The sequence below is a fragment of the Fringilla coelebs genome (genome assembly GCF_963513975.1).
Source record: "Fringilla coelebs genome assembly, chromosome: 6".
NCBI lineage: Eukaryota > Metazoa > Chordata > Aves > Passeriformes > Fringillidae > Fringilla > Fringilla coelebs.
Window position 1 is genome coordinate 27,357,588 of NC_140034.1, and position 72,089 is coordinate 27,429,676.

The following is a 72,089-nucleotide window of genomic DNA, read 5'->3' on the forward strand; positions in this document are numbered from 1 at the left end:
GCCCCAGCCTCACACCTGGCTCAGCAGGGTGTCATTTAGATGCTGGAGTTTCCCTCCTGGCTCTGTTTGGTGACTGATGTTACCAACTGTACATAGGCACTTCTCTTCCCCTGGCTATCTTCCTGTGAAGGAGAGAGAAAGAAGAGAGAGAGCAGCTCTCTATCCTGGGATGGAGACCTGCTGGGATGGAGCCCACTGTTATTTCGTGGTCCCCTGCTCATGGCTGTTGTGGGAAGGGCGTGGGAGCCTGTGTAGTGTCTCTGTGTGTTTGCTGACTGGTAGGATTACTCTCTCTCCTTTACTTTCATTTTAGGGGAGAATTTCCCCCTTGGACTTGTGCTGGAGTCTTTTTATGATCCCTCCCCTTCACATGCTGCTGCCTGCATGACCTCTACACCTTGATGCCTTGGGAATCGCCTCTTTCTCCATTTTTCTTCTATAAGACAGGCTGAAACTGCTTCAGTTACCAATCGTTATCACACTGGACAATGAAAATTGCCTTTAAGTGAATACACTTAAAGGTCCCTTAGATTTTCTATTGCCATTGTAGAAAAAGTAAATATATATATATATATAGATAGATGGATAGATAGATAGATAGATAGATAGATAGATAGATAGATAGATAGATAGATGAACAGCTTTAAAATGTGGTGTATTGACTAAATTATAGAGACATTTGTCCATAACATATTACTGTAAAAATTTCCAAAGAATGCAGTCCAGATCTCATCCTTTCTGTAGCCAGAGTTGCACTTATTTTCTTAGCACTGTTTTTGTTCCCAAAATGTGTGTTTGTTAGAAATAGGTAACAGAAAGCAAGGTCATGTTGTGCCAAAGGATTCTTCTAAATGTGATGTTTTTGCTTCAGGAACTTTAGCTGTACAAATATTTCTGTGGGTTTGGGAAGGGAACTAGTTGTTTCCTCTGAGGTATCACTACAAGTATTTTGAGGCTAAATCCTTGTCTCTGCTGGGACACTAGAGCCTGGCTGGGATACAGGTGAGCTTGGCACTTGAAGCCCAGATCCTGACCAGACAGAGAGACTGCACACAGTCAGGCCAGGACAATAGCAGAACAAATTACTAATGACACCTAAAGGAGGAAAAGCAATCTGGAAAGCATCACTGTTGGTTCATGATATGACTGCCACGCTTACAAAACATTTCATGAAGTTTTCACTGTTTGACAAAGCAGGATCCAAGCTGACAGCACAGGGACTGTTCTTCTGATCATTGATATTGCTGTGAACTGAGAGTGAGAGAAAAGAAAAAGACAGAAAATTAATTCTAACTAATAAGTGAGAGGTATTATCATTAAAAACCCCCTTAAATTGGCTCTGCAGAAGAGTGAACTCTTTTAGGTTCCCCTGTTTTCACATTGGGCCCTGAGCAGGCACAAATTCAACTTTTCCATTCTCCTCCCTGAGAGCCCTGGGCTGGTAACAATATTGTTCCTTGTCCTAGGCAAGGACAGGTTGACAGACAGATGCCTCCCCTGGGGAGAAGTGTGATCTGCAGAAACATCAGAAAGCTGGTGATGATCTGGTCAGTGAAGACGTGATCTGGTCAGTGAAGACGTGATCTAGTCAGTGAAGACGTGTACAATTTCCCTGTGAGAATTTCAGAACAATCCCACAGCATAATGCGAGGGGTTTTCCTCCCTGTTCTCCTTCAGACTGTCCCTTATCTCTGGCATGATAAAGGTGATTTCCAGCCTGACAGAGGTATAAATCCCACTGAGGTAGATTTATATAGTTACCTTTCCTGTGTTGCAGTGTTTATCTTCACACTGTTTGCTTTCAAAGAGCTCATCAAAGCATGATCCCAGAGAGGGAAAGCCAAAGCTTTTCTCCCTGGGAAGACAAAAAATATCCTCAGTACTGCAGCATTTAGGAGTAGGTATCTTTCCTTGTGAATTACCAATTCAAACAATATCTGAATGGGGCCCATGGCTGATTAGTTATCTATGGGAATGGACTCATGCTCCAGTTCAAGAGAGAATTTACATCCCAGCTGGAGCTCAGCAGTTTAGCGGTCAACAATCCCAGGAAAATGAAGCAAAAGACATCCTCTGAGATGACTGGAACATACTGGTAAAGGAGTCTAAAGAAAAAATGGCACCACCTGTGTTTTACTTCTTTGACATATAAAAAGAGAGGGTTTATCTCAGTGCTACCAAAACTAGTCATACAATTAGCTTTACTATTACACAAGGTCTAGATGAAAAAAGTGTGCTTGCCTGTGAAACATTTTGTGTCATAAGCCATCACCTCTCCCCCTCTTTTTTTTTTGGTTTTGTGACCTCATCTGAGTGTCTTTGTTACGGACACAAGAACATGCTGCATAAAAGAATGAACAAACCAAGTAGGAAGACACTGGTCCCAAGGGATTTGTAAATGAAGAAAACATTGACCTTATTCAATCTACTTCATATGATGCATATTGTGGTATAGAAAAAGTGAACAAACATAGATATTTGCACTTGAAACAGATAAAATATATATGTGTTGATTTATGATTTAAAAAGTTTTTTGAGAACAAATATCAGATTGAACGTAATAAACACTTCAGAACAGAGCTCCCATTGTCATTTGGCAACTTATACAACATATTGCAATTATTCCCCTGGTTTAGAGATGCAGGAATTGTAGCTGAATGTACAAATGCTCCTAGGTAATTTCAGGGAATAAACTAAACAGCTCAATTAAATCTAACTCACAATAAATTATTTCACCTGACCTGTGTAATTTTACTTTGCAAAATGAAATAGGAACAGTCCTATTATTTGTTAAAACTGTATCTTCAGTATGATTTGAAAGCCTTGGAAAGTCTATATGTAGAGAGAAGATAAAAATTTATTTGGGGAAGGAGAAAAAGGCGGGGGAATGGTTTTAGCTGTCGGAAACACTATGGAGAACTGTACTCCTGCCAGAAATTACTGAAAGAATCCACACCAATTATTGTCCAGGAAAGCTACATACCCCTTCTAGGACTTAATTTTCATCCATTAATTTTCATCCATTGGTTTTCATGCTACCTGCTTAATACAAGTAAGAATACAGAGCAGTAAATGAGTTGTATTACTTGTCTATGCTGAGGTGCTAAAACCAATTTTCTGTAAAAGCAGTATGCCTTTGATCTATCCCTTTTGTATTGCCAGAAATAGGAATGCACACATGAGATGGGGAGACTGAAATAGGACCTGGAATTCATAGTTCTGAGGCTTTTGGGCAGATGAGTCTGGTTTCACAGGATAAAGATTATTCTTCCATTACTAAATCAAGCAAGTCAATCTATGTAGCTACGAGAAGGAGCTGGAATAACATTTTAGGAATATAAAATCTAGTGCTGCTTGGTTTACATAAGGGGAAAGACACAAGCAGATAAAGGGAAAGATACAAATTTATAATTAGAATTTAAAATTCTAGTGGCAACTGAAATACCTAATGGTTTATAATTGTGGAAAAAAATATGATGCATTGGTGGATTCAATATGCAGGTTTTTGTATGCTGGTGAAGGATGGTATGTGTTGCAGCGACATGTGACCATATTATGGAGCAGAATGTATCTGAATGTTGCTGAAAACAACTGCAACTGCTGCACAGAATGGGCTTACTAAGCCACTTCCAAGTAAAACAGAAGTGGGTCAATTAATCTACTGATTCACAGTAAGAAATATTAACATCTTCTCTGACCTCTGAAGCTACACAGAATTCACTGACACTGTGGCTAACTTTTCTGTACCACTAGAACACTGGCCAGGCTTGGCTTTCTCTGAGCCAGAGCCATCTGTCAGCAACAAATCACAACTAACAAATGATCCAAACAAAGAGAGGGAGTGGGTGTCTCCACTGTCAGTAAATAAGGGATATGATGTTCCAGCCCAACACCTTTTATTTCAGATCTCAAGAATGCAGTTGTGGTCCCATGTACCCTCTCATAAACCTTTTACCTCTTAAATCTCATAGGATTGCTCTAGCCAACACACTGATTAAGCAATTCCATTTTGGAGTATATCATTTAAGTGGAAAGAGAAATGCTGCCCTTTGTTCAGCTTTAGTCCTGAAGCCATGCATGCACAGCTAGGTTGGCTCTGTAACTGCGACTGATAGCAGTGTTCCTATTCTCTGCAGAACCTATGAATTTTGGGAAAAACTTGCTATTTTACATTCCATTCACATTGATGGAAACACCATCAATCAATAGCAAAATTTACTTCTAGCCTAGGAAAGATTTCTATCTGATTTGCATCAGAGAGTACCATACAAATAAGGCCATTTAGATGAAGTGCTGGTCTCCAGAAGCTTCTTTCCTTTATTCTGATCTAATTTTTTATTGTTACTTTAATCTTAGAGTGTCTAATTCTGAAAAAACAGAATTTTCACTGAATTCACCATTAAATCACAAAATATCCACCTAAATATTCTAAAACCTTCAAATTAAAACAGGAAAGCAAGCAAAGGGCTGTAATTTCAAAATGTGCATGTATTCTGAAATATGTGCAACTGTTCATAAGATCTGTCCACAATCGAAAGATCGATTGTGAATTTTCCACAGCTGAAGACCAGACTACTAATCTGCTAATTTTCTTCCTGAGAACAGGTACAGCACTTGACACTCATCATTGTGCTGTCTTTGCTAAAATGGGAAAGTAGATACCAATGCAGAATTGCTTGTTCTGAGATGCAGAAGCTGGAGCTGCTGTGCCAGAAGCTGGCACTGCTATTGATGCCTCACCAGCTGGCCCTGTCAGAGCTTTATCAACAGAGAAGGGGCTAGAAAAGTTCCAAACCTCACTGGTCTTCCATGCAGCACCTAGAATATTTATTAGCAACATGAATGTTGCAATTTTTCTTAAAAGACTCACTGAGCCAGTCATAACCCCTCCTTCAAGCACAGGCCTTTAAGGGACCTGAGAAGACACGAAGGGCACTGTGACAGCTTACCAAAGAGAGAGCTTATTTTTAACATTGTTTGCCTCTAGATTAACCACAGATTTTTTGTACAACCTTCCACATTCCTAAATCCAGAGGTCCTTGGGAAGAAGGGCCATGAAACAAAAACTTGCACGCCATAATTCAGGTTACATTAGCAAGGAAGAAGCATGAGGCATGCACACTGTTAAAGGGACAGAGCAGTAATGCACAACTTAAAGGTAACAGAGAACTTCAGGACTACTACTGCAACTAAACCAGAAAACTATTTTGGAGATGAAGGAGAAAAAGGTTTGAAGTACAAAAATTGTATTTATTTTTTTTAAGAAAACCTGAACCCCAAACTGACTGGTGCCTGCTCACACAGCAGAGCCACAGATCCAGTTATAAAGCTGGGCACGAATGAAACCTATCTCCAGAGTCACTAAAGATGGAAAACAGATTTTTGAATGTAGCCACCAAAGTAAATTCTTTTATCTTTACACAGTTTACTGCAAAAGCAAATTCTGTAAGCTGGGATTTAGGAGTGCTTCTCGTTCAAGTGAGCAGTGCCAAGATCTGGACAAAAACCAAGCGGCAGATTTTTCATAAACTGGTTGTCAGCCGCAAGGTTAAAACTCTCTGCACAGGAAGCACAGTTGAGGAGGGATTATTTCAAGTGCCTGGAACAAACTCCCTCAAGAAGTGATAAACACTTTAAATGTAATTTTCTTTTCCTGACACACTCTGGCCTTGTTTTTGCTAACAAATATAGCATACATATGTGTGTGTATATATATATAGTTAGAATAACAAACTGCATTTGACATTGAATCCTTGCTTATTGAAATCTGGGACAGTGTTCACATGCAACAACTACAATGAACACCATAGGAAATATATTTATTGACTCAGCAAAATTAGAAATTTATAGCAGTATTGTGGAGTAGATTACAAACAACACTTAGATAATTAAATAACATGGTCTAGATTATGCATATTATTCTTGTGATACTTTCAAGGAATAGATCACCTGTATTTCTTGTACAGATATTCTGAAAAAGAATCTATTTAGGGAAAGGGCATTGTTTTGTGCAAAACTAACATTCAACACTAAAAAACAGTGCAAAAAGTACTACTGAAAAATTTACAGTAAGCCAGAAATTCTCACAGTTTGCTAATAAACCCACAAGAAATGTTTTCACTTTTTGAGTATGTTAGGCCTTGTTTTGAAGTAATATTATTGCTTCACCAGTAGCTGTTTCCAGAGAGGAGGTTTCTAAAGACAGAAACCTCCACTTATAAAAAAGAATTTGTTATGTTCTTTGATAAGTAATGATAATTCTCCAGAATTATCATTACCAGATTTTTTAAGCTATTAAACTGCCCATACTTAATGGAATTGTTAAAAACGGTATTTTAAATATGCGCTGATACAACTTAAGAGCTGTTTTGTGAGTATGACTTGGGTTCTTCCCAAACATAACAGTCAAAGCAGTTACAATAAAAAGTGCAGAAGAAAATTATTAAAGATTTCAGTTTGACAGTTTGAAACTGACTGTGTTGGCAAGCAATTTTCTCTTAACCTTAAAAGAAAAGCTAAATTACTGTACCAGAAACTTGTACTGAAGGTATCTTTTGACCATAATGCAAAGACTGCACAAATCAAATTACTTTGGTAAAATAAAAGGGTAAGAACTAGAAGTAGTTCTCTTACACTAAGGCTCTTTGTCTGTGGTCCTGAAAGGCAGTTCTGCTCTTTTGAATTTTGTTAAATAAAGATATTCTGGCTTTCAAGAAGACGTAACTCCTAAAGACAGACTTGACCTTTTCTTAGAGCTATTGCCCTGCTTACCGCATCAGAAACTTACATATAAGAACTTGAAAATGCCATACTTTTCAGCCACTTCTGTCACATACCATAGCTAGTACTGCAATAAAAATGCAATAACAGTGAAACTGACCTCCACCAAAAACACAGTAGGTTTTAAGGTTTATTTCTGAAATGCTGATATACACCGTATTAATTACAGATTTTTTTTAAAAGTTATCATATTAATGAAACGGGTTTAAGTTTTAATATAATGACAAAATTAAAGATATTAAGATATCAGAATGTTGTAACAATTCTCTGTTGTCACGTTTCCATCCAGGTAATGGTGTTTCAGTCTTATTTCTGGCCAAGCTGGGACAGCTAAACATGAAGAGAAAAAAGTCATTAGATTGCTAATCTTATTCTTTCAGTCAAACAAATATCCAGTTCATACAGCAAATATTTCTGTCTTATCTGCTTTGTTTGTCTCTGAGAACCAAACGTATTCTGGTGATAGAATATTTAATTCATAACCTCAGAGGGGAAGGCCTGAGCTTCCAATTTTCATGAATGTATCTCATGAAGCAAAGGTACAGTGTACACAGTCAAGACAAAAAAAAAATGTTAATTAAGCTGAATGAGGAGGTAAAAGCCTGCAAGTACCATTTGTCTCCTTGAAGTGCAGCAAGAATTAATTTAGTTCTTTAAAATGCAGCTTTGAATAACAACTTGCTCTCATCTTAGTAGGATATAAAACCATGGGTGGTGACAGCTACTGAAGGGCTGCTACTTGCTGACCACCATGAATAATTTTTCTTTTGTATTGGAATGAGGCATAGAGAAGTAATGATGTTTTTAACAGCACTAAAAGACAGAGTTTAGTACAGGTATGGACATCAAGCTCCCACTAGGCCAGTACTTTTATACCTATATATCTGTAGATATTTATAAACCAGGACAAAAGTTTAAATATCTTGTAACTTGAAAAAGTTGCAAGAAAACTCTAGAAAGAGATGCTGTTTGTGAAAGTTCCAAGAACTGACTCAACTTTTTTTCAGTAGGATTAAGACAATTCCCATGAATTTGTCTACCTGCATTACCTGTGTGAGCTCACATTGATAACAGGTCTTCAACAGCTAATTAAAAATAATGACTTCAAAACCCCACTTCAAGCAAATAAAAAAAGCTAACATGCATTAATCTTTCACAGATTAATTTGAGGTTTTTTCAGTAAAAATCCATGGAGATGTAGATTTAGATAAAGAATAAATATTACAGAGGTTATCAAAGTTATCTACCTGTTTTATAAACTGTGTGGCATTAAAAAGTTCACTGCAGCCATACAGGACATGTTTGCCTTGTTTACCCTAAAAAAGAAAAGTCCATAGGAAAACAATTGTTTAACAGAGTAGTAGAGGATTAACAAGCAGTACTTTTTAAAGCATCTACAAAGGGAAATTACAGGATCCACTAAATTCTTTTGCACACAACAGTATGCAACCCTCCTCCTGGAGGCTCCCTATGCCTTGCAATTTTGATGACACATTTTCAGCATGTTGAATTGAACTTGGACAATACATTTATTTTAAGCCACAATCTACCTCAATGACAGCATAAATATTTGCTTTTTGACATTGTGAGATAGTCTATTCTAGCACAGAACTACAAATAATTAGATTTGAAGGTTTCTCTTAATTCTTTTACAAAAAAATCCTGGAATGTCAAAGCTGAATGAACATTACTTCCTGTTTCAGAAAGTTTTAAAATACTTTCTCTGTGCTTTCAGGAGCAAACTGGCAAGACAGATAGTGCTTAGAAAAATAAAGCCATGAATAAAATCTCTGTGGTATCTGCTTGCAAGAACAGAGCTGTTGATTTTTCTCTTTTTTATCCTGGAGGAAGACTGACTGAATTTGAGAATAATTAATAGCTGCATCTGTGGAAACAATAGATGCCGAAAGCCTACCACATGGAAAAGCAAATTTTGTTGGATAAGACTGTGTCACCTGGGAGAGGCACACAGGTTTCCAGGTGGTGGGAAGGAGAATAAAGGTTTTCATTAACCTTGTTTTTTCAAGAGCAAAGGGCTAAGTGGAAAAAAGGTGAGGGAGTCTTCCTCCTTGGGAGGTCATCTCCCACTGCTCAAGTACACAGTAAGAGTGGAGAAACATACAGCACAGTTCAGCTGTGACAACTGGGATGAAAAACCTCTGTTCACAGGTTCCAGAAGAAGAAAGAGTATTTTCAACTTCTGACTCTCCATAAGGTCTAACATTACCATTTCCATAGTTTTCAGTTCCTTCTGTTTGACAAATGACCTCCTGTTTGCCCTCTTATTCCTCTGAAACTTCAGCTTCCTGACACTTTGTATGAAGTGCTGAGTGTTTAATTTGTCACCCCACCAGAGCCCTGTATATACACATACACAGCAAACCTCAGCTCTGTCAGCATGCAGTTACAATCAGGGAAGTGAACTAACTTCTAGGGGATTCAGAAGATTTTTTTAAATAGGAAGTAACAAATAGTCATCCTCTTGGACATCTTTTGGATTGATTTAGTAACTAAAGAGGCTTTGGGTAGACTTAGGAGCAAGCTAAATGTTTGCTAATAGACTCTGCCACAGGCAGATGCCTCACTGAATTAGTTATTGAGGATAGTGATGAGTGCTAAGCCAAATTGAAATGATTTCTTTAATTTACTTTTCTCTTCCTATCCTTTCCTCTATCCAGACAAGCTCTGTTTCAAAATGGCTGCCTGTCAGAGGGAGAAACTCAGCACACACATTCTGACTTTGCATTCTTCAAAACTCACCTGGACATCAAACTCTCATGTGCTTTGTAAAATAACTGTTTTTCAATGATTAATGCTCCATATCTACTTTTATGTGTGAAAAGCCTCAATCCAGTCTACCAGAGGGCAGGACAACTTCACCATGAACAAAGTTAAGATCAGGAAGAATGAATGGTGTGCTACAGCTGTTAAATAATTTATTACCTTCTTCAGAATTTTACTAAAGTTACTTCAGCATTTTTATTAATTCCTGGAAAGTGCTTGAATACCACTCCTGCCTCCCAGGAACTGTAATGATTTAGTTATTTTTCTCCATCCACTGATTTTTGGTATATCTGTATTCTGCTAGTCTGGCCAGTTGGAACTAGAGAAATTAAATCTGTTACACCAGCATTACATAGGTGATTATGTATTTTCTTACTTGTGAATATGACACCTTGTATGATTTCTACACAGAATTAAATGATGCAGTCTAACAAGAATGAGTTTCTATTAACTCAGTAGGGAAAACCTCTAACTGAGGGTAAGTAATAAATGCTTTGATATTGGTGCCAATCTGGTATTTGCTTTAACAGATAGCATAGTATTTGCATTATGTTGGTTTCTTATTTGAGCATACTTTATGCTCAAATAACACTGTCACACAATAAAATGCTGTTATCTGCTGGTCTGAATTTGAGCTGACTCCATATTGCAAAGTTGCATGCAAAAAAGCACTGGGGATCTCATTTGCAAGGTTTATGAAAACTAGAGAATTCTCAACAGTTCCTTACTTTCAAGGTTATGATATGCTACAGCTGCTTTATTTAACATCAGCACATGAGAACTACTAGCACAACTCTGAAACAGGTTAATTCAGTTTGCTACATCTGCTGACAGTTTTCAACCACGTTGGTGTGTATGAACACAAAATAAAACAGAATGCAGTTTATTTACTCAACTCCAAAGGGCAACATGAGCAAAATACCAGAAACAGTAAGTCTTTGTTGGTCTGAATTAGTAACCCACAATTTCTACTGATTTCTTACATTCCTTTTTTCCCAGACTCTGTATAGAATAAGGAAGTCAAGGCTAATTTCATAGACTTTGTCTTCTAAATATTAAATATTACAGAAAACACGCTCTATCTGGTTTCTATCAGTAAGTTAAGGACTACAACTGACAGAAGTACACATACCTTAATGTAGTCAATAAGATTTTGATATTCAATATAGTTGCCTCCTCCAACTACAAACACTATTGCCTAAAAAGCAACAGACATATTATTAGAGTATGCATTCAAGTTCTTAAAATTTCAGTAGTGATATAGCAGATAATTAAACCTACAACAAAAATCATCACAATCACACTGTGTTCTTTTAAGAACTGGATACAGAAGCACTGCTTCCTATCTGAAAGAAGATATCTGAAGTTTTGGTAGGATACAGAATAGCAAGCTGAGAGCTTTTAATATGCCACTCTCTTCTATTAAGACATACTTGATACATATACAGTTTCAACATGTTCCTTTTTTTGTCCAGAGATGTCTCCAATGACCACAGGAAGAGTTAAAATATCTCCACGGATGTTTATTTGGGCCATAAATAAAATACTTCTATCATAAAGAAATATACTTTTTCATCATCTTTTCTCTTCCCACCTACTACTGGTAATAATTTCTAATATTACAGGTAAAAGCCATCAGTATTTTCTGGGCTGTGTTTAAAGGAGAATTTGTGTCTAGAAAAAGGAGACTTAATAGTTGTATTATTGTTGTTAACATTCATTACCCAAAATTGTTTGACCATACTATATGAATTTTATAAAGACTTTATTTTATTTCTGACATTTTTGGTATGACCATCTGTAGCCATATATATATCTGGGCTACCATATGGTATTTCTTTTGTTCCTGAGGATAATTAGGACATTTCATGAGAAATCTGAAACATTTGTATGTTGCCAAAGCAAATATTTTGCTTACGAAACTTTGTAGTAATTAGGTAAGACTTTTTCTATTTGTAAATATTTACACAGAAAAATACTGAAAGTTACAGGCACTTGTATGAAATGATAACATTCATTATTTTGCTTTTTTTCCTTTAACTGCAGAGACTCCTTAATATAGTCATTTACATCAATGCTGTTGTTTAAGGCTGGACAAAGGATTAATCTAGAGAGCATTCTGAAAATCTGGTCTAAAAATGAGGGACTTAAATTGCTCACTCAATTACAATATCAGTAAATCCCTGTAATTGCCTTCCGGAACATTTTCTACTTTTTTTCTCCAGTATTAGTTAATACTTACATAGTCCTTTAAGATGAAAAGCTACAGAATAACAGCTAATTACAATTAATACTAGGTATAATTAGTCTAAATGCTTTTTTACAAATAAGACCTCTCATTTTCTTAATCATGATCATCAAAGATTACTGTACCCAGGATTTATTTATTTTTAACACACGAACATTGAAAAATATTTCTACGTGACTCACCTCCTGGAATGGATTTTTATTTCTTGGAACTGAGCTATAAAAAATACAGCACAGATTTCATTACACATTAATAGAAATAACCACAATAAGCATCATGTACCCATCATATGTATGGACTACTATATAATATTAGACAAAAATATAAGATAGAACAATAACTGCCTTTCCATTTGTTGTGGAAAATCTTTCAATCTACAGGACTGAATACATGAGCAAATAGGAATTTTACTTCATAATTTCTAATGTTGCTGCTTGAATAATAAGCTTTATGACAACAATTCTTCCATAGTTTAAAAGCTCTAACTATGGTGCTGTTACCTAGGAGCAAATACAGTGAGCTAAAAATGTGATCAGCATTAGCACAACTCATGGCACCTAGAAATCCTACCTCCTAGAATCTTAGCTAGGTAAGCCAGTCAATTTGCAGTGCCTGCATAAACACTTACTGATGCTTCCAAATCTCAAAAACTGCTGCAGGCAGCAGGTATGCAGGATCAGAATGATAAAGGGAGGCAGAGGGAAATTACAAGTTTGGGTGGTACAGACTCTTCCTTATGAATACAAGGACAGGTAGCAGGTAGAGGGGAAGAAACCTCTGTTTCTGCATCACCTTGAAGCTTCAGGGGAAGGGGAAAGTGAAGAACAAGCTGAGAAGGGTCAGTCTGCTCTCTTGCCCTTTGCTCACACACTACCACTGCCCTCCTGCCCTGTACCGGTCTGCAGCCCCAGGAAGTCAAATACATCTTGTGTTCTAAAATAGCTTAAAACCCCTGTATTAACCCCTTCAAATTACCTTTTCCCTTATTTCAAGAAGTTTTCTCTGAGTGACCAAGAACAACTGAGTCAAAACAGATTCCAGCGTATCAGAAAAACAGGTTTTAAAATGGAATGGATGTCTCCAATGTGTTGCTTTTTCTGTCAGGAATACTACAGACTTCCCATAAATAGAACTGTTACCCCAATTCTCTCATTTTTTGAGTCTGATAAAACAAATCCACACACATTTTGTGTCATCCTTTCAGAGACAAACCTGTTTATACTTGAGGTAGGCTTTACACAGGATAGAAAGATACTGTTTTGCTAGGACTGAATTACAACAATGCAGTTACTACTCTGTTTAAAACATCGTAAGTAGAAATGCCTGTATTTCTTAAAATGGGAGTAGATTAGAAAATAAAAACAGCCACTTTTAAATTAAGTCCATTAATTATATTATTTTACATCACTACTTTGTCAAGAAAACTAACATATGTTTTTATTGTCAGCAAAATATTTGAAGGGAGAATTAGGCAAACCACTACATGAGTTTTGCTATCATGCCCAAATATGATTTAAGGAACATAACTTGAGTTTTCATGCAAATCCCAAACCAGAAATTAAAAACTATTCCCTATGACAATTACTACAGCTACACAGAATGCCACATTTATGAACTGCTGTAAATGAATATTTCTATATTGTTTAAAGCAATGTAAGAACTATACAAAGAGGCCAAAAAATTGAAAAAACCCTTCGGCTTGAGCAAAATAAATCTTTGTACTTTTGCACTAAAATGCTATAAAAGCATCACAAATAAGTGACAGTTGAAATCAAAATGAAACATAAAATACTAGTACTTTTCTCTTTGATAATTTCAAAACTTGCTTATCTTTGAAATTATATAATCTGTAATAATTTACAAAAAAACATACATATAATTTGAAATTGATGTCCTCTTACTTTTCATGTTTCAAGAACTAAGTAGAGACAGAATTTTCATGCAAATAACTAAAACCAAGCCTGGATCTACTTTATCCACACTGATCCTGTAATAAAATGGTGCAACCAAATGAGATTATTGTTTTCCCATAGGTTCAATGACAGTTATGTTTAGAAAGAATATAAAAGTTAAGTATCTGCTCTGTTGCTAGGATATTAGATTAGGTGAGACTATCAGGCAATTATTAATTAAAGATACAAAGCAAAAATCAAGATTTATAAACTTCTGATGCAATTCCTCTTCCTGTTTTTTACTGGCAAAATAAACTATATCCAAGCTTCCCTTCACATACACATGAATATAAAATGTGTACCTACCTAAACAAAAGTAAATGCAGTCAAATTTCAATATTCTTTTTTTCAAACTTATTAACGAATTACTAAAGAAGGCTTGTATTAAAATCAAAATTGCAACTGTTTAAAAAGTAACAAGGAAATTTTGGTGCACTATCCAATGACTATTTAACTTAACAGTGAAAACTCAGTGAAAAAGTGAAAAGTTTCTAAGAAACCAAGCAGTACAACTATGACAAACTCTAACATTTATCATTGCTAAATATTAGTGCATATTCCTGTGACTAATGTACATGTTAGCACTTATTTTTTTAAGTTTTTTTTGCAGTGTTATAAAAATGTATCTGATTGATCCAAGTTCCCAGTTGTCAATTCCTTCAAGACCAACTGTCTTGACTTAAAATTAATGATCACAATAATTACTTGTAGTCAGCAAGCAAAATAAAATAGATTTCTTAAGTCAGTCTTTTCATGGAGTAAAAGGAAAGAAGCAAAACTCACCTGTCACTGCCTCGCAGCATCTTGGGGTCAAAATACCGGTAGTCATCTGTCTCCTATTAAAAAGTATGTTTCAGCTCAAAAGATTGGAATTTTGGCTAATGAATTTTTGCTTGTATATATTACATTAAATGTTCAAACCAGTATCATTTCCCATCACATCATTCAACATTCATTGTGGTGTCCACTAGTATTTAAAAAGTTTGTATATAACTGAACCAGTACAGAATAAACAAAAGTGAGAAGCTATGAAGGGTGCTATTGAGCTTTTTATTTCTGGTTCACCTAAAATTGACTATCAGACACTTTCCAAAAAATACACTGCTTGCATAATAAATCCCAACAGAAAGACAGCATGCAGAAAGAAAAATTGTTACCAGCTTTAGAGGAACACCGGTGGTTAGTAACAAATATGAACATTTTCCAGGTTGTGGAGATCTGCTATTGATTTAACATTATAAAACAAAACACTTCTGTGGCAATGAGTGCTAAGGACAAGACAGATCAAAATCTGCTACTGTTATGTAACTTATCCTTCTCATGTCATGATTTATGACTACTATTAAACCAAAATTAAGCTCTTGAAGAAGAAATGAGTTCCACAAAAATTTGAAAAGTTTGACTCTCTATACTACAGAAAAAAAATTTCTTCACACAGAACACTGAGGCATTCCAGTGTTTTTATTGGCAATAAGCAGGATTTTTGCCAATTATTATGGATGAAAAACAAAAGTTCTTAGTAACTCCTTCTGACAACTTCTTGGCTTTCTCCTGTTTCTATATTACATTTTCATCCAGGTACTGTGAAGTTTAGTTTGTCGATAAATGGCATGCAGAACTACCGTTGATTTTATCTGTGTGCTTACATGCAAAAACATCTGAATTCTGATGATTCTGTAGGGCAGAAATAAGACTTCTTGAGTAGTAGACAAATCATGTGGGGAATTTACTAAAGGTCACATAGCATAACTACCTCTAGTATTAAAAAGTATTTAATATACATGTGGTGGTTATACACACACACAAAATAAATCCATTTGATATTACAAACTTTTATATAATTACATAAAATAATTATCTTATCCTGCAGTTTGGCTTTTAAAAAGAAAATAATTTAGATCTAATTTCCCACTGAATCTCTGTGAAATGCTTTTATATGCTCCACTGGGAATTTCAACTGCTGGAGTCTGCCAGCATTCATGATTTTGCAGATTCATACCTAAAGGTGGTACAGTGACCTTGGGGTAAAGAGAGCTGAGAATGTACAGATATTGAGAGACTAAAACTGAGAGGTATTTGAGAAACCTGTACCTGGGATAAAGAGATTCACTTTCTCTGCTTATTCAAGTGAATTACAGATTAATGACAGAACTAAAAATCAGAGTTAATAAACATATTACAAACATTTACTCCTGTGTTTTTTCACTGTGGGCTTGTGTAAGTAGACACACAGAAAGTGGTAAAGCAATAGAAATGTGATAACCTAGAGGTTCTCCACTGTTGCTGTTTAAATACACTATTCCTGCTGAAATCAGTGCTGAGGGTGCAAGGAAAAGAAAGCCTAGTTAAATAGCAAGTCTGCCAATAAAAACAAGTGTATAGCGTTTTCCTTACACACAACAGAATTTGTGACTTCCCTAACAAATTCTAGAAGAAAATAAATACTTCTGAATGTATAAACTTAGCTTTCAATATTTCAAATTAAGATGGAAAATGTCATTGACTTTTAGTCTGTATTTGTTTTTCTGCAGAACCTAAGAGGACCAATTTGGATTAGAATTTTTCTTTGTAATGCATGAAAAGTATATCCTAAGTCTGAAAGGTACCATATCTGCTGGAAGGGACAGTATTAACCAAAATAGTTTCATTAATATATATCACAAATCAGATCTATCTACTTCTTAAGTCAATAGAGGCTAAACCACTTGTAAAGGTTCACTTTTCAAAGATTTCCCCCACTCAGTAATCAAACCATTTTCTAGAAGATCCTTAGAAGGATCTCCATAACTCTATAGTAAATCATGGTCAATTTCATAGATATGGATTAAAATTTGTGTATACTTTTGTCTGTTTATGAAGATTCAATGTTTTAATCAACCTCTATTTAATGAGACCAAAGCAAAGCAACTATATTTTAGTTTTATGAACAGAATATTCCTTTATTAAAAGAGGATCTTAAAAGAAATTGCCTAAAATCGTGCTTTTAACAATAAATATTATTATTTAAAATACACACAAGTAACTAATTACTTTTAAGGTCATCAAGAATGTTTCAAGAAAACATTACTTGTTTTTCAAGAAAAGGTGTAACTGTAGTTAAACAATCTAGAAAAATTTAAAAAGTTACAAGATAGTATTATGGCCCATAAGATCTGTTCCAGCTCTTCCTGCTTCTGAAAAAATTAGAAAGCATGGTTGGCATGGACTTATTTGTCCTTGCCAGAGAGACAAAAGAAACAGCAGAGACAAGCAACACCCAAAGTGATTTACAGACAACCCCACAGAGTTTTGCACAGGATATCATCTAAATAGGTTTAAGATTTCAACTGACAATAATATATATTGAATGTTTATGGTACAACTTGTATGTACATTTCATATATTTCCTTTATTATTGCAGTTAATATCTAGAAAATAAATTATTTACATTCATGTTATAATTGCTTGACTTCTCAATAATCTGCTCTAATTTTGCATTACACTGTTTATCTGTATGTACATTACACTGTTTATCTCTATGTACACTGATTACTGTGGTTAATAAGATTTCTTGAACGATAAAGGAGACTTTTTTCTGTGTTGTAAAAAAATAAAATCTTGAACGTTTTTCCTCTCCCTTTGTGTTTTGCCTGCAGTGCAGCAGTTTTCTATTCTGGGAAATAGAAAAGGATCCCACACATCAGAAGATGAACAGAAGTCACAATGGTGTATTTCCACACATTGACCTTTTCCAGATACAATTTCACTTCTGTTGATAGTACAGCAAGTCTAAACACATTCCACACTGACTCTCTGGCTTTCTTCCTTTAGCTGAAACTTACTCCCAAACTTGCTGTCAGTTTTCCTGCAGGTTAGGAGAATCATTCTTTAGGGATTGCCTGGTCTACTATGACTTGAAAAGTGGGACTCCCTGTTTTATGCCATGAGGATCAGTCTCTGCCCTGCCAGTAGAACAGGAAGCCACTGACTGACAGAGTGGCCCAATCGGTGATTTTTTAAGTGAGAAGATCAATGTTTTCTCCAAATTATCAAAGTGCTGGTAGCTGTTTTCTACTAAGTAAAATGTGAAAAAGTCAAGTCAGAAAAAACCCCTCATATGACTTGTAAACTTTTCTCAATCAACACCTAAACTTGTGGCCGGAGGAAGCTAATGTTTATTTAAAAAAAAATGGTTTAATTTTTCACCTTCTTGTAAGTTATCTATAGTTTTAATTTCAGCTTTCTATGGTAAGTGTTCTGGGTGACCTCTGCTGGTTGACTAAATAAAGTTAGCCCTGTACATCTTTTCCAAGTCTTTCAAAGAGGAACAACAATCCACTAACTCTGGCAACAGTATCAATTCCTTTGTTTGTTAAGAGAAAGCAAATAATCTGCTAAGAATAATGGCATATATCATGTATGAAGTACAGTTTAAGAAAAGAAAGGATTACTTGCATGTTGATAATTTTCATATTTTACCCTTAGTTTTCTCTCTGTACACACAGTTGATACATGCAGGTGAAAGTGGACTAAGAAGACTGTTTTAAATCTACTAACCACACCTACTTTTAGTTGTAAATTCATAGCAAATGCCTTGACTGTGTAGCTAACACATAAACAACTCAAAAATTTGTAACATTTAAATTTAAAACATCTGAGTAAATTTCCCCAGGAACAAGGCAAGAAGGGGAATTTTCTGACAAAAACCACCTCTGCTTGCAAACACAATGACTGAATCAGTAGTAAAACATTTTCCTCTACATAGCAAAGTTTAAAGATGTGAGAAATGTAATTTTCCCTAATACAACTCTCACTAAATATTTCACTTCTGCAATTGTGCTCTTTAAAAAAACAATCACTTTGATGCAAAGAAAATTTCAGTCTACAGCTTAATGTAGAAATTTAGGAGCAACAGAAGCTTAGTATAACACAAGTGTAATAGAAGCTCAGAATAGAAAAATCTAAAAAATATTAGTTCCAATGAGACACAATAAATTGTCATTGTGTAGACTATTTTAATGAAAGAGGTCTTATTAAGTAGTTACAAAAATGGTGCTGTTCTTGAAATACAGCATGACTGGATTTTTTTCTATCATGAAAAAAAAAAGCTTTAGCATATTACATATCACAGCCTCAAGATTTCATTTGCTCCACCTCTCTCTGTATGAAGGCAATTGTACTCACAGGGTTTGACTTCATCTCCATAAGGTTGTCCAAAATACGTGTGACTGGCAGATTCTGTAAAACATAATGTGAAATTGATGGGATGCTGAAAAGCTTACTAAGAACTATTCCCAGGCACCTCATTACTTATGGAAGAGTCTACAGAGCATCTGAAATACTATTTTTAAACAGCTTTCTTCCTATGCTTTGTAAAGGTTAAGCTTATTTATTATCACCTAAATTACTTTTCTATAAAAAAATGCAAACATCTGAGGTGCATATAGCTAGGGGATAAAGATAAGACATAAAGTGCAAAAAAAGTGTGAAGACAGGAACAGAGCTGTATTTAGGTATTACCAACATATGCAGACGTGATCAAATATGAATTCTTATAAAAAATATGTTGCAATTAAGGAAAGAGTTTTAAAGTTGACGCTGATAATTGTGTGATTCTAAAAAAGAACTAATGTCAAAGAAATGGGTAAAAAAAACAACCCTGGCAACAAATTTTTGGATGACCTGCAAAGGAATAAACCAAAGTGAAACTCAAGATTACTGTTCTTTTTTTAACACAGGAAATGTCAGCTGAGACACAAGATCTGAATATTAAGGAGTTAAAACGACTTCAGTTATAATAAACTGAGGATGAGTTTACATAGCAACAGGATTGGAAATGAGTCTTGTTGACAGAATGTATCAAAAGAGGACATTCCAAAGGATGATCTACATATTACACTGGAAAATTGATGTGAATCCCTGAATTACTGAAGGAAAAATAAAAAGTTAGCTTTAATAGAAATGCCACAGACCTACATTAGCCTTACAAATATGAGGAAGAAAGGCTTCCCATGTGGCTACCCTAAAATACCTGGAGAAGAAATTAAAAGCCAGAAAGGCACATCCTGAAAACAAAGCAAACTGGTCTTTTGCTCCCTCAGAATGCAAAACAATGCAAGCCATTTTGTACAGAATAATATTAACTCTTGAAAGCCACACATTTAAAGAAATGACAAAATGTTTAATGCAAGGAGAGGAGGAAGTCTCCTGGAGACTATACTTGTTTTCTATTATTATAAGTAACAGTTTATCTGAAGAGCTCTCATAGAACACATAGGCAAGCTGCATATTTAAATTTTCCTCAATCATATTTCATGATATACCACTGAGTTGTAACTCTGCAATGCAGCTTATCATTCTAGTCATAGTGAAATTCCTGAAGAATTAACTTCATTAGCTGCCCTACAAATCTGAGACCCCAATTTTTAACTTTTCTGCGATAGCTGATACCTTTCATGGATAAATTATGTGTATAACAGGCTGAATAAACAAACAATGACAATGATAAGATTAAGTAGGTCAAAAGGATAAACCTCTAGTTAAGATTTCCTTCCATTTAGTTCTGATAAGTTGTACTTCTAATTTTAATTCTGACTCTTCAACTGAATTATAATATGATGAATGATCTTTTTTTTTTCAGAAATCTTGATGTGAAAATACTACAGAATTAGGATTTTAAACTGTAAATAAATATTTATTTATTGCCATCTGATGAAATTACATATTGGGAAAATAATGTATCCTCTGTAGAGAAGGAGGTTTCTGGGAACCACAATTCAACATTCCAGCTGCAGGTTATACAACCAGTTTCTTTTTTTTTTGCTGTTGCTGTTTGTTTTCTTTGGGAGGACGTATATTGACATGCAAGTTATGCTCAGAAATATTTTACAAAGTGAAGTGAATATTTAAAGGTGGTCATGTCATTATAGACATATTTGTATTTTCATGCACATTACAAGATTGTTGCTGTACATTACACTCACATGGGAAAAAAGAAATGTCTGAATTGTAAGTAAACAGAGAACTAACACTTTCAGCCTTTTAATCACTCTGAAATAGATTAACTTAATGCATGTAGTTCTAAGTAAAGATACAGATAGTTATAGTTTTTTGTTTATTGTTTGTTGTTTGCAGGTCTAGTCTACTTTAAGTATTCCACAGCTGTTCTTTTTATTATAACGCTGAAATCAGTCTTAATTGCTACAAAGAGTTTGTCAAAGAAAACGTGAATTATTCATTGCTTATTTGATATCTGGAAGTTACAAAGGGGTAGATCTATCCATAAGCAGAGATTTATGTTTACTTTTTTCACTGTGCAATGGATTTCATTAATATGACAAAGGTACTGAAATTTGTTTTTTCCAAATGTTCACAATATTCATGATAGACTAATTGTTTTTTTAAACTTACTTGTTGCTTCAGTACCAAGTTCTTCACTCCTTCCATTACAAACTGTGATCCTGTATTCATAACACGTGAAAACAGACTGAAAAAACAAAATAAAGATGATGTATAAGATCTTTTTGTTTTTCATTTGTATTCTGAAGCTTTATACTGACATCCAATTCCCAATGAAGTCAATAGGACCTAAGTACCAAGTAATTCAGTTTGTCATAAAATATCACATGGCAATCAAGTGTATGGGAATACACTCATAAACCAGATAGATCCTCACCTATCAATGGGAGCTTTGGATTTAATTTAGTGAACAGTTTATTTTACAACTTCAGTAATGTAAGGATTTGAGTGCTCCTTTCAAGTGGGTATCCTAATGACCACGGTTAACAGAGATGCTGAGCATTTCTGACAAACCAAAGAGCAATTTTCTCATGTGAAACAGCACCCGAATTCTCTCTAACCATACTGCGCCACAGGTTCCTTACAACAGTGACAGAGCATTCCTGAAAAAAAAGCTGGAAATGAGGACTGAAATCCTCTGAAGAACGGAAAGATCTTAGTCCCATATCCTGTACTGGATACATGTAACCTTAGCACAGTAATTTTTTCTCACGTCTTGAAATAAATAACTACACCTTTCAACAAGCAGTCAGACACCCAGTCCAGGACATTCCAGTGTGCTCTTGCACCCCTGACAGTCTCCAAACCCAAGAGAGAAATGATTTTGAATATACAGGACTGTTTTTATCTTCTGTCACTGACTACTTAAGGCTCAAAGTGATAGCTGTCACAGATCCAGCTCCTGCTGCTGAATTCCTCTCCTGTGAGAGTACACTTAATGTGCAGGTGCAGAGGGCACTGTATTAAGACAGCTGGTGAATTTAGTCACACATCCTTTTATTTTCCTCTCTGTGTGTACTATACACTGTTAAGGGGAGATGAGAGCTTGTAATTGTCTGTCACTTAAAAATTTTACAAGTGGGGAGATGTTTTGTTCCTGTATAACACTAAGTACACTTTCAGCACTGCTATAATAGGATAAAAGAACCCCCCAAGGGCTTACAAAAAATAAATCAAAAGCATACCCCAAAGGTTTAGGCGTAGCGTTTCCATAGCTGGTTGGAGCTGAAGCCATCTTAGTGAAAGCTCTGTGAAAGCAGGGATAGAAATCAAATATTTATCTAAGGCACATACTTCTGTAGAATGTTCCACTCTAGTCATCTGAAAGTGAAAAAACTTCTGCATTTCAAACACTTTCAGGAAGTAACTATTTATTATAGGCATCCCTCTTGCCTACAAATACAATAGGAATTAGATTTTATAGTTAAAGACAAGTATCTCATTTAAATACCATGTAAAACTACAATAACTGATATCCAACATGACTCCTTGGTATGAACTAAAAAAACCTCCGGAGTCTGACCTAGCACAACTTTTCAATTAATTCAATAAGTTGTTTCTGTCCTGGATCATTAAGGGCACTACTACATGTCATGTTCTATAGTGTTCTGGCACTACTGGAGCTTAGTTTTAAAATAAGATTTGCATGTTTTACCAAAACAATGACAGTAAAAACTCACACCAAATGAATATTTAAGAATAATTTACAATTTAAGAGAAGTACCACATAATTCCTGAATACTATGCAGTTAGCATCATACAGAGAGAAAAAAGAATTTACTTACTTCCATTGTTTTATGTAGCTCAAGGGAGCGAGATTACAACCGGCATCCGTCAATGCTTTTTTATACTGCTCCAAGTCAATCTGAAATCATAAAGTGGAGAATTGTTAAAGGTTGAAGTTACTCTGAACTCATTGTACAAAGACAAGGTATCCTTATCTAAATATTAAATAAGCAGTGAAAAGTTATAGCAATGACCCAAGTTAAAAAGTAATTATGAATCTTAACCCCATTTCCTACCAAGTATGGAAATGCAACTTGAAATTAAATTTGCCATAAGCAGATCCCATTAAACTGAACAGTGTTTGTGGAATTAAATCCTGTGGACTTTCAGATATGGAACAGTCTTTATACTAGCACCAACAGAATGCTGGTTTCTGTATAACATTAAAACAGTAAATAATAAACAAAAAGGAGCTAAGATACATGAATACAAATACTTTCTATTTGCCTAACCAAACATCTTTTCCATCAGATAATGTTTCTAGAATTTTCCTTGAAATGAATCATCCTAAGTTCAAAAGAAATATGAAGAAATTGTTTCCTGAATTATTCAGATATTGGCAGATGCATTTCTCCTTCATTCACCTGCTAGTCAACTGACTCAATCATTCTTGCATATATGAAGATGAAGTGAAACGAGTGATATTTTCATTTTGCTTTACCTATTTCTTTAAGCAGTGGAGCAGAGTAATAGAAAGTGTGCTAAGATGTGTCTTGCAGTAACTCTGATCTAAATATGTCACAAAATAATATTCCTTCTTACTAGTCATTCATATTCTTTGAAATGGTGGCTAAAGCTTTGTGAGCAGATTTCCTGGCAATAAGACAAAATTTGTTTAAAGTTTTAGAATTTCCTGGGCATTTCATACTTTCCTTTGCAAAGAAACAGAAATATCTACTTAGTGCTGGAATGAAAATCCTTTGTGGTAGAATCTGGTGTTGGAAGCTGTAAAGAACATAGGTACCTCTGAAGGTGCCTGAGCTGAGCTTATGTAATAGATAAGAAATAATCGCATTTTGTCTTCAGGAGTTCCTGCTACAATAAGAAAGAAAAAAAAAAAGAATTATAAACCACAATTGTAAATACGCTGCTACATTAACTGCTCTTCAGCAGCCCCAGATATGTACATGCAGATCTTTGGTTATGACAATAAATGTTATTGATAACCATGGCCTCCTTCAATGTGTAAAACGGTAGAAAGACATACAACAATTTTATTAGGAGTTGGGTTAGATGTGCTCACTCCTTCTGCAAGTTTTACACTTCCCCCTTTTGTCTCTAGTAAATATTATTCTTCATATAACATACTAAATAAATTATGTAGAGAAATTATGACTTATTTTATGTGGAGACTGCAAACATTATCTGGAAGTAGGTCTATGAAAAAGCAGACTAAAGAAAAATCATAGAAGTAAAAGCCACAGCATATTATTTTTTAGCTCTGCAACTTGCTTACACAGCTCTATGGTTCACTGTACTGAAATAACTGAAGACTGCAAAAGCACTTCTATGAACCTCTGGTCAGGAAAAAAACCCCTGAAGTTCCAACTTGCCTTCAGAAAGGATTTCATCTCCTAAATCCTCTTTTGTTGGAGAAAACCACTTCCCATTCTTGGGAAGCATTATTCATATGGAATCAAAATTCATCTCTCCAGATCAAAAGGCTGATGTAGCCATTACTTAGACTATAAACTGTTACATCAGATTTTGAACACCGTCTTTTTTATTTTTCTAGACGAGAACCACTGTTAGTAAAAACAATAGTTTCAAATGAAGTTTTCAGAAGAACAACTTCTCAAAACAAACATTTCAAATTAAAATTCAATATAAAAGCCTGATACTTTCAGTATAATATTTTATAAGACTGCACTTTCTTGTACTTGCGGGTAAGAAATGACTTTTTTCCCCCTGTTTTTCTTTTTCTGTATTGTTTGTTTTGGGTTGTTTTCCCCTACTATGGAATGTGGATTATGTCAGCAGGAGACCATCTGACCTAATCTGCAACTTTTATTTATAAATGAGCATATATTTAGTCTGGCAGAAGTTAAGAGTAAGCGCCGTCATAATGAGCATTTATGACATGGGACAATCTTCTAAAAGTAGGCTTTACTAACCTTTACCAAATACAAGTAAGTCAGAAGATCAAGAACTGAAGAAACTTTTTATTATCAAAACCAAAAGCCAGCTTTCAAGGTAGAGATCCACCTGGAATTCACTCGGGCAAAAAAAGCTGCTATAAACAGCTGTAAGACTCAGGTCAATTGCCTGTCAAATATTCACTACTTTTTTCTAGACGACGATCTGGGATAGCACAGAGAGGCAAACTGCTCAACATTCTGAGAAAACCTAACTTGGCAAACCTAGAATGGACCAATTTTATATTCAATTGAAAAACCAGCAGGCAGGCCCTAGCTCCCATTTTATCCCTACTCCAGGGTATGGTAATACCACTCAAGTGGGAGGCAGCTAATAGTCCTGAGTGGTAGATGAGAACCCAGTAACAAATGGGAGGCTGAATTCTGCAGCTGTTAACTGGTCACATCTAAGTGCTTTCAACAAGAGCTCTGCAGATCCCATTGTTCACAAGAGAAATAGCCCCCACACATAATGCCAATAAATAATCCACTAGAAGCACAGGAAGACTTGAAGTATTATTCCTTAAAAATGTTTTCTGATGGTATTTCTCAGTGAATCACACAATATGAGGCTGGACAGTTTAACAAGACAGCATGCCTGGAAATAATCACTGTGATTTAACTTAAATCTTTTTCTTACATAAACTTAAACCTACACAATGCATATAAAATGCTAACATAATACTGTGAAAACATGAATACTTAGCTAATGAAAAAAAACTCTAGCTTGTGAATCTAATCTTTCTCTTGTGTAAAACCCAGGAACCTTGCCAATAGGAATGTTGGTAAGATACATCAGGCTTGGAAAACAATTTGCTCTACACTGAACTCTAAAAAGGCATAGAAAATGTGGATTCAAGTAAAAAGTAATTGTATTGGTGTGTAATAAAAGCACAGATTGTACATATTCTTATTAGCTTAAAATAAAAAATGAATGTATGTACTGAATTATAGATTGATACCTGACATTAGATTTTCTGAAAGCTTATTAAATTGACCCATTACAAGATCTTTAAAATTTTAGCTCAGATTTTTACCAACTGTGCTCTATTTCTCCTACTGCCCTTTATATTATATAGCATGGACACTATTAAAAGATTTTTGTAGAATGTCAGCAGGATGTATATAAAGATTTTTGTAGAATGTCAGCAGGATGTATATATACCCCTTCTATAAATATGAAACATTATACAAACTCCAAGCAGGCATTAAGCTCAGTATGTAGCTGTAAGACTACACACATAATCATGCAGTAACAAAACATTTTCTTGAACAGCACACTGGAAAAAGAGCAGGAACCCTGGGTCTCTAAATCCTTGAGGTTTGCCAACATAATTGCCAGTATGCAGACAAGTCAGAGATCTTAATTAAAGTTTTACAATTTTGCTCTGCATGTTATTTTCTTCCAGCCAACTGGTATCAGATCATACTGTAATCTGTCAGAGGGTTATGACACACATCAGGATGTAACAGATTGAAAGAAGAATTGATGCTGGAATAATACAAAAAGCTGAGAAGTCATTTGGGTCAGCCTTTCAGAGAAAGATCCCCAGTGACTCCTGCTAATAGAGAACCCGAGCACCCCTGGTGTGCAATGTTCTGATATGTATGACCCATATCTGACAAAGAGGCTGGGATGCATTGCTTGCGCTCTTACATGATCAAAACAGACATGGCACAGCTCAATCAGCACATGCAAAGCTTCAGGTGAGTCCCAGTAAACTGGCCAATTTATACCTTGTCCCTTCTCTCCACTTGTCCCATTCATCTCTCTCTTTCCTCACACAAGCAGGAGCTACCTACATTACAGTCCCTTGATCTGATCAAATTCTATGATGTTTTCATTGTGTTCATCAGGTCTGTATTTGTTATAAAACATGCAGGAGGATTTTAAAGAATTAGTATTGTTCAGACCACAGAATGCCATGCTACACTACTAAATACTGGCAAAAGCACAAAAAAATATATTGACCTTCAAAAATAAGGGGTTAGGATAGCATTTTAGTAGAGCTGCAGAAGTAGCTAATATTTTGGACATTACTCAACTGAAGCATTAAACTCTCTAGACTGCTACTGAAGATCAATCAAAAGCTGTTTTCTTTACAAATCTTGCACAGGTTGCTCTCTACCAACCCTGAAATCAAGCAGGTATAGATTTATTGGATAGCTTAACAAATTTTATATCAAGTTCAGATTTAAAGTACTCACCATCTGGGTCAGAAATCATGTCCAGAAGAGATTTATCCAGAGTGGATTTGCTCATTATTTTTTCCTCATATTCAAAATACACATCCAGCTTTCGACTCTGTTTAAGAATAAGTGTTAGGATTAACATCTAAAATATTTATTTCCTCTTTCAAGAGGTACGTAGTTTAAGTTAGAAATACAGATTTAAAATTTTTATTTTTAAATAAATTATCACTAAAAGTAACTAATGCTTGCATTATAATATGCTTTTATTAACTCTCAGAAAGTTGATGTGTATTTAATTATCATACTGAAAGTGAAAAAGCAAGTTAAGCAAGGGGTGTCTGCTGAATATTGAACTGGAAGAGAAGCTTTGTTGTCAACTATGGCATTGCCACAGCTGAAAACTACATGCCATCATACACACTGTCATGTTGTAAAAGGAAAAAATAATGGTCAAGTGAATATTATGTCCAATTTATTCTGAACCTCCAGGCTCTCAGACCACAAGACAATTATTCAATGCAGATAAATATGGGAAATTCCTTTATACATTAAGGCATCATCCCAAAGAAATGTTGGCAACTGCCAGCTTGGGCTGGTATGGAAATACTACCTCAGATGAAAGGCTTGCCATAATTCACTCACACCAGAGATGGAGAAGTTTATAATTAGATTATCTTGTTAACACTGGAAAAGAAGTCTCTCATTATACAATGACACATCTAGATGTTGTGAAAATCCTTTTTAGGGAGGATGGCACAGGAACTATACAAAATTATTGAGGAAAAAGCTTTATGGAAGACATCACATGGCCATGCAAGCAATGACTGCATTGCAGCACATCTGCACAAACAGACAAGCTTTGCACTTACTGATCGTGATCTTACAAGCTAAAAATAGAAAAATGCACTACAGAACTTATTTTATACCATTCCATTACAATGCAGATCATTATGTGTGTTTGAACATTAAAATGTAGCATCACAACCAATGTAACAGCTACTCAGCTTACAAAACCTTAGTATCTGGGAACTAACTAAATCCTGATGTTTGAACACATTCAGCCATGTATTGGCTCCAACAGGAGACTGGCAGAGTGGATCTCCATCTCGCTGCTTTGGAAGTGTGTCAGGTCCACACCACTGCTGCTGTGAGACTGAAATGGTATTGCCAGAGTGAGGAAGAGTCACCTTGCACTTCTTGGGTTAAATGATTTGAGAAATTTTGCCTGATAATGCCAAAGCATTTAAAACTGCTATGGCATATTTTATTCAGTGCAGTAGTAATTGTAATGATAGGACATAAAAACTTTAGAAGTCTGGTTTTCACATATTCCTGAATTCTACTAAAATTATTCCTGAGATCACAAATATAAAAATTAATTTCAAAAAATTTATTTTACCACCTCTCCAAAAAAAAGGTACTTCTCTAGCATAAGACTATCAGGATATTTCACCTTCTGAATATTGTAAGTTCCTCAAAAAAAGAGCTAGAGAAGAGAAAACAAAAAAGATATGAATTACAGGAATATTTTTATATTGAAAGCATATGGTGATTATCTTATGATGCAGGTAGCTATACACGCTTCCATTTCTCAGTCACCACTCACTAAACTCCTTGAGAAGAGCAGATACTTGCAAAGCAACAACTTAATTTAAAGCTTTTGTGGAGGCTTGCAATTATAGCTAATAAAGTAAATTACCATGAAGAGCACTCAGACATAACCCCCTGCTACTTTTAGAGGCAGAAGAATGTCTTCTGTTGATTGTTATATTGACTATGAAGGTGCATGAAGTGAGGAAAAAAAAAGGACTAGAGTTTCTTTCAAGCTGTATTTACCTTGAGTTTATATTAAAAGAGTAGTGTGAAGTCTGAATAGAACCCAGCCTTTTTCCAAGACCTTACATCACATGCAATTTGGTATCTGGTAAACCATGTAAGACCTCAATTCTACAGTGCCTTGGAGATTTTCTGAGTTGCAGTTTCCTTAAATCTCTCTATAGACATAAAGCAACTGCAAAGAAACTAGTACAATTTTTAAAGTATTTCCATTACATTCACTTGCTTTTTGTATTTCATCTACATTAGTATCTTGTTATGTGAGGCTAAATTCAATGTTTTTAAATTTAAAATATTTTTCCCTGACAAAAGGCATCCAATAAAAAAAGGATTGTCTTGAAACGTGGAAACTTTATCTTATAAAGTTAAATATATTACTGTTGAATTTGGCAAAGCCCGTATTATCTTAGCTGGTGATCTGTTTACGAGAAATTTATTCAGCTGGCATGTAAAAATGTGCAAAATAAAAAGATTCACTGATTCTCTGTATTTGTTTACAGATCAACTTCTAAACAAAATTTCATAATTCAAGTATCAATAACTTTCAATTTTAAGAACAGATTGACAATTGTTAACTTACTTGGAGCACAGGCTGGGTAAAATTCTTCTCAGCCACGTGCAATTTTATGACTGTTTGGCTATGGCTGCTGAACAAAACAGATTAGCAGCAGTAAAGAAAATTCACTGGTTGCATATATGTGCTATACTTTGAGCCTAAACTGAAACATTAATGATAAATGTACACTCATTCTCTTCAAAAATTTTGCAGAATTACTTCTGAAGTCTGAACTCAGCACTCTTTGGGGGAAAACCCCCAAACTGAAAATCCCAAAACTTCAGGTCGAGATTTTTTTTTCTATCCACTGTCTATTTTTTTTTCTATCCACAATAGGGACATCAGAGGTAAGCAGCAATGTAAAACTTTTGAGACTCTGTCTGATGTGACAAACTAAATCAATATGGTAAGCCTATTGGGCTGGTTCTTCACTAGATAACTCATGAAAGTTACTAGCAAAGATCTAATTAGGGCAATATTTTTCTTATACTGGCTTGCTAGGGATTGGGTGGACACCTAATTAAATTTCATATGGGTTACTGAATAGCCTTAAACACTACTAGTTACCTTTTGATAGATATCCCAGATATGCCACATCAATGAGACAGTTCTTGAAGAGCCAACTTGTCTAAGAGGTGCTGATAAGAAGCAGATGTCCCATTTAATTTAAATAAGTGCAATTTTGCTCACTCAATGGCAAACTCACAGACATGCCAAGAGGAAAAGCTGGGGAATAGGAGCTAAACAATCCTGTAGATTCAATAAAAAACACAGCAAAGAATATGTTCTTATGGGTGCCAAACTGGCAAGCAATGTGAAGTAAATCAATAATAATAAAAAAAAATAAAATTAAGATGCATTTACTTTTACAGTTGTTCCTTTACTGCCTCCTGCTCTTGACTTTCTATTATGACATCTTGTTCCACATCAATCTCATTCAAGAGACCTTTCTGGGCCGCCCTTTCAGAAACAGGATCCTATATTGCAGTTAAAGTGCCACACTTCAGCTTGTTTTTAAAAAAAAAAATATTTGTAAAGTTTTCAACTTATCATCTTTAGAAATTGTAAGCCAAAACTTATTTTAAGGAAAATTACTGAAGTGCATGGGAAAGTCTACTTGAGCACTGTACTCCAAAATGAACACAAAATTCCTTCTTTTTAAAGCAAGGAGTAAGTGGAGGCAGGACCCATTAAAATCTAGAGAGTAATTTTTGTAGAGACTTGCTGAAAGCTCTTTTTTCCTCTTTACACTACAAAAATTCTTAATTTTAGAGAGAGAGAATATGCAGAAGAGAGAAGACATTTTCTAAGAAACTATCTGAGGTCTTTTTCAAAAATGCTGACAGAGAAAGACCAGAAATAGCTGCCTCCAGAATGAGGGAGGCTGGTCAGGTAATTATAGTGTGCTGCTATGGAGAGGAAGAGAAACTCTGGAAGAAGGCTGGGAGTGGCAGACACAGCCAATTCCTTTTCACTGAACTGCACAGAATCAAGATTGGAAGGTCACTGTAACTGAACTCAGAAAAAGCTGTTGTTACTCGAAGGTTAATGAATTATCAGTTCTGAACTACAGAAAAACAGCCTGGACCACTATGACCTACATATTTCACATGGTGTAAGACCAAAATGTAACCTTATTTAAAACAGAGTACTTAAAATAGTGGAATTCCTTTAAAAATATGAATTTGAAAACCTGAATGGCTATTGTCAATCCCAATTAAGAGATCATTCAAAGCATCAGACCTTGAGATCAAGCCAAAGTAGAGATCCATAATAAAATCATGTAGAAATTAAAAAAAAAAAACAACTAAACCAAATTAAGTAATTTAATACAGATGACAATACATATAAAAATCTGCCACTTAAATTTACATCTGTAAAATTCTAGCAAGAAATTATTTAATTTACTCCCCCAACCATCATTTTAGAAAAGTACATGTGTGCATCTTTTAATATTCATGATTTAACATACATCAGTAATTCTATTCATATCAGAATGACATGCAAAGGTAAGCATTACTTGAAGCTTTAAAGCAGCTACATAGGCAACTCTAGCTCTAAGTCTGTTATCTGGTGGGTCCAGACCTTTAGTGACCAGCTTCAGCAGAGGAAAAACCAATAAATGCAAAACAAGGATGCATTTGTTCTAAGCACTGACAATAAATACTTGATGGTTTGCTTCATGAAAAAGTGATGCATACTTTCCATTATTTCACTAAATCCTAAGCCAAAAAACTGTCAGGACCCGTAAGTATGTGATTAATTTCTGGTTTCCTCTTGCTGTGTCTTAGAAAATGATCCAAGAGAATGTGGAAAGCAGCTGTAAACTGAACATTAAAGTATAACCACAAGAAAAATTAAGTTCACTTAGTATATCCAAAGCAGGTTTCATCGTGTTCTTTGCATAGAACCTTATTTATATAGTGAAGAAAAATGCTCAAATAATTAATATAGTAAAACCCCATAATGGATAATTGGTAATAATAGACTATATTTTAAAATAGTCTATTTTAAAGTATGAATGCACTTCCTGATTATTTTAGAAGTGAAAATATAGTAACCTGAAGAAGAGCATGGCACCCCACTAGCTCCTCATGACCTTAGCACTTACTTGCAAAAAAAATTTCAGCCTTATCCTAATCTGGTTCCATTATGTAACTGTGTATAAAACCTATTAATCACAGAGTCAATGTCTCATCAGAATTTCTTTTAAAAGTATTGGATGAGACACTGCCCTTTTTGAGAGTATTTTTGAGGAATCCATTAGGTAGCTAACGTCCTGTCTACTAAAATTCCACAGCTCAAGATTGAATGATACTTTTTCTAACACTAGAGGGTGACAAGAGGGGAGAGAATGGTCAGGAGAAAGCAGCTGAAATAAACTTTACATTGATCCAGTTAAAAGGCTTTGCCATAAGCAAATTTCAGTAGAAAAAATGCATCCATCTGCATTAGTTTAAGACAGTTTCCTAAATATCTGGAGATGAACTGATGCTTTCTAAATCAAAAGACGATGGAGATGTACATATAAATATATTGAAGAAACTGCATGGCCATTTGTCTCACAATTTTCTTTGACATTTATACAAAAAGAAGGTGAAGAGTCTGAGTGCTTTGCAGTATTAATAATTGTGGAGGAATGGACCACCACTCCTAGGGCACTTCCTAATAGCAGCCTCCCTATCAGAGCAGCAAGCCAAGGGCTGGTTGAGTGCCCAGATAAGGCAACTCCTTCCACCTCTAGGTAATCAAGTGTGTTGCTATAATTTAATATATCTGACTCCAGCTCACTGCCAATAGGATACTGGAAAGCCAGACTGACGTTACTGCCATTCTACATCTTGCTCTGAAACTTGTTTTCCAACCAACATATCATATATAGAATACTACTGGTCTAGGCCCACCATTATAATGCCAGTATCTTTCTTGGAAAAGTGAATTTACAGTCAATGCAGCAAAAAAATAATATTGTCGACTTCAAATTTTTTCAGTGGTAATAAAGTACTGCTTTTAAATTGTCAGATATAAAAACTGACATACCTAATAGTGTAAAAGCCCATATACTAGCCCCTACAGTAATGAGCTAAGCACAGACACTTACCTCTTCTCCAACTTTATAAATATGTACAATGAATTTGTTAATTTAATTGCAGAATTAATCCTTTGTTCATATGGTGTACTTAAAAAAAATTCAGCAGCAATAATAACTGAGGACAGATCTTACATTCTTTACAAATGTTAAAGCTAGCTTCAAAACACATTGCCTTCCAAGAATTTTAAGTAGCTTGGGATAAAACTCTCTAATTACTGATTTTCAGTGAGACTTGGTGTTTGAAACACCTTCCAAAACTGAAAAGAATTTCAGTGTTTCTGAAAGCCTCACCTACAATTTCTGTTTTCATGCTGCGAAAACAAATCCATTTTCCAAGTTATCCTAGCAGTAACCAGAGCCTTCAGTTGACACGAATGCCTCTGCAAGGTCTCTGACAAAAGCAGCAGACTTAAAACAGGAAAGACAAACCCCCTTGGGAAGTTCTTAAATTATGCACAAGACTTCTAACACAGACCCTGCTGGAAAGACCACTTCAGTAAGTTGCATTATTATTGCCACATCTCTGGGTATGAGTTTTGCTGGTGAGCAGTCAACAGTGCCCTTCTGACAAACACATATAGAACAGAAGATTGCTTAGACTGAAGTCATAAATTGCCATGATACATCTTTAAAATAAACAACACTACCATCATAAACTTATTTTTTGAAAGACTTCAACCCACAATAACAGTTGTGGCCACCATTTAAAAAAATGAGAATATACTAGTAAATTCTGATAAGAAAAGAACTGGTGTTCTTTGCTTTCCATGCAGAGGCATTCAAAATTCATTCTCACCCTTTAACACTAAGTAATGCTACACAGTGAATTATGAAAAAGTAGCACCATTGAGAAGGCTCATTTTCTTATCTTCACTGCCTCAAATATATTCCCTAAGTTAAAGAGTACTACTGACAGAAAACTCAAGTTAGAGAGCAATTGTACCTTTATGTGCTCCAAAACGGCTGTTGCAACATTTGTATGAAGATCAATGAGCCTCTTCTTTTCCAGAAGTTCTGGAAGAGAGCTGAAGAGATTAAATACAAACTAACCTGCTGATTTGCACTGTTAGTTGAATTGTGTACTGTATACAGCAGCCACTAAAACATTTATAGAATAATAGAAAAGTCTGGGTTGGAAAGCTATTTAAAAGCTATTTAAAATCTAAAATTACAGAATAGGGTTGGAACTAAAAAATGACAACATATAGATGTAATGACTTTCATAACCATGCCTGAAGAAGGGAATTTCACTATTTTTTTTAATGAAAGAATGCAGAGGTTGGGGATTTTGGTGGAACAGTGCAAGCAAATCTATGATGCACTTAGATTACTTGTCTTTGCTGAGGAAAGACTCCAAAGTCAAACACATTGTGGAAATTATATATGCAAGCACTGGTTTAGGACACTGCATTTAACTTTATCAGAATTATAAAGCATTTAAACTATATTATAGACCTGAACAGCCTCCATATAAAGATATTTATTTCAAAGAATACTAAAAGTACAATAACAAAAAAAAACATATAAATAGTTCACAGATAATTAAACAACAATAATGCATTACTGACTACTTACCTGACAGCTGAAGTTAGCTTAGCTGTATTATCTGAAAGCATACTTATTGCTCCTTCATCCTCCCCTTCAATGCCCTGGGTTTTGAGGAAGGGTTTGAAAAGAGGAATAAAAATAGTCTTAATAAATACCAATATCATGCATACAGGTAAAGTCAGGACATTTAGAATCTATTTTCTCATAATGGTATTAATGTCTGGATTGTGTTTTTCAGTTAATATGGAAGTTATATAATTGCAACACCAATGAAGAAGAAATTGAAACTTCTCATGAAATATGGTACTTCTAGTCCTACTTTTAAGATCATGCCTAAAATTCAGCATGCAATGTACATGTTTGTCCCTGGGATGACAAGGGTGGGCTAGGCATTTCTACAAGCCCTATTATGTGTTTTATTACAAAAAACACATGCAGGTGATAAAACTTACCATGATACTTTTAAGTCTTTTGACTTCATCTTCTTGGGCTCTGTAAGATTCCAGTTCTTGCTGAACAGACTCAGCCACCTCTGGAAAAGGACTAATGCAACAGTCTGCATTAAGCTCAGTTAAATCAACAAACTGAAATACTAGAACCAGACAATAAAAACATTTTTGGAAATAACCATGCACAAATCATGCAGCAGAATCAAATCAGTGAAAATAACAACATCTTGACATAATGTAGGTTTACTTTAACTTTCTTACTGTAGGTTTACTTAAACTTTCTAAGATATATTCACTGCTTTCCATAATTTTATGTAGTTTTGGTAAGAACATAATTTTGAGCTCCGTAACAAAGAAATAACAGACAATTATCATGGACAATGAATACTGGCAAAGAGCATTCCTTATGTCGTGGTTTGACCCTGGCTGCATGCCAGTTGCTTACCAAATGACTCTATCACTTCTCTCCTCAGCAAGACAGGGGAGAAAGCAAGGTAGAAAAACCTCCAAAGTCATGGGTCAAGATACAGGTAGTTGAAAAAAGGAAAGCTTATGTGTGAAAGCAAAGGAAAATGACAGGTTTTATTCTCTACTTCCCACCAACAGATGATGTCTGGCCATTTCCCAGAAAGCAGAGCTTCAGTAGGCAGAGCAGTTGCCCCAGAAAAAAAAAATTTAAAAAATCCTATTGAATGCTGCACAGTTCTTCTCCTCTCTCTTAGCTTTTATTGCTGAACAGTGGAATGGAATGGTACAGTATGGTATGGAAAGGTATGGAGTATCTCTTTGGTCAGTTTGGGTGAGCTCTCCTGCCTATGCCCCCTCCCAAGATCTTGCCCACCCTCAGCCTGCTGGTGAGGGGGAATGTTGGGGAGACAGCGCTGATGCTGTGGGAGCACTGCCCAGCAGTAGCCAAAACATTGGTGTGTTAGTGACACCTTTCCAGCTACCAGTGCAAAAGCACAGCACTGTGAGGGCTGCTGGGGGTAATGAACTTCACCTCAGCCAGACCCAATACACCTTAAAAAGAAAGGCCCCCAAGCTAGAAAAGATTTTCAAATAAGCTTAAAACAGAGCAACCGTATATGAAGAATACTTAGAATTTATATTGACTAAATTAATATAAACTTTACAGCTTACCTGCCCTTATGCTTTTGCCAGAATTTATCAGATGCAGTTAAATCGTAGGACTTCTTATTTTTTTTCTTAGGTCTTGCACCTGCTGGAGTGCTTTCTGTTCCTGCTGATTCTTCCAAGTTAACTCTATTCAAATGGAAATCCTAAAATAAAGAAAAATCTTATGTAAATATTTGACAATTTAATTGTTGATTCAGTCTTTTATACTCAACAAAATATCTTCTAGAATATTTTCTAAAAAATATTAACACAGCTATTATTACAACATAAGAAGGCAGGAAACAGTTTACTATTTAACTAGATAATAACAACAGCAATATAAGGACTCCAAAATGACTCACAGTTACTGAATACTAATACACAGTTACTCAATACTAAACAAGGCAATGATTGTTATGCAAAGATATTTGATTATCTCATATGCAAGCACTCTTCTGACACTGAACTTTGAACGCTGTTTTCTGCATAGAAAATGAATTATTTAGCAAGGACTGTGCTCTAGCAGCTCCCCAAAACTTTGAAGTACAAAAGTATCCATGTTGCAGACAAAAAGTGTTTCTAAATCTGTTCACTTACATAGCTACAACATATGCATCAAAGTTGCCGAGAAGCTGATTACATTAGCAAGGGGATTATTCACTATGAGGACTACTTAGCCACACCTTCACAGCTCTTTCCCTAATTTTTTTAGTGCTAGTAAAAAAAATGAATACATGATAAAGCAAAACTTTGCAACAAATCTGCTGTTTTTCCATATAGTTTTTCTTCTTCCACAGATGCATGAACATAGAAACTACATTGCTTTGCTAGAGGACACAATTATGCTCACATCACCAACTGCTCCTTTGGGTCTTCTAGTTCTTTCCCCCACTGCCAAAGACTGCCCTGTATTTTCTGCTGCTTATCTATTCTCTCTGATTTTCAACAAAGAGTATTAATAAGTATTCTACTTGCTGATTTTGTCCTAGCTCTTTTCAAGGACATGTCAGAGTGAGATCTTCAACCACACAGAAACTGTTATGAATCTTTTAGAACAGATTTTTTTTTTCCAGAAATGAAACATCACTTTATTATTGTATACAGAAATGGATCACTGTGAGTGAAACTGTCAAATAAACTTGTAAAATGTTTCTAGCTATCCCTTGGAAGGGACTTAAATACTACAAATGATCCATGCCAGAACAAAAACATAAACACTAGCTACTCAAAGGAAACACATGCAGGTGATGAGCACAAACCTCATCTTACAAGGGGCATTTAATGTTTCAGCAAAAAACTAGTATATTTCAAGCACACATATTTGACAAAAACTTGAAGAGGAAAAAAAAAAATTTGACTGCATATTTAGCTATAATTTTTAATGGAGATCTATGCTTTGGATCATTTTAACTCACCAGTGATCTGCATTTTCACATTAGTTCTGGCATTTACACATTTTCCTATAATAATTCTTATTGCTTAGTGTTCTTCCTTTCAACTCCCCATTTTGTCCTTATAAGGCTTTCTAACCATGCCTCCCATTTTTCTGTATCCACTGATGACAGGTTTTTTATTTGTAAATAGGAATTCCTTCATGGAAGCACGCTTCTGTGTAGACACAGCATGGTTATCATCTCAATGGATGCAGCACTCAACTTTATGCCTGGGTAGTTTAATACTGCACAGTATTCCTGGACTATTGTTACTGAGACCTTAAACAAAACCCAGTTTGTTTGAAAGCATAGTTTACATAATCAACATCTTGGTAACAATTTCATGGTTACAATTTATGGTCTCTTAAAAGACTACAGCACTTATTTAATGAAATATTACGCTCAGTATGTGACCAGTTTGGCAAGCTTGCCTTTAAGGTCAATAACTTGACTAGTTTTGAAATTAAACTTTTGCCCTTGTCACGGAACCACAGACCACTTGCTTACAATTTCACTAAAAAAATTCCTAATCTGAGCACTTTTAAGATGCAACATTTAACAGGTTGGTCCAGAGAAACTACAGAAGCCTGATGCAGCAGAGATCCAATCTCATTGAGTAAGTCTTCCAGGGTCATTCCAATACCCCACCAGATTTGTAGCACTAGCTGTCCTTAGCCTCCAGCACATCTTTGATCACTCTGCATCCTGATGAACTGAAGTCCTATCCCAACTCATGTTTGAGGCCACCCAACACTAATTTAAAAAGAAACCTGTAGAAATTCACTACTTCTATCTGCAAGTCTCTAACCAGTTCAACACTTACTGGAGAAAACTTGGTGCAAACTGTGTTTTTTTCAGATACCCCTTTCCTAAAGAAACTAGGCCAAAAATTGTTATTTGCAGAAAGCCCCCCTAAGTTTAACAGCAAAAGACTTGTGATAATGAATTAATTACATAAAATAAAACTTACAAGTGCCCTAAAACATTATATTAGTGCTGAAATATTTTCATCCTAGAAACACAAGTTTCTGGACATTATGGATGACTATACAGTTCACCATCAACTTTGTGTATCAACACATATGTGCATGTGCATATTTCATGTATGCCTCTAACAGTCTCAATAATAAACCCAAAATAATTCTCAAAGCCAGATACTGAAATTACTTTCACAAATAACTCTCAGCAGATAAAAAAACCTCCAGATAGTAATTACTCTTACTCTTTTAAAAAAAAATTATTTTCTCCACACCTATACACATATGCACAAATCTGAGGCAAACAGAATGAGCTATCATTCAAATACATTTCTACTATTGGTTTTATAAAACAAACCTGAGGAAATATAGACAGCTTAAGGTTATCTAAACTAAAAAAAAAAAAAAAAAATTAAAAATCTGTTTTAGATTCCCTACAGTAGGACTGTATACCACTCTGCACTGAACACCTACACCACCTTGTGGAGAAAAACAGGAAAAAGTACTTTTAGAAGTTCAAACTAAAACCAAAACTGGTTTATAAACATATAAAAAGCATTTCTTTTTCAAAACTGAATTGCACTTAATGGAGTCTGGATACTACATAACATACAGACCATGAGCTACTGAACAAAAGCCAGGATTGCTGAATTGGTGATCTTCTGGTGATACCAAGATTTCAACTTTTAAAATATTTGAGAAGTTATTGTTAAATAAACCTTCTAGAGAAAATCTTCCAAGTTGTTCTTTATTAAAACAACTTCCAAATAAAAGAGACAAAGCAGATTTTGGATTAAGAGAGAACCTGATAATAATTTTTAACAACAAACTGAGTGAAAAAATAGTTTTGGTAACAAAATCAGATTTATCCTTACCAGAACATCATGCACTAAAGCTTGGTATGTCCAAGTATGATGTAGAGGAGTTGCTAAATCTATGTTTCTGTCAACAAGGACTAATAAGGGCCTTTGGAAGCTGAAAAGATGACACTGTGTTAGTACTTCTTTAAACATGGTTAAAGCACCCCAGTAACATCCTGAGTGATATCAGCCACCTTATACATCTATTTCAAGATAGAAGCAAAACTGCCTACTGCTGAGCTCCTCCAGCCTTCCCAAAAATAGCTGGGGCTGATCACTATGATAAATTCCAATAATCAAATCTCAGTAATGATAAAGAGATTATTTTATACTAAGTGAAATTACCAATATATAAATATTGAGCAGAAGTCGAAACACTGACTTTTTAGATATTAACTAATACATCTTTGTGTGGATACACATTTGAGTTCCAAAAAACTTTTTCAGTGGGTAGTATTTGACCTTAATCCCCATTACAGTCCTCAAATACAGAATCTCACTTCCAAGGGTTCCTAATTTCACTTTCTTCTTTGCTTGTGTATAAAGTCCATACAAAAATAAATTTTGAACTTCTGAGATGCACCGTGGTAATTCCATCAATAATATAAAAAATGCAGTCATGACTAAAGGTCTTGGACTATGGCTACATGAAAAATTTATAGTGAAGCCAGGAAGACTGTGAACTGACAGAACATTATAACAACCATTTCTCTTAAGCACATTATCCCTACAACATGCAGTTGAAGTACATTTGAACAGAGAAAAAGCATTTAAATGCCATGCTCTGGATTTCCTTGCAGTAAGTATACTCAAATTTATAATCTCAAGAGCCTTAGTCACCTGATTCTGAAAAACTAAACTAAAGATCTGAAGCCATTAAACTGGTTAAAGTTTCCTATGTTTCCTTTACCTTGCATTTTAATTTTGAAGGCAATGATGGTACACTATCAGGAAAACAAGCCACGCCTCTGAAGGAAAAGCAGTGCTGACAATTCAATTCCCAGGAAAATTAAGAAACTGGTATTTCACAACTATTCTCTCTCCTTTCAAGCTCATTCTTTTGCCAATTGCTGTTTTTGTGCCTTTTATCCAAGCTCTGATTTTAATTTGAGATAAAAGTATGATGACTGTTTTATACCTAGTTAGCACACTGCAAGTTTCCTTCAGCTATGGTCTTGCCAATACATCTCCTCCTTTCATGTACAATATAAGCTTTCATAACACACCTTCCTAAGGCAGCTGTGGAGTATCCAGCTAGCTGAGGGCAACAGTGTATAGGGATGCTACTGAGAACACATTATCAGATGCTCACAAGCATCCACAAAGGATTCAAAGGTGATGACTTAACAGACCTTAGTTATCCAGGTGGTAGTCCTCAAGCAGTGTCCTCTGATCAAGACAGGGATCAGCTGGGAAACACTTGCTTTTGACATAACTGAACTGGCAGTAGTGTTCACAAGCAAGAAAATGGATCTGTCTTTCTTTTTAAGGACTTCAGAGCTATGTTCAGACATCCAACTGCATTTCATAGCCCTGTAAACAGAGTGTATTTACAGAAGTTCGGCTCTTGCTGGGTTTAGAGACTGAACAAAATTAACTGGTTCACAACATAATTTCTGACTTACTGTCCTAGGACCGTACTCTTAACAGTTATAGAAGTTTTTAAATGGGTTATGCTGTGGGATTGGAAAACTCCCTTGAAAGTATATAAATTCTATTAATGAAGAATTTGTACCCAATTCTTGTAAATACAGTTTTCAGTAAAGTGGTGACTTACCCAGACAACTGAAACATGAAAAATAAAATGACTAACACAATACCTGAACTGGCCAGCTCCAAGTGTATCACCTGTAAAAAGACTGTTTCTGGCATCTCTCAGATTCTCTCTGAGCTTCTTATCCAGTTTCTGAGAATGGGAAAAATAAAACCACTTTTAACAAACCAATGGTTTCCTAACCTCTTTACATGATCATCATTGAAAGATGTATTGTGCTGTTTTTGTATCTTATAAATGTCTTAAATGCAGGAAGACTAGGTCCAGTGCACATGGGAAATAAAGAAATTTTACATCTATTTTGTCCCTCCAGCATTTATATCTATGTCCAGGACTACACTGAAGATGTTCCTTTACATCTATTAATCTTGCCCCAATTAGCACCCATTCCCTAAACATGCAAGTAGAAAATACCAGTAGGAAGCATCAAGAGGAAACCACAGCAGAAGCAGCAAATTGGGCTGGCAGACACTGCCACACAACTGTTTCATAAAAGTGAGATTATCCTCAATATGAGTGCATACACATGGCATGCTTTAATCAGTGTTACCATTTCCCTGACAAAGAAGATGTGAAGATGGAAGAAATGAACCACAGTGACTCCTAATGAAGGCAGTTCTGTAGAGATTGTTAATTGTGATTTAGTTGGTCACTTCATCCCTATTTGATAATCAAGTTCAATGTCAGTTTGATTTGCTATTCTAAAAATGTCTTGTACTTGCAGGGTTTCCCAGTAAGATAGATAAAAATTTCTTACTGATACACACAGAGGAACACAGGCCCAACAGCCACTTTGTAAACTGTGTAGATGCAGCTTAATTATAATGCCTATTAGAAAATCTTGAAAAACTATAGATTAGGAATAATTATTTATATATAAGTTTTTCAATATCTGATTCCCTAACACTACAGTTTCTACAGAAGTTCTGTGGAACTGAAATCAGAAAGAAAAGTGGATGTATCTCTTTTCCAGTTTTCTTTCCTTCATAAGGAAAAGGATACAATGACACTAGATCTCTGTCTAGTACTGAGAAAAGTGAAAGTGATGTTTGGAAAGTTGTAAAGCAATAATAGGTGTTTAGAAAAACAGTTCTTACCACTGCCACCATTTCAGCTGCAGTTCCTCTTGAGCATCTGATTATAGGTATAGCGCCTAATAAAAGATACATTGACTTCTACATGCATTGTCATTTTCAGATTGTTTATTACATTACTTTTTATAAACAACTTTAACATTCTGAGATTAAATACAAACTTACATTAAACTTTTCTCTTGCAGTCTTTATCTATTAAATGAAAAATACTACATAGAAATATTAAATAAAGTTTTATAGAAGTGAATGCCCCATACAACAATTTATGAGAAATAGAGTATATATTAGAAAGAAAGCTCATCCACTGTTGGAGGGGACAATCTCATACAGATGCACTAGAAGTTATTTTCAAAAGGTTAGAAGTCCCTTGAACATAATAGTAAGTATTATACCAGCACAGATATCTGTTACAACTCACTGCTATGTCCAGGACTATCTATCTATGATAATGCTATTTTCAAAAGCACATTTTCCATTGGCTTTCAGGTTTCAAAATATTTAGCCACAGCTTCTCACTTATCTATACAAATATGAAAATTCCAAAACCACAGATTTTAAGTGACTGAGGAAAAGACATTAATTTGTATCACACTAACACTTGAAAGAACTGAATAGGTCCAAGGGAATCTCTCTTGAACACACTGCTCCATGGCAATCCCCACCTCCCCTTGTAGAAAAGTTATCTCAGATAACCAACTTCAGTTATAACTTAAGTCAAATGTCATCACTATGAAAAATGTATCAGCTAAATGTCAAGGAAACTCACAATAAAATAAGTAAACTTAATATATCTTCCTATTCCTTTAGGAAGTTATTTCACTTAGATCATTGCAGGGTTTGTGTGAGGAATTTTTTTTCTTCTAACTCTGCGGTGTTTAAGGGTTTTATTTGTTTTTTTTTTTTGAGAATGACAAATCCAAACTCAAAGCACTATTACCTTCATTGCAAACTAGGATTTTGTTAGAACAGTGCATCCAAACCTTTGCATTTTAGTATTCTCCTCCCATTGGTACTGAAGACTAAGACTCAACTCCCATGAAGGCCAACCTCTATTGTACTTTGCAGTAATATAAAGCAAGATATTTGAGTGATAGAAAGCAGTGATATTTGAGCAAGATCATTATCCCACCCTGTAAATTACTGAGATTTTGGTCACAGATCTAATTCTGCTTTTAATTTTCTACATGGAATCACTAGACTTCCAGTTATCTCACTGAATATGGAAAATATGCCAGAATTTGGAAACTTACCAAGTGTAACAAAAAAACAGAAGAGACTATCAACAATAGTGTCCATTATAGTTTCCATTTCTGTGTCTGTTATATCTGGTCTGTTAATGGCTAAAACAGTGTGGAAAAAAGAATAGGGTTAAATAAGTTTATGCCATTTTAATAGTGAGAGAGCAATCCTCCTCTTATCTGATGGCTGTTAGTCAACAGCTTTTGTTGCAGAAGAGATTACATCCTGAAATGCCCCTCTCACCACACCTGTTAGTTTCCACTCCCTTTTTTTTTCTGAGAAAAAAACTGGTAGAACTTAATTATTGCTTATTAGCTCAAACACAATGCAATAATTTCCAAATCTCTCTCACTGCACACGTATCTTTTGGAGTGTTAGTACTGCACAAACAAAAACCTACTAAGAAATGTTATCCAAGAGAAATGGCCATCCACTTGGTTAACATTTTTCAGAAAGAAAATCCTCAAGAACTATCTGTATAAAATAATTAATTATAGTATGCAGTTACCTGTATTTAAAATTTCTAAATCCCACCTCTTGTATGGAAATTCCTTTTTTTTTTCTCATAAATTCACCATCAGTCTCTAAATTAGGGGTAATTCCCAAGTTATAAAACATTGTACTTGACAGATAAGAGAGATTTCCTTCCCACATGTAGGTCAAAACAGAAGACATCCAGCAGCATTTCTCTTAAGTAACTAACCCTGACAAGAATAAAACAGCCAACAGGAATCACCAAACCAAATCTTATCACAGATCTCAAGTCAAGCACTATCTCAGGATTCACGCCATAAATCCTATCCTTGTTTGTTTTACTTTACCTTTAAAAATTTCTCACATAATTTCTTGTCTTATCCTCTTTCTTCAAAAATGTATTTCAAAGCTCTAAATATGAATAAGCCTCCCATCCTAAATTTATGCATGGACAGCCATAACCATTCTCTAACTTTAAAGATGCTTTTCCCCCCCAGTTTTTCTCCTGTAAGAACTTCAGAGACATGGACAATATTTCAGCAACTACACTTAGTAAGCTAAAGTTCTGACTAGGCTGACAGCAGCAATAGAAGTTTCAAGTTTCTGAAATATCAGCACCAAGAAAGGCAGACATTCCCAATATCCCTATTTTTCTATAATGACAAAGCTTTGGAGAAAGTCACTGGGGCTATCATTCTGTAGTTATCTCCAACTAATGGTCTCCCACTTTACAGGGGGGAATAAAACCTCATTTTTACTCTCTTCCCTTTTCCAATCTTAACTTTTATTTCCCATCCTGTTAATATGTTTAAAGTGCTCGTTTCTGATGTTCCAGTAATCTGCATACTGTAAGTGCCTTCTAATTTTGTCTACCATGCACATTTTATCAGCACATTCCTTTTCTTGTACCATAGCAACCAACACGGATACTTAATATTCCTGCTCCTTAGATCAACCTTTGAGAAACTTCATTAAGAATCTTTTGGTAAAATGTTCTACCATGTTTTCCATAAGTTTCTCTTTCTCCACTCTAAAAAGCTTCTGGGGAATGCATCTATTACAGAAAAGTAAGAATAAGTCTCCTACTTTTTCCTGTTGTACTACAAAATTAAATGAGATTGTAAAGAATGGTAAAGAAGCACTGAAATGGCATGAAACAGGTTGTCTCAAATATCAACTTTATACCAATATTACTCCTTTACTCTTCCTTATACACTGTCTTACAGAAACAGAATCAGAGGGAGCCTAAGTGATTAACTAGTTGGTGCTCCTTTCCAAAGATGAGTTAAACCCACGTAAATTTCTGTATCTAAACCAATTCAAAAGAGCTTCCCAGTCATGAAAATAACATAATATTTAGAGGTAATCTAATATTTCACTATTTTTAAAGTTAGAAAGTGCTCCTAGTATCTGATCAGAAACATTCTTGTTGCATTTAAACTCATCACTTCTTGTCCATTACTAAACAGAGATAATGTATTGTGTCCTTTCTGTGTAGGAAAGTCTTTCACATAATTGAAGGATTTTATATTGCTTATTTGTCCTGACATCACCTCTCTGCAAAAGCAGTCACACAGCCAAGGAATCAGGAAACTTAAAATTAACCTGTTTTGTGATATTTGGTCTTAGTTCACCCATTCAGACACCTTTGTGGTCACACACAGCAGTGTGTGCAAGAATAGCAGCCATCTTTAAGTATCCTCAGATTCCACTGACTTTTGTAGATTATGAAGCTGGCAGTCTCCTGCTAGGGTTACTCTCCACAGGCTAAAAAGCCCATCTCTTCCTCACCTCTGCACTCCCACTGCCTGTCTGTGTCAGATCTAGAACTCACACAATGAGACAGATCAGCCACCGAGCTCTCATGGAAAACTCATCACTCTCTGTGGGAGATCAGATTTCTGTTCCCTGAGCTTTTGGAAACAGCCCACTTCTACATTGGTTTAAACATGCTGGCAAATTTCAGCAGCCCAAGACAGGAAAACAAGCCAGATAGAAACTGATGGGTGTAAAAAAATTTCAGTCATTTTAATTCAAATTCCTTGTTAACATAAGGAATCTTATGACAGTCAATTAAATATCTTTATATACACAGGAACACATCACAAAACAATTAGTATTAAAACTCTTCAACATCAGGTTTTAGTGAAAAAAATTAAATCTGCTTTTCAAACAAAAATGCCCTTCATTCTGCCAATGGAATCAATCCCGGGTGTGAGACACCCAGTGTGTGAAACACATCTCAGTTATTATGGATCCAGTTTTAAAGGAAGGTACTAACTTCAGACATTGGGCAAGAAAGAAGAAAAATCTCACTGCTAAATATCAGACATACAGAGATTTCTCATCTCTATCTGGTTACTAGGGAGTATTCTATGCCAGGAATTAGCTGTGTGACTTTGTAACTACACTAAAGCAACGAGGAGCTGCAGCAAAAATACGACTATCTTGACTTCTGCTTCTTTCCTTTCATTGCATTTGTACATCACACAAATTGGTATTTTGGAAGGAATGAGTCAATTAAATGCACCCTGCAGCTCTGAAATTACCGGTTCTGATGTAAAAAGAGAGGTAGAGTAAAACTACAGCAGAAGCAGCCAGACAACATACCCTGTAACATCCAGAGTAAGGGGTAGGAATGGTGGAGTGGTAGTTCTCTGTACCTTTAGCACACTGAATGGGTCAGAGTTGTACATAAAATCAGCACAGTGGAAGAAGGAAAATCACGTGGACAATTATGACAACGAGTATGTATGTTGATTTGAGCTGCCATAGCACCAAGGTAACTGATCTAAGGCAGCCACTTGCTTTTCCTGCTAGCTTCCAAACCAAGTTGAACAGAAGTCGAGAAAAAAAAAAAGAGTTCCAGGACGCTGACTTCACTTGCAACTCTGAAACTTTATGAAGAAATGACATGCTTGGCTCAAATGCTTGCAGAAGCAATCAGTATTGCTTATTGTTTAGAATGCCCTTTCCCACCCACAATGACTATCTACATGTGAAAACAATATGTAATTTTTCCAATATTATCTGTTGCATAAAAAGTGTTATTATCCATAAATGTCTATACCACAGTTTCACTTTGTTATTTAAAAATAAGTATTTATTTTTCAGTATCACAATCACCATGTAATAAAAGATGCTGAAGTGAGTATCTAAGAACCGCTTCTTCTGTGATTTTACATTATCTAACAGATTACCCTGAATTCTGAGCAGATCAAAGCAAAATAAGGTAATTGCTGGTTATTAGCTACAAGTTCAAAAGTAAATTTCAACTTCAGACATTCCTGTATAATTTTTATATAAATTTTACTTACCACGGTATGAAACAAGTTCTTTGTTTTGGTTACACAATACAAACATATCATCTTCTAAAGTAATAAAATTAAGATACTGATCAAACACCTAAAAAGCAAGGAATAATGGTCAGAATAATCCAGAGTGAAGCATTAAAAAAACCCCAAATATGATATAGTACTACATTTTACAGAAGTATCTATTAAAAAAAATAAATGCAAGATATTAAAAAGCCTGTGTAAGGGTTGAGTGATTAACCCAAAATATCAGAGCACTGGAAAGTGCCAGAACTGTCCAACTTCAACTGTTTCTGTGCACAAAGTTTCAGCAGCCAGGTATCACTGAAAAAACTCATGTGGAGGACATTTCAATACTAAAGGTCCACTTTTTATGAATATGAAGGACTGCAACACAATCAGCACTGAGCTCTCAGGTAGGAGAGATGAAAGAGGGCAATATCTGAACAATAAGACAGTTCGTGAATTTTAACTTTTCTGTAGCACACTTGTGCATTCAGGAAAAAAATTAAACTCCTCTATAGCATAAACTAGTAATGAGACATCACAACTGAAAAACAGATTTAAGAAAGTTAGAGGGCTATACCAATTTCCTGCTGCTGAGGACCTAAGGCTTAAACAATACTAGTAGTGTTCATTTTATTTCACAAGTTCTTTCTCTCATGCCAGTAGTACTAACTGGGGTGAGAAAAACTGAATGTATTTAAGTGCATTACTTAGTTATTTACAGGTTTTGGTACAGCCATTCAACAAAAATAAAAGTAGATCCCAAACATATGGCTTTAAATCATAAAGGTACTCAGTAAAAGTCTGTACATATGAAATATTATTTCAAATGAGAACTGCAATCCTACTGCTCTTCTTGTGTATTTGAGATAATACTGAAACATATATGCTCTGAAAGCACTCATTCAGCTGATGTGATCAAGAATCCTCTGAAACCACTGTATTTCCCCTCTTATAATTTAGCCCAGATGTCTTGCAACACTGCCTTTTGACAGCTGAAGTATAAGCTGCATTACTGGGATGATTGGTACTAAGGTGCATTACTGGGATGATTGTAGGTTCTGTTTTTTTCCCCAGTATGCCTGAGAATAAGAATGCAGTCACACCTTTAATGGTGCTAATATTAGGGACTGGGGGACTTTCTTACCTTAGCCACTTGAGTTACTGCATTAGCACCTATAGCAGCATTTGCAATATCTTCCAGTTTGCTTCTTGAAATGGCAGAAATGAAGTTTAAATAGTAAGACTCATAAAGCTGGTTTCGAAGATCCTAAAAGAAAGGAAAAATTTCCTGAATAAGTACTAATACATTCCTGACTAATTAATAGAAGAAATCATACTTTTACTATGTAATGTTACAGTTATCCACAATCAAACTAAACCTTCAGAAGTGCTTAGCTGTCTGTTCATACAGCTCTACACACGGCATTTTGATTACATATCCAGATATAAACAACCTACCACAGAACTGCAAAAAAACAGGAAATGGCATTTAAGCCAAAAGGCAGCAATTACTAACCCACACCTTATGCTGACCAAAAATACCCTTTGCTCTTCTCCTTACTTTGGCAAAGATGTCAACCTTCCATCCATCTCCTTACCAGAAATGTGAAAAATTGAGGTTACCCTACTCCAGTCTTCCCACTCAAAGCAGTATCAAATGGTGCAGCTGGCTCAGGATAGTGTGGAGTCAGGTTTTGAACCTCTCCAAGGATGGAGACTCCACAAACTCTCCAGGCAATCTGTTCCAGTGTTCGGCCACCCTCATTAAAGCAGCTTTTTCTAATGTTAAATGGTATATTTGTACCCACTGCCTCTTGTCTTTTCACTCCCCAAACTCCCTCTGAAACACATGAGACATGTTTACCCTTCTACTTGTTGGGAAATTGAAGTTTTGCATAATAATATTTTGGGTAATATTTTTCTGACAAATATGTGCTAGTAGTTACAGTCACATTCTGGTGAGTGCAGGATTACTTCACACACATTGTTGAGTGGGCTCTTTTGAAACATTACAGATGCAAGTTACCTGGCACATTCTGTCAATGTTTTCTTCTGTTGGCATTACAAAGTAAACAGCTGGAACATCTGGAATAGCATCCCGATCTGAATGCAAAAGCCTGACAGGAGGAAAAAAAGACATCTCCAATGTGTTTTTTCTCTGATATGTATAAAATTAAAAAAGTTAAAGAAATTACTTATTTTTACAGACAAATGAAATTGCCTACAATTTCCTTCTATATTTAGCTAGAGTTTACGCAAGAAAAGAAATCACATTTGTGTATTTTTTGGCTGAATATATTAATAGATGTGTTCCAAGTTTATTCAAAGCTTGAGAAAAGGCATTACAAATGTTCAAAAACAGATTATCCATTCAGAGAAAGCTAAAATACTGCATCCAAAAATTCATATGTGAACTGATGATGTGATAAAAACCCACTATATTTAATTCTATTAAACTTGCCTTTCCTGCTTGAGGACAAGGTGCTTACATGTTTTTCTCATGTTTCTGCTGATGTGTAAGCAGGTTAAACTGTTCCCATTTCTAGACTTCACTTAGCAAAAGTTAATAAACTTGGAAAAAAATACACGTATGTTCAAAGTTTCTTCAAGACTATTACCACAGCTAAGGAATGACAAGGTAACGGACTAGGTAAATATAATCTGGGGAAAAAGACATGAGAAATCTCTTAAAATAATACCTAAAGATTTCATATGTTTGACAGCAGACAAGTAAAATCTATGTGTAAAAAGACAAGCAAAGAAAAATACACAGTCCCATGAAACAGTTTGTGCCAATATGATTTTAATGGATATGACTGTAAAAGGATTTGTAGAGACAAAATAATACCTACTGGATAATTTTTATTTTTGAATAAGGGCCTCCTGTTTTGAGCAAGAAATCCTAGTGAACATTGTTTGGAATGATCTCTCTACTCCCTGATTCTGCATAATGGCATCTGATTTTAGGAACAAGTCAGTTTATAATTTTTATTCTAGCAGTTATTTATTCAATGATTTTTCACTGATTTGTTAATTATTTTGGGGAATATTGAATAATGTTCTTTTTACAAAAGAATTCCCAATGTTTTAAAAGTACTTACAGATGCAAAGTGATCCCCATATCCCTCAGCTCTTTCACTGACAGCAAAGGTGAGATGATATCTTGGCCAAATCTGTCATAAATGAGAACCTGAAACAGATACATATCATCTTATAAAGTGCTGAAAAAAGTGGATACTGTAGAATACTGCGGATATAGGAATCCAGGTTTAGGGAACTATTAGCCTAACTTCAAAACTGCTTCAACATCTAAACATCTACCAATTTACAATAAATCATTAATTTGTCATGGACTTCCATTCGTGCTTACAAACAAATAAAATATAAAAGAAAAAACAAGGGGAAACTCAGCGATAAAGAGGGAAAAAGAACCATCACTTCCATCTCCTGCAAAGTGTCTTGTCAAACAAGAGTTTGCTGTTCAAAGTTTGTTATTGTACGTGCAGAGTTTTCCTGACTGCATTTGAGAGAAAACAAGAGGAAAATCAGAGGAGAAAATAGGAATTAGTGAAAAAAGACAACGGATGAAGAGACAGAATATATGTTTTGTAGTAATAAAAACTCCTCATGACCTACAAGTTACATTTTAAAGGTAATAAAGCTAGCCTGAGCTCAGATTCTTCAAGCTATTGATAGTTCTTCCATTTGTATGAGATTCTTTCTGACTCTGGCATTTTTTCAAAAGTTCTGATACTCAATTCTGTGTATTTACAATACAGGAAAAAATATTTTGTACAACTTAATAACACAAGAAAGATGAACTTGATTTAGTTAAAATCTGCAAATCTGAACTTTTCTGAACACCACAAAATTCTCATGTTCCAGTTCCAAAAGTTCTTACCTTCCATACTGGTTCTCCTGTGCTGTTTTTAACTGGAGGAACATTGAAGTTCAGCATACGTTTCAAAGCCACTGGAAAATAAAGCCAAAGAATACTTTACTCTCTTTACACCTCAAAAACAGTGACCATCCTAACTTGGATATAACACCACGGTGTCAAAAGGTTTGCTGAAGTCAAGGTAAATTAAATACTCCTGTCCTGTTGCCTACAAACTCAGTCATTTTAACACTGAAGGCAATTAGGCCAGTCAGGCATGATTTACCATACAGAAATTCATGCATGCATTTTCCCTCATGTGATGAGAAGTATTTTCCAATATGATTCACTCAGTGATTGACTCCAAAGTGACACTAAGGCCTGGAAGCATTTGTAGGTGAAGACTGAGGCAAAGGCAGCACTGGTTACCTTAGCCCTATGCATGTCTATCACCATTAAATGACCAGCTCCATTTAGCAAAGATTCAACCTTTTTACTTATTTACATTTTTGCTACTAATGTTGCAGGAGAAGCACTTCTTCATTCTTGAGATACATGCTGCACAGCTTAACCTCAGTAGAACTTTGGCTTTCCTAATATCATCTCCCCATGGCCAGGCACTGCTTCTGGTGCCCTGCTTCCTCCTGTCCACTGCCCTTTCCAATGACATTCCTAGAAGTGAAACACAAATGTGGGAAAATCCAAGCTAGCACTGAATGCTGAGTCTTGATGGGCTCCAGCCTTCCATTTGCTTCATACTTTTTTCCTTTCTTTTTTAAACACCATGAAGCAGCTCTGAAAATTGATTACGGGCTGCTCCTGAATTCTTTGGCCCCTCACTGCTGGTGACATCTTGAGCCATATTAGCAATTTTATATAAAGCTGTATGGCCTATGTGCTTTGGTACTACTGGAACTGAAGCAGCTGCACTGCAGAGTTTAACATCTAAAGTAAAACTTTGCATAAGCTCTCTGCTAAGAAAGAGCAATCAGACTAGTAACGTGCTGTGACAATGTCAACATTCAGCAAGTGTCCGAGTTCCTTTTCTGTATTCATATTGTCATTTCATTTACATTTATGCTGAATGTTCTCTGGCGCAAGGATCAGGTTTTTACTGCGCTTGCACAATGATAGGCTTCTGTTATAAAACCAATCCTGGTTATGAACCAGGATAAAGGTCACAACAGATGGTGCACATACATGGTAAGACCATAACTAAATGATAAGAAACCTTTTTCTGAGTACATTTTAGTTGCTGAATCTAGCTCCTTGGAAAAGCCCTCCTTAACAGAAGATATAATGGATTCAGCTGTAAAGGCTGACTGAAATAAAGAAGTAACAACTGGTGACATGGACAGTGGGACTGAATGCATCTGCAGCAACTCTGCCAATGACATCAAGCTGTGTATGGTCACAAAATCACAGAATCATTCAGGATGGAAAAGACCTCGAGGATCAGTGAGTCCAGCCTTTGACTGATCAACACCTTGTCAACCAGACCATAGCACTAAGTGTCCAGCTGAACACCTCCAGGGATGGTGGCTCTACCACCTCCATGGGCAGTTCATTCCAATGTTTAACCCTTTCCATGAAGAAATTCCTCCTCAATAAGCTGGAGAGAAGGGAGGCCATGCAGAGGCACCTTGACAGGCTTGAGAGGTGGGCCTGTGTAAACTTCAGGAAGTTCAGCAAGGCCAAGTGCAAACTCCTACAGCTAGGTTGGGGCAATCCCAAGCACAAATGCAGGCAGGGCAGAGAATGGATTTAGAACAACCTTGAGGAGGCCTTGGGGGTGTTGGTGCATGAGAAGCTTGACATGACCTGGCAATGTGCACTTGCAGCCCAAAAAGCCAACTGTACTCTGGGCTGCATCCAAAACAGTGTGGCCAGCAGGATGAGAGAGATTCTGCCCCTCTGTTTTCCTCTGGTGAGATTCCACCTGGAGTACTGTGCCCATATCTGGGCCCAACATAAGAAGAACTTGAACCTGTTGGATTAAGTCCAGAGGAGGAGCACCAAGATGATCAGAGGGCTGAAGTACCTCTCCTGTGAGGAAAGGTTGAGAGAGTTGGGTTTGTTCAGCCTGGAGAAGAGAAGGCTTCAGGGAGAACTTCTGGTACCTAAATGGAGTTAAAAGAATCCTGGAGAGGGACTTTTCACAACAGCATGTAGTGACAGGACAAGGGGGAATGGCCTTAAATGGAGACAGTAGGTTTAAATGAGATATAAAGCAAAAATTCTTCCCTATGAGGGTTGTGAGGCTCTGGAACTGGTTGTACAGAGAGGCTGTGGACACCCCGTACCTGGAAGTGTTCAAGAACCAGGCTGAATGGGGCTTTAAGCAACCTAGTGAAAGGTGTTCCTGGCCATAGCAGACAGGGAGCTAGAATGAGATGATCTTCAAGGCCCCTTCCAACACAAACCACCCTATGAACATGGTGAAACAGAATAGAAAAGAATAAAGCTGTACAGAATATGAGCTCAAAGAAAATAGGCTTTATTAGAAAGATAGCAAAGAGAAGATAAACAAAGGACTTCAGAAAAACATCAAACAGCACTATCAATGGTAGAAGGCAGAGGAATGAGATTACGAAAAAGGAGAAGGGTACCAAAAAATTAAGCATACTAGTAAAATATTTAAGGTCCACAGAGACTATGACTGAGATTTTTAGGCAGACAACTTGAAACATTTCATGCTAACCAAATGCATCCAGAATTCTCTATACCACCAAAGATACTGCAGCTAATCAAGAAGAAAGTGACATGATTACAGCTTAACTACTGACTGGAACTTTGGCAAGTACGGGAAGTAGAGGACTACGGAGGTGACATTCCCTGTGGTTTAGGAGTATGTCCAAGGCTTTAGGAAGCAGCATCAAGGCAGAGAAGTATCAATGAAGGACTTTCAGCAATGTCTAAGAAGCGACTGAACTAAGAAACCCTTTACTCACAGAAACCCTCATTCACACTTAGTTTAATTGTTATCGTATTCCCAAATTCTTGAGGGTCGGTACAGACTTGGATGCCCCTGTACCGTCTTAACATGAACACGACAACAGCAACTTTATTTTGGCACCATCAAACGCTATTTCCCGTCGATCTTTCCCACGGCAGGAAAACCGAAACGGAGGGTGCGCTCCCACGGCCGCGGGAGAAGGCACCGCTCACGGCCCGGGCCCGGCCAAGTCCCGCCCCGGGGGCGCCTTCCACACCTCGGCGGCACCTACGGCCACGTCCGTGGGGCCTGGGGCCCAAGCCTCTCTGCGAGAACTGCGGCCCGAGGCTCCGGAGCCCCGCCGCCCCGGGCCCGCCGCCGCAGAGGCGAGGAGAAGGCAGCAGAGGGGCCGCCACCCCGTTGCCGGGAGACCCAAGCCGGCTGAGAGGGCGCGAACTCCCTGGCGGAGGCGCGGCGGCACCCGCAGCCCGCCGCGCAGGGACAGAGGCAGGCGCCACGGCGGCGGCGGCAGCCGGCCCCGCTCCCCCGCCCGAGCGCCGGGACCGCGGGCGGGCGCTCACCTGTCTGCTTCTCCCGGATCCCGGCCGCCATCTTCCCGCGCCGCCGGCCCGGCCGCCCCGCCCCGCCGCCGCCTGCGCAGCCGCCGCGACACGTGGCGAGCCCCGGGCCGGGGGCGGGCCCGACTCCGCGGCAGCGGCGAGGCAGGAACGGCCGCTGACGTTTGAAAACAGAGGCCTGGGCTGTGCCCGGCTGAGCACAGGGCGGGGGACGGCCTTTTGCACCGCTTTACTATTGAGTAGGTGGTCGGTTATACTCCCGGACTGAAGGTTCAAGAAGAAATAACTGAAACAGTTTTGATACGACCATTTCATGACTACATGGCAGGACTGATGTTTCAAAAGATCTAGCTAGAAATAAAGTAATGTAGTTATAGTGAGTTACCGCAATGGAATATAGTTACAAGTTTGCTTCCCCGAGCCTCAGGTGGCACATGCCCGCGGGCCCCTTGCCTTCATCCCTTACAGCAATCCCACCGCCCAAGAGCCGCCCTGCCCCAGCTCAGCTTTGGGTTCACCGGACAAACACGGCATATACGCCTTTGTGTAAATCTACTGGGACACAATTGAATCTACAGAAAATAGTGACAACACTTCTAGAGCTAAAATCCATAAATCAACAAAATAAAAACACAGAAGCTACATATTTGAGCTTTTATTGCACTTTGGACATATACATGGTATTTCCCACAATTACAAATTATTTCAACACTGATGCTACAAAACATCGCTTGAAGATGCAACCGCGTTTAGGCACTGGTCCTGCAGAGTTCAAGTTAGAGCTAAAAGAATTTACAAAATTACATTGTATTGCATAACATTCTAAATACCATAACTTTAAAAATAACATTGTTTATGTAATACAAAAATCAGAGGGTTAGAGCGTAGTTTTTTACAAACATTAACATTTTGAAAATTATTTTCTGTATACATATGATTTGACTCTTCAAAAGTTTTTGCATTTTAATTTTTCTTTTTTCCTATTAAACATTCCCTTAGGTAAGAAACAGAGAAGTTTGAGCTTTAAACATGCTTTACTATATAAAACAGATTCAAAATATACTTGAAAGGCATATTTTGTGGGCTTCTGTGTTGCAATTCTATTTAAATTAGATTTTTTGGATATTATTTTCAAAATGCATATGCAGAGTGTGAGCGTGAATTAATAACTAATACTCCCAAAATTCTCATGTTTTCAAATTCCAGGACATACCATCTTAATGAAAATAATCAAAGGTGCAGCACACAATGGTTTAGACTTTTAGTATGAACAAATTTTTTCTCCTTTGGACTGTATTTCGCTCTTCATTCAGTTAAAAAAACTAACAGCTTTTTCTGGTGAGCATCCTCTGAATGGGCAAAAAAACAAGTCACAAATTTCTTATTCCTTGGTTTTTCAAACACAGCTAAAATACTTGATGGTGGTCTTTTTATTCTATCTACATTGTTAAGGAGACCATACTAAACCCACTAATACTAATATATTACCGTTAAGTAGGAAATTATCACTCTAGAAAACAAAGAACTTATTTGATGTGCTAATTCCAGATGGAAACTAAGGGTTTGATGCAGAAACTGTGGAGTGAAGTTCTTTGGCCAAACACAAAAAGGACTGGAATAGTTCTTTCATGGTGCTGACAAATCTTATAAAAGACACAGCTTCTGTAAGAATATATTTAATACACAACTGATGCATACACAATTATTCTTCCTGCATTACAGAAATACTGAAAGTAGCCTCCCTAATTTCAAGGTGTGCCTAAGGCTATGTTTATGTAAAATGAAAACTACCCCATAATATTGCACTTCAGTGATCTGCTACAACAATAAAAATCCTAGGGTCCTTATAGCTATATAAATTGTTCTTACAATGTCAAGACACGGGAGACAATTCTGTGTTTGGAAGTTAGCTTATTCAATGGAATTCTAATGAACAGTTCAAATAAATTTATGACTGATCTATATAATAAATGCTGAAAATGAGGAAATTCCTTTCCATAGCAGCATTCAGAAATACAATCTGAATATATGAAATATTATATTGGAGTGTGTAGATAGAGTTGATCAAATCAACAGAAAAGTGAAAGACTATTTGTCCTGAAAGGGTACACGTCAGTATTAGACAATGGGAACAAAATCTGTGCAAGAAAAACCCTTTCAAGCAATATTACATACTGTGTTTTTACTGATTTTATGAATTCAGTGTTTGGATATAGCATTGTATAGCAGATCCTTTTAAAGTTGACATTTTTTACACCTGGCATATAGGTTAGTTCTGCCTTTATATAAAAGCCTTTCAACTACGAGTTCAAAAGTAATAAGCAATAAAAGGTGTGAACTCTATTTTTGTAATCTCAGGTATGTTTTAAAGCCTTATGTTCACATTGCTTTATTATTTCTTTCCCCATTGAAGGTTTTAAAATGCTGTTTATTTAGTTCCAGGTTCTGAACAATTTCTCTTGCCACTGCAGGTACCAAAAGTCCTCATCCTTTAATATTACTCACACTCTGCTTGCTACTTTTGTAAAATCTGTACTTCCCATATGGAAGAATAACATTACAGAACATATTTATCATTAGCTAGGCAAGAAAAACAAATACTGTACTCATTTTTAAAGTCATTTGCAGGAAAGTCATTATATTTGAAAAATACAAAGATACAACATGAATTCTTATTATGTAAACAAATTTGTGCCAAACCACTCTCCTTGTAATGGGAACAGACCTTGGAGAGACTAAGAATACAAAGAATTTATTGACAGAATAAGAGTCAAAAATTATGCAAAGATTAGAAACATAGAATATTATTGGAGAAGACATTGAGAAAATGCTTAGTATATAAACAAGTCAAATTACATTCTCCAAGACATGATATGTTTCTTTTAAAGGAGACTCGAATATACTTTTGGCCAACAAGCAAAAACCACTGCTAATCTTAATTTCTAATATTCTTAAATTTATAATAACAAGACTGATTAGATTGTTTTAGGCATTAGTAATGAGAAATATCTAATCTAACACTTGCAATGATTTCCTTAGACTTTCTATTAATTTTTCAGAAGTGCCTATCCATTTATAATTACTGTGGATGTACTTCCTTGCCAAAGAATTCAAATATAAAGCAATCCTGCTTATATTTTCAATTCAAACCAAGCTATATTAACAAAAAAAAAGTATATAATTACTTTGCAGTATTTTGAAGAATGTGCATACATACAGACACGCACAGATACATATGTATCTACATTACATGTAAAGCGCAGCTTATGTTAAGGATGTATAGCACAGGCACTCAAAACTACAGAGGGAAATAGTATAATTTCAAAACAGAGAGCAGCATACATTTTAAAAGAATGTATTTAAATGTCCTTTGAATGTCATAGTTTTAGCATTAGGAACATTAAAGTGTTGCTATATAGGAATTTCACTACTTATATTTTACAGCTGAATGGCCTGGCCATTTACACAAATTACTGCAGCACTGAAATATATTTTATACAGCACTCAGAATGTGCCTATGACTGAATTGGAAGAATTTAGAATAAAAGCTAGAAAAGTGTCAGGCACAGACAAGCTTGATGGTAGACTTGCATGGTCAAATGAAAATACTTAAATGGAGGACAAGTTTATATGTTCTAATGAGCCACAAACTTTTGCTCTTTTATACTTAACAACATTAAGTCTAACTCCTAAATTTCACTTTGAAAGACCAGTTATTGTTGCATGTTCAAGATTTCCTTCTGGTTTTTACTATTTTGGCTCTATGAGTAATTAAAAATTAATGCATGACAGTAGAACGCAGAAATGTGCAAATGTCAAGGATCTTGTTTAAAAACAGAGACAAGTTCAACCGAATTTTGTTCTTATGCTGTATTATTTTACCTGTTTTCTCCAGACCTTCAATGCACTAGCCACAATGACCATAAACTACACGTTTTTTAATTTTCCTGGGTTTTTATGAACCATAAGAACATAAATGAATCAATACAAAACAATTACTGAAAAAATATACACAGAACTGAAGAACTGCATCACAGTTTTATGCAAGACAACACTACAGCAATTATCTTCAAAATGTACTTGGTTTGTTTTTGATAAATAAGTTTCTTAAGTATTTGATACAATCCACATACTTACCTGTTATAGAGTGTGGTAACATTTCATACCTGTCTACAGCAAAAGCTGACATTTAAACTACTTCTGCAAGAGATGTAGGACTCTTAAAAGTCAACTTCAAAAGGAAAATTATTCAGGAGATAATTTTTTTTTTAAATTTGAAAATTGTTTTCCATCTCATAACATTACAACTTTTAGCATAATTTTAGAGGAAAGGTCAGAAAATACTAAAAGCATGTTGTCCAAAAATACAGTAGCGAGCTGAAAGAAGATGTTCCTGCAGAAAACGCAAGTTTCCAACGTTCAGTTTAATAGCAAAAATACTCCCTTTCAACTCTTAGTGTGTTTCTGATGGTGAGCTCCATTTTATTTTTGAACTGCTGATATGTCTTTGTTCTAGGAAGCTCTAAGCAATTAAGAAGTCTGTTTCCAATGGGATACATTATATGCAAAAATTTAATAGTAGGTTCAGGATCAAAACCAATGGATGGTATATAAGAGGAGCCTGTTACAAAGAGCAGAATATCCTCCAATGTTACTACAGAGTCACCACCTAAAAGAAAAGGATTAAGTTTTATTACTGATTGTCTATAAGCCATTACCCTGCATGTTAAGTGCTAAGAGGAAAAAAAAAACCCCATATGAAATCAAATCATTATGCTGAATAAATATGCAGTTATATGGCTACCTAAGAAAAGGTTTAGCAAGAAAATCCCACTTCAGTTAGTTCTGAAAAATTTAAAGTGAATACAAAAATCTCTCTAGAAAACAGTGATCTATTAAGACTTCAAACAATTTATCTAACAAAGGATTTTTCTGTATCACTTAGGTTGGGTGTTGGATTTTTATCTTTTAATTCACAGGAATCCTAGAGCCAATCTTTCAGATATTTACCACTCTAAAGGTCTGGGCAACAGTTTCAGAAATACTAATTAGTAAGAAAAAGAGGGAAGAAGGAACAATTAGAAACTGATAGTGACTACAAAACCCTGATTTATTTACATCACTGAAATCTAAAAATCAAATTCTGTATATATACCAGCAACTAAATAACCTGGTGAGGAAGGGGAGGATTTTTTCATTTAAAACAAACAAACAAACAAACAAACACACACACAAACACCACCAAGAAAAACCAACCCAAAACTTACTTTCCACATCTTGCAAATAGCCCATCCAAAAATCAGCACCTTCAACTTTGTTTACATCTGATGAGGAATAGATTGTAAAGAGATTGTAAACAGTTTTTGCTGAAAGTCTTTCGGGTCTGTGGCACAATATGCTAGAGAACACATCTGGGTGCATTCGCATTTTCTCCAGAACGCCAAGTGTTTTCAAACCCTGCCCAAAACTAGGAGAGGGGGATAAAAAAAAAAAAAGAGTGACCATGCATCAGAACTCTGCGTTTTATAAAGCTGCAAGATGGAATATAATAAATCTTCCCCATCTCCAGACTCTAAGTCTTGTCAAGAAGGTTACACAGTACTCCCATTTTATCTTAGGAAATGCATTTAACTCTCACTTTAACAATCTAAATGTTTCTGTAGAGCTTTTTTGGGAGATGAAAGAAATACCAGTGATATGTAGAAATTAACCTTATTTCCTGGTACTTGACTGTATGTACAAGTTTAACTTTAGTAAGAAAACACAGCAATTCTCTTACAAATAGCTCTTTGGAAAACAGCCTAAATTCATTTTGTCCATAGACAAAATGAGTTGTCTTATAAGATAGCCTTTGCTTGGCTTTTGCAAGTTTGCATGTGCTTATATGCTGTTATTTCTGCCTGTGACAAACGCAGAGAGCAGCGTCCTGGGCTGTACTAGGAACTGTGTGGCCAGCAGCTCAAGGGAGGTGATCTTTCTCCTCTGCTTAGCAGCAGTAAGGCCACACTTTAAGTGCTGTGTCCAGTGCCAGGTTCTGGCAAAGGGTGACTAGGATGATTAAGGGACTACAGCATAACCCTTTGAGGAGAGGCTCAGAGAACTGGGACTCTTCAGCCTAGAGAAGAGAAAGTTCAGGTGGAATCTCAACATGGAGAAATATCTGAAGAGAATATGCAAGGAGGTCAGAGACAGGCTCTTTTTTTTCAGTGGTGCCCAGTGGCATAGAACATTTAACACCTAAAGTAACCACTTCTCTAGTTACTCTCAGTCTTTTATAGTGACAAATAATTTCTTGTTCTACTCACTTATGCCCATCTTAAGCCCATCTCTCAAATGCTCAAAACACCACTACCTCATGGTGTTTAAATGCTAAAGTTTTTAAGTTAACTTAAGGTTTAAGTGTTTGAATTAGTGCATTTCTTTAAATGCACTAATTATTATGTTTTACTTTTTGACTCACTAATTTTAAAATATGATATAGATTGTTCAAACATGCCAGAGGGCCTTGAACTGAAGGACTAAATTCTTCTGACCTTCATTTAAAAAAATCCTCACATTAAGAATCAGTTTTCATAGCTCTTTCAGAGAGAGTAATCAAATTGTCAGAGGTAATACTATATATGAAATTTAAATCAGGCTATGCTTGTTGGAAAAATTAGCATCCAATAAATTTTTACTGAGCAGATGAAGAATGTGAATTGGAAGGCCAGAGGCCAATCAAAGAACAGTGAAGAGCTGCAACTTTTCCAGCTAATGAGGTCATCACTACCTCACGGAAGCATCAACACAATGCTTATGTTCTAAGCAGGCCAACTTACACTTGTTGACCATATTGCACTCCTAATAGCACACACAAGCTCCCTAATTAGAACTCTGGAAAACTCATTTGAATTCTAAACATATGTTAAACATTTCTTACACATAAAGATTCTCAATTTGAGCAATTCTGAATTAGAACTGAACATAAGCTAGAGAAATTTTACAGTGCAAAGGTCTTTGTGATGTTGTAGTTAAAAAACTGTGAATCTGCCTTCTTCATAAGGTTGAAAAGGGAATGTAATGTGACCAAGGAGAAGTCAGGGCAGATATGTAGAGAAATAAGTTTATCGGTTCAACTACTTAGCTAACAGTTGCTACATAATCAACTGAAAATTACTGTACACTTCAGTAGTTTAAATGGAGAATAAGCAGGAATACCAAGAAGTTGGAAAACTCAAGCAAAACAAACCTTTCTAGGGGTAAAGTAATTCTCTTGATTACATGGTAGATCAGTAGGTCATTCACCAGCATGTTCTTATCACACAAAGCTGTTACAGGTCTTAAACAGCCAGCAGCACTGAGGAATTCACAGCAGTCCTGTAGTGTAGACTGTAGGCTGGACAGACTATTTGCATATTTTATCTGCATAAAAAGATAAGTTAGGCACTTGTTTACTACATGTGCGTAAACCTTTTAATTTCAACAGAATTTATATTCAGTAAGTCCTTCTTTATCTCCAAATATAGTCTTGAGCAAGAAATAAAATGATGCTTTTTGTATATTACCATTTTTATTGTTTGTGCTACATCAACATCAGCAACATCTTCCAAAACTGGCTTCACATTCTCTGGACCATAGACAAGACATTTGAACAGTGTTTTGGAAAAGAAACCAGGAGGTGGACCACCATGAACCAGAGAAACGGCAATCATTTTACCAGCTTCAAAATAAAGATCTTCTTTTAGAGCTGCAAATAAAAAAGTATGTTTATTTAGATGCATAGAAATTATTTCTGATCCTCATTTTTTTAATAGAAAATGTAATAGTGCTGTTTTTCTTAATGACTTTTGCTATCTTCTGACAGTTCAAACAATAAGACCACATTTTTACATAGGAGCACCATATTCTTTTACACCAGCTCTTCAGCCACTATCAAGGTTTGGGAGATGGAACTTGCTCTTCCACTTTACACCCAACGTGTATTTAATTCTGAAGTGTAAGAACTCAAAGAAGCTAACTTGGGGTCTTTTGGAAGCACACTATGAGAAATAATGCTCTAGAAATTTGAGAAAAGGAAAATAATTAGCAGAGAAAATGAGTTAGGAAGAAATTAAATTAAAGAAAACAAATACACTAACTAAAAAAGTTCCAAGTTTAGTTATATGCTGTTTTTCCATGGTTGTCATCAACTTTTCCAACCAACCCAAGTTTTTTAAATTACAAATCCACACACCATCCCTCTTTAGAATTGAAAAAATAAAAAAATCCATCCCTGATTTTTGTCCTTCAGGACTATACTGGTGAACTGACACTCATACTGGCTGAAGATTAAAAAATATTTTAAGTTATACACTTCTCAATTTGTTTTTGAACAAAGCAACTAATTACCTTGAAAATCAAGGGTCAAGTTCTTTCCAAAAGAGCCCTCAAACAATGATGAATTCTGAAGATGAAGCATTAATACTTGGAAGAAATGGTGTTTCGATGCAGCAGAAGTATTTGTCTTTGATCTGTTTTTGCAGTTTGAGAAATTTACTTCAATAGTGTTTGTAGGACTGAAGATGCGCTGTCTAAATCCTTTTAAAGCACTACTCCAAATATTTTCTGCATTGATGTTAAGCCTTGTTGTTTTTGTTTTAACTTGTACCTTTAACTCCTTCAGTATATTACAAACTTCCTTTCTTTGCTGTCTTAAATACCTACAAGAAAATTGCATGTATTTTCAGATGAAATCTATGATTCATAATTAACAATAGTTACACAAAAAACATTTAAATATTCTATTAAGAAGAACACTTCTTTAAACACTGGCACATTCGGGTATTGCCTGAATTATATCAGTAAAACATTTAGTATATATTTTAAAAATTTAAGAAATTTTAACACTACAGTGGCAAGTTTTAGAATACATCTAAGAACTGAAAAAAGGAGGTAGAAATAATTACCCTGGCATAAATCAAATACTGATCTTCTTAATTCAGTGACTCCAACACCATACCAAACAATTATCACACAAGTTGACATTTAAACAGCGTGAAACAAGTAAGAAATTGAAGTTTATAACTTTGCCTTGCAGATGTTTTGCAACCAAATTAGAACAACCGTTATCACCACAGTAAAAAAATATATTTGAGTAGGAAGAAAATTCTTATTTAAAAAAACAAGATGTTTTCTTTACTAGCTTCCAACCAAAACTATCTCAAATACCGTATTTACTAGGAATACCTTATTCCCTCATCAGAATTTTTAGCACATAAGGTAGAATCCATAAATTAACCACTCACAAGAAGATAATGAATCTTATGTCCTCAAACTGAATATTCTATATTAAAACATGTTGTTTTAGCACTGACTTTAGTACAGTCACGCACTATTCATATGGTACAAATACAAAAACATTAAAGATTTAGGACCTGTCTAATTAGAAGAAAGCAATTAGGATTCTTTTAATTCCTTATTTTCTAAAGAATGTTTAGCCATGCATCAATAAGGACAAATACGCATTTCTGGGTTTTGATCCCCTTACCACCTAATCTAAAAACTCTCAGTAGGTTTCATTCTTTTCCCCTCACACCCCTCTAGCATGTATGAACAGCAGAAGCCTTTCTCAAGCTTATGACTTCTGATTTTAAGCGTATACTCATCTCATTTTTGCAGTGATTATGTATGTATACACACACACACAAATTTATATGCATACTGTATAGATTCACAAAGAGAAATATATATGGATACTGTATATACACAAATATATATGGATACTGTATATACACAAACATACACAAAGACCCTCCCCCTTGCACAGTTTGTAGGAAATAGAGTAAAAAGCCATGTGCTAGATTACTCTTCAAAATAAGAAAAATAAAATACTTGTGCCTCAGGGACCAGTTCTGGTTTGACATCACTGGAGATGGGGACACTGTCACTCTGTTGGATGCTGGCTGTTCTAGGTGTGAGCAAGGTGACAAGTTCTGGCACATTATCTTTGGTGATCTAAAAGCCAAAACAGTATTTTAAGAAGATACAACTGAAGAAAGCATGAACACTTCCTATTTCAAGGTAGCAGTATAGTTTCCCCCTAAATCAGTACTGAATCTCATTTGTATCTCCATTTTCATGAAGTCCACCAGTGCCCGAATTACAATTTTGAAAACAACGATTCTTTATTTTAACGATTCTTCTTATTTTATTACATTGTAGTTTTAGGATGTGTTTTTAGTTGCATCTCATTCATCAAATGAGAGTCCTGACAGTAAGTAAGAACTAAGATACAGTAAGTAAAAACTAAAAATATTAGTTTTTACAAACTTGAAAAGTTTTTATTACAGCAGAGGAAAACATACTTATGAACAACTATCTTTAAGTCAGACTTCTAGAACACTATTAAAATGGAAAAAATACCAATAAGCAAACTTAAAGCTTTGCCATTTGTACATTCTTAAGTTACCACTAAATTGTTAAAATTCCTTTAACAAGGATCTATCTTTACCAAACTAAAAAATTGTTTACATGCCACCAAATCCAACTAACTATAGCAAATTTCCAGAGTTCACGGCTTACTCAGAAAACATCAATCACTAAATTTTATTCCAATTTTACTTGATTTGCAATTTAATATAAGTTCCTCCTATGGAATAAACCATCATTTCCTCACGTTTAAGCATTTTCTTATGGCAATGATCAATTTCTGCGAGAAAACAGAAAATTACACACTGGAGTAGAAAACTGCGTGGAGATCCAGATGACTGCCGAGGGGACTTTGGAGGTGGCTCTTCCAGCAAACAAGGTGTTCCATTTGTCTTTTCAGAGGCAGCCAAAGCACGCTTTTTCCGTTTGCTATACTTCCCTGTATGATTACATTATATTCATTTAATGAATTTTCTAGTTGCAAAGTCAGTTTATATAACCTGAAGTTATCATTTACAAAATCACTGTCACATCCATAACTTCACCTGATTTTGCAAAGATACTTCTGCATTCCATGCACTCCCAGTTTTGCTCCCATGACTTCATAGATGAACAGGCCAAATGAGTCCCACGAGAACCGCAGTACTGGCAACGCTTAATTTCCCATTTACTAAAATGAAAAACTTTGGTATTTAGAATTAGACAGAAGAATGAGGCCAGTTAAAACAAAGATTAATCTATAGAAAGTGCAATCCTGACACTAAACCAACAAAGCATAATTTTATCAGTCTGGTAGAACTAATTCTAATCAAGGAGACTTCCTTCACACAAGATCTACTCATAACTGGCTGCAACAAGAGAAAAAAGCTACTCATGTTCCAGCACCTTGTACTGAATGAGACTATTAGTCCTCCCCTGTCTTGAAGTCAACAGATTTCAGGCACTATTTTCTTCTCATCCGGCTAGTCAGCAAACTCTTCTGTGTTTTATGGGTATCCACCAGTCAGCTTTTCCAAATAGTAATCCTTTTAAAGAAGAGCTCTCTAGGGAAACATTCAAACTACTAACCTAAGTCTACTACTTTAACAATAACTTCTTGTAAAGGCTGTAAGTATTTTAAACTTAATAAATTGCTGAATTAACTCAATGATACATACACAACATTAATTCAAGTGCATGCTGTGTTGATGCACAAATTCTACTTCGGCCTGTATAAAATGAGGACAAGGTAATGGATAATCCCTTACACTTGGTTTTTATGGCTTTTATAACCAGATAAAGTTAGAGAAATTTAGTACTGAAATATGATTATATTGAGTAAAACAAACACACTATCTAGACAGTGTGTTGGCTTGACATTAAAATGTGATGCCGAAAAATACCAAAACATTTATGTGAACAAAAAATATTAATAACAACAATGGAAAATATGTCAAAAAATTGTCAAAAATTATTCTATCCCAAGTTATAATTTTCTGCTAAAGTATCATACCTATCAGGCTCATTATAGTCTCTTCCTTTCTTGCAGAGACACCTTTTAACATCACAGTGTTGATAACAATGCAGTAAATCTTGATATGCATTTTCTTCAAGCTCCCAAGATGCATCCCTGTAAACAAGGCAGAAGATTGGATATCAGAACTCTATTTCTCATTGTTTCAATGGGTTACTCTGTATTTTGAAAAAGATATATGCAATAAACATATGAATATATTTCAATCATGGCATGTTCTAGGTGACAGACGGGGGGGTTTCTACATAACTGAAAGGGGGAAGGGAGGAAGAAAAGTCTAGTAACTAAAATAATATAATAAACTAAAATAATACTATAAAACGCATAGACCGACTTTTTCTTGCATAAAGTTACTTTGATTTCAAGTATTAATTTTTCATATGACTTCAGTGACAGAGCACTGTTTGCTCTGTCTCCATCCCTTTTTTCCCTCACAGAAAACAAGGATATTTGTTTAGGCAGCCTACATGAGTTACCACTGAAACTGGTTTCATGAATGGCTAACTCAGAATGTTCCAGGTCAGTACAGTGAAGTTCACAAATATTTTGACTCTTTCTCCTCTCCAGAATCTTAAGCTTTTGTCTCAAGATGGAATTGATAGTGCTCTCTGAAGAGACTAATAGTTATCAAGGAATAATACTTCTAACAAAGAAGCATCATTCTGATCTCTTTCTGTTGTATTTTGAGCCTCCTCAGGCGATAGAAACAGGAAAAACAGCTTGGAATTCTGGAAACAGCGATTATACTAACATAACCTTTGCAATCCCTTGGCAGAAGATGGGAGCTGTATGGCTAAGTAATCAGCCAATTACAATTCTGTCTTGACAGAAATTCAGATAATTAAACTTGGACACAGAAGATAATGCTTCTTAGCAATCTCTACATTAAGGAAAAATTATTGTATTTAAGAAGTGCTTTCATCTTCTAACTGGGTTTAGAATTTAAGCGGAATCATAGCATTGAAAGTGACTTTTCAGAGCTTTTTGTTTCGTGTTTGATATAACTAGTTTCACCTTTGCCTATTTTTATGTATATCTAAAAGGAAGCAGGCTACTCCTTACCAAACTGAACAATTATACAACTGAAGGTAGAACCAACATTTCACATATTAATAGCTGAAGTTCTGTAGAATAAAATAAATGTTTATAACAGCCTATCAAAGTTTTCATGCAAGAATAATCATTAACAAAATTACTTACCTTTCTGGAATGTGTATGCCCATTCTCAACATTTCTTTTTGAAATTTGTCCTTGTTATTACATACTGTGCACCTAAAGAAAAATATCCCAGCACTCAAAGCTTGATACTGTGCCAAGAAAAAAAAAACACAACAAAGAAACCAGACCAATTATTGAATTACTACCATCCTTAAGATGACAATAAATTACGTCTTAATATTCAGATGCATTACATTCACGGATACCGTCCTGACATGGGTATTAAAGCTGGTATCAATCATGGTGTGACTTGGCATTAAAGCAAATGGCAAGGATTTTCTCTTCCTTTAAGGAAAGAGCTCATATGCCAGAATAAGATTCATAAATGAAAGCACCATTCTTTTCAGTCAACCTCTCCAGATCTAGTGTAAGTTTACAAAAAGAATGTTGTAATTTTTTCCAGTCTTGGACTTAGCCAAAGAGAACTGATAAATTACATTTTTAGCACTCAGATTCTGCACATAATGACTTGCAAGAAACTTGTTGAACTTCAGTTCATAAAAGTAGCAAAGGCATGAAGTATGTATCATACATGCAGAAACACGGAGGGGCCACAGGGGGAGAGAAATCAATAGCATTAAAACCTCAAAATAATTTTGTGTCCATTACACAATTTTACCACTGTTCTTCAAACCTGGTATACTTCACACCTACTACCTACACACTTACCAGTAAGCAATTGTTCCATTATTTTAAAAGAGAAATGTGATCTCCATGGATGCAAAAAAATGAAAGGGAGAACCTGTGTTACCTGCAAGCATTCTCGATGAAACCAAGCATTTTTACAGCAAGGACTTTTCAATACAGTGTACACTGGAAGATGTTCAACCAAATCCAGGCATATTGTGCACTGTGAAGCTCCTCTAGGTTCTTTATCCATAAACACTTGGACTGGTCTATGTTCCCAACAGTAAGATCTAAAAAGAGTAATTTATGGTTCCGTTAACAAAACAACATTTTAAGAACCTTCTTCATAAAATTTGAAGACAGCAAAATTAATTCACTAATCCATTTTTCATGAGTAAGTGCGATGCAACAAGCTAAAAATGCAGACATACTGGTTTTGGCTAGGCTAGAGTTAAATTTCTTAATAGTAGCTTGTATGGTGATATTTTGGCTTTGAGAGGAAATCAGTGTTGATAACACAGTGATGTTTTAGCTATTGCCCAGCAGATCTTGAACAGAGTCCAGACCTTTTCTGTTTCTCACTCCTCCTCACCAGTGAGCAGGCTAGGGACGCACAAAGAACTGGGAGGCGAGACAGCTGGGATGGCTAATCCCTACTGACCTAAGAGATATTCCATACCATCACATCCAGGAAATGCAGCTCTAGAACAAACTTTTCTGAAAATGCCTTATCTTTACACATACTTGAGGTAATGCAAGTTGTTTTGTATTAAGTGCCTGCCAGAGTTCAATCCATCCACCCTACAAACTCAGCTCACAAGGATAATGCACTCAAAGAGTATTTTGACTACTGCCAACATGCTGGACAGATGACAGCAAAAGAAAACACTTTTTTTGATATTTGATATTAAGACCACTTTCCCTGCAGTCCATCTCTAATAAACTTGGAAACACAACAAAATGGCAGACACTGTGTTTTGACTGTTGACACAGGTAGCCAAAGCTCTGCCATTTCAACAAAGGCACAGGAGACAGACAAACAAAAAACCAAAACGACCGTTATGCAGTTTATTTCAGAATTCAGAATTTACTGCTCAGTTTTATAAACAATTTTACTACTTGTTTAAGCATAAAGTCATGTATTTAAAAGTGTTGAGAATTGAGTTTATAAACATTAGGTACACAATGTAACTGTTCGACTTTGATGTCTACCACAAATCGGGTATTTGACTCCTAGATAATCTGATATCATTTGCAACTATCAGCCTATCCAATAACAAGCCATGAAAGAAATCCAAGCCACCTTCTGTAAAAATACAATAAAATGAAAATGGAAAAATAACAAAGCCCCAAAACTCACCTGAAGTCTTCCATAAACTGGAAAATGCATTCCTTTTGTAACCCACAAGGAAAATGGTAACTTCGTTTGCATTTAGGAGCTACACATCCAATTGAAGCTCCCTTTTTCTTACAGATATTACATTTCTAGAAATAATTTGTTTTGGAAACAGAATATTAACATTTTAAATACATGTAAAATTATAGGAATTAAACCAATAGAAAAGTTACAAAAAAGTGTTAGAAAGAATAGTAGCTAATAGATTAAAACTGTGACAAGACTAATATGGTTTAGCTCTGCTACAAAGAATAAACTAAGCAGTTATTTCCCAGACTTAATGTATTGGTTTATATTGTCTTGTGACATGTAAGATAACATACAAGTTATTTTACCACTACCTATAGTTTTATAGTTTATATTATTATATAATAGGCATACACATATATATACTTGTGTATAGGCATCTGTAAATTATTTACTCTCAGCTTCAAGCTCAGCACAATGTCGTGAGGTATTATGGAAGTTTAATTCACTCTTATTTTCTGGAACTTACTCCAAGGAATAACAATAGCTGCAAACTCTAGAGGCCCAGGGTAGCTGACTTCAGTTGTGGGGTGAATTATTACAGAGCATGCAGGCCACACTGATCTCAGAAACATTCACTAGGCCTCAGCCTGAACCAACTGCACTAGACTAAGCCTCTCGAGGCTCATGAGAAACACTGTTTGTTCCCAGGAATTAAGAGGTATCTAATGAGATCCTATTCTATAACAAACAGCCTTGGAAACTTTTTTCTTGCCTGAATAACAGCCCAAGTGGAATAGTATTTTTGTTACTGAAGCTTCAGAGAAAAGTTACCAACTCAAATTGCAGCCAGGATGGAAAATTACTGTCACCAAAGCCCTCTTGTGACCCTATGGTCCAAAGTGAGACCCTTGGAGCTCGATTCCCAGAAGACATGGGGCTAATGTGCATGTCTCAAACACTGATAACCACATGGCTCTGGAGCCAACCAGGGACTGCTGGCAGTAACACACAAGAACTGTGGGTGATAACCAAGGACACACTGTGAGAAAGAAGATTTGACTGGAGCAGAGGGCCCAGCAGAGATTCACTTTGCTGTGAGAAAGAACCACAACACAGCACAGTGCAAGCACAGGAATGTGTAGCAGAAGTGGGCATGGACTACAGGGTAGGATTTAGACTCCCAAAGCCCTCCAGCCTATTTCCAGAAAGGCCTGAAAGAACAGACTGCTCATGATAACTAATTTACATAGAGGGCAAGAAATCTACCTTTGAGGTGGAGAAACCTATCCCCAAAAAGGTACCCCCCCACAAAGCCCAGGCCAAGTCTGAAAATGACTAATAAAACTTTCTGACCTCTAGTGGACCCTCTGACTTTTGTCACTCCTTTTGCCCAATAAGCAAAATCTTAGGTGCTTCCTTCTCCTTAAGGGTGGATCATTACAATTTCTGCAGGGCTTCTTTTCCTTGTGGCTTCCACAAATCCAATATACTTGTTACTTAAATGTAAAATTCGGGTGCTTGAATGGGCTCAGCACATTGTCCATTGGAGGAAGAAAACAAACCCCACAGGAAGTACTAAGAGCACTTAAAAGTTACTTTTTTCCCCTTGTAAATACTAAAGACATCATTCTTACCAGTTTTGCAGCTCTTTTTACTTCTTTTCTAATATCTGTGATCAAAAATCCATCTACACCTTCATCTTCTTCACCCCTCTGCCAAATGCCACTTGACATCAACTACAAAAACAAATTATTTCAAAACATCCACCTAAAGATTTAAAATGACATACACTGTGCTTGTCAAGTAAGAGAGAAGTTTAGTCTAAAAAAGCTCATATTGAACATTTTAATGATTAAAAATCTGATATAAAACACATTTTTGTCTGACATGACAATAACCAGTAAAATAAAAATAAGTATTTTATAACATCAGAGTATTGTATAATACTGTAGGGCCCAAGATAGTGTATTTTGCCATCCTTTTTGAAGTATACAGACTATTCAGATAATTGTCAAACAATTACTTTCAGCATATAAATCTTCAGAGGAAGTAAAATTAAATTAGCTGAGTTAATATGAATGACAATTGTGCTGTGAGGGTAATGAAGCACAGTAGGAAGTAACTGTACTGAAGTGTCACCTAAGAGGAAAAGTAATTCACTTT

At 35.8% G+C, this 72,089-nt stretch overlaps 2 protein-coding genes across 2 annotated transcripts in view; both read right to left on the bottom strand.

Annotated features, from left to right (window-relative positions):
• Positions 1 to 5,864: 5,864 nt before the first annotated feature.
• SCFD1 (sec1 family domain containing 1) lies at positions 5,865 to 54,925 on the bottom strand. The gene is made up of 25 exons (XM_084207772.1): positions 54,820 to 54,925; positions 51,328 to 51,398; positions 50,528 to 50,616; positions 49,453 to 49,543; positions 48,571 to 48,693; positions 47,421 to 47,508; positions 43,641 to 43,730; positions 42,394 to 42,449; positions 41,343 to 41,428; positions 39,538 to 39,637; positions 36,277 to 36,416; positions 35,140 to 35,230; positions 34,715 to 34,788; positions 34,083 to 34,164; positions 27,171 to 27,267; positions 23,792 to 23,862; positions 22,827 to 22,906; positions 22,227 to 22,289; positions 21,154 to 21,229; positions 18,928 to 18,981; positions 14,548 to 14,600; positions 11,995 to 12,028; positions 10,697 to 10,762; positions 8,028 to 8,096; positions 5,865 to 7,110 (listed from the first exon to the last, which is right to left on the bottom strand). Exons 1-25 carry the CDS (start codon positions 54,848 to 54,850, stop codon positions 7,087 to 7,089), a joined length of 1,899 nt encoding a protein of 632 aa, XP_084063898.1. The 5' UTR covers positions 54,851 to 54,925; the 3' UTR covers positions 5,865 to 7,086.
• A 4,189-nt stretch (positions 54,926 to 59,114) lies between these two features.
• The window catches only part of G2E3 (G2/M-phase specific E3 ubiquitin protein ligase), a 14,554-nt gene continuing 1,579 nt past the window's right edge, over positions 59,115 to 72,089 (bottom strand). The window contains exons 2-14 of the mRNA XM_084207522.1: positions 71,561 to 71,662; positions 69,921 to 70,045; positions 68,685 to 68,850; positions 67,916 to 68,022; positions 66,695 to 66,811; positions 65,748 to 65,872; positions 65,509 to 65,641; positions 64,666 to 64,788; positions 63,184 to 63,494; positions 62,361 to 62,542; positions 62,045 to 62,217; positions 60,084 to 60,283; positions 59,115 to 59,485 (exon numbers count right to left, since the gene is read on the bottom strand). Of these exons, the coding sequence (XP_084063648.1) occupies positions 59,241 to 59,485; positions 60,084 to 60,283; positions 62,045 to 62,217; positions 62,361 to 62,542; positions 63,184 to 63,494; positions 64,666 to 64,788; positions 65,509 to 65,641; positions 65,748 to 65,872; positions 66,695 to 66,811; positions 67,916 to 68,022; positions 68,685 to 68,850; positions 69,921 to 70,045; positions 71,561 to 71,659 (2,106 nt within the window). The 5' untranslated portion in view covers positions 71,660 to 71,662 and the 3' untranslated portion in view covers positions 59,115 to 59,240. The remainder of the gene's footprint in view (positions 59,486 to 60,083; positions 60,284 to 62,044; positions 62,218 to 62,360; positions 62,543 to 63,183; positions 63,495 to 64,665; positions 64,789 to 65,508; positions 65,642 to 65,747; positions 65,873 to 66,694; positions 66,812 to 67,915; positions 68,023 to 68,684; positions 68,851 to 69,920; positions 70,046 to 71,560; positions 71,663 to 72,089) is intronic.

What these genes read in the sequence shown, in the direction of transcription:
- SCFD1 (XM_084207772.1), bottom strand. Translation starts at nt 54,850, where the DNA reads ATGGCGGCCGGGATCCGGGAGAAGCAGACAG. An exon ending in CAGCTCAGGCACCTTCAGAG is followed by an intron (nt 22,907 to 23,791) that starts GTACCTATGTTC and finishes TTATGATTTCAG; the next exon opens with ATTGACTTGGAGCAGTATAA. An exon ending in ATCTTATTGACTACATTAAG is followed by an intron (nt 8,097 to 10,696) that starts GTATGTGTACTT and finishes TTTCTTTTTTAG; the next exon opens with GGTAAACAAGGCAAACATGT.